The following is a 72,089-nucleotide window of genomic DNA, read 5'->3' as shown; positions in this document are numbered from 1 at the left end:
CTGTATGAACAAACTGAAGAATAAAAATTATATGATGATCTTCATTGACATACAAAGGTTTTTGGTAAAATTTAATGTCCATTATGATAGAAACTCTCCACAAATGTGTATAGAGAAAACTTACCTCTACATAATAAAGACAGTGTATGACAAGCCCATAGCTAATTACATGTTCAATGATAAAATGCTGAAAGCATTTCCTTTAAGGGAACAAGACAGAGTGCCTACTTTCATCACTTTATAGTACTGGAGTGTTGGTGAAGATGTGGAGAAAATGGAACACTTGTGCCCTGTTGGTGGGAATATAAATTGGTACATATAGTATGGAAATTTTTATGTAGATTCCTCAAAAAAAAAAAAATAGAACTACTACAAGATTAGGCAATTCTACTCCTAGGTATTTATGTCTTTATCTGAAGAAACTGAAACACAAGTTCAAAAGGATCCATGCACTCCTATGTTCATTGCAGCATATTATATTTTTATAATAGCCAATATATGGAACCAACAACACAGTGTCTATTTATAGATGAAGAGATAAGAAATATTTGGTATATATACATGTGTGTGTGTGTGTGTGTGTGTATGTATACACACAGTGAAATATTTCTCAGCCATAAAAAATGTTATCTTGCCATTTGTGACAACACAGATGAACCTAGAACATATTATGCTTGCTGACATAAGTCAGAGAAAGACACGTACTGTATGAATTCACTTATATGTGTAATCTAAAAAACAAAACAAATAAACATATATAAAAAGAAGCAGAGTCACAGATACAGAGAATAAACAGTGGTTGCCAGAGGGAAGGGAGTTGGAGGAAGGAGGTAAATAGGTGAAGGAGAATAAGAGGTACAAACTTTCAATTACAAAATTAATGTCACAGGTGTTAAATGTTCAGTGTGAGGAATATAGTCAATAATTATTTAATCTGTTTACTGGATAACAGGTACTAAATAGATGTATTATAATGATCATTTTTCAAAGGTATGGAAATATCAAATCACTATGTTGTGTTATCAAGAACTACCGTGGTGCTGTAGATTGATTATATCTCAAAAATAACCAAATAATCTGACTCATAGAAAAAGAAATCAGATTTGTATGTACCAGATGGGGTTTGGGGGAGGAGAGTTAGAATAAGGTAGTGAAAATGTATAAACTTCCAGATGTGAGATAGTCACTCGTGATGTAAGGGGCAATATGATAAATTTAACACTGCTGTAACTGTTTATTTAACTTACATGCAGAGTACATCATGAGAAACGCTGGACTGGAAGAAACACAAACTGGAATCAAGATTGCCAGGAGAAATATCAATAACCTCAGATATGCAGATGACACCACCCTTATGGCAGAAAGTGAAGAGGAACTCAAAAGCCTCTTGATGAAAGTGAAAGTGGAGAGTGAAAAAGTTAGCTTAAAGCTCAACATTCAGAAAATGAAGATCATGGCATCCGGTCCCACCACTTCATGGGAAATGGATGGGGAAACAGTGGAAACAGTGTCAGACTTTATTTTTCTGGGCTCCAAAATCACTGCAGATGGTGACTGCAGCCATGAAATTAAAAGACGCTTACTCCTTGGAAGGAAAGTTATGACCAACCTAGATAGCATATTCAGAAGCAGAGACATTACTTTTCCAACAAAGCTTCATCTAGTCAAGGCTGTGATTTTTCCTGTGGTCATGTATGGATGTGAGAGTTGGACTGTGAAGAAGGCTGAGCGCCAAAGAATTGATGCTTTTGAACTGTGGTGTTGGAGAAGACTCTTGAGAGTCCCTTGGACTGCAAGGAGATCCAACCAGTCCATTCTGAAGGAGATCAGCCCTGGGATTTCTTTGGAAGGAATGATGCTAAAGCTGAAACTCCAGTACTTTGGCCACCTGATGCGAAGAGTTGACTCATTGGAAAAGACTCTGATGCTGGGAGGGATTGGGGGCAGGAGGAGAAGGGGACAACAGAGGATGAGATGGCTGGATGGCATCACTGACTCGATGGACATGAGTCTGAGTGAACTCCGGGAGTTGGTGATGGACAGGGAGGCCTGGCGTGCTGCGATTCATAGGGTCGCAAAGAGTCGGACACAACTGAGTGACTGATCTGATCTGATCTGTAAGTTATATATGACAGTTGTTAAAAGGGCAAATATTTCCAAATCAAGGAAAACTTTTATATTCCTTCAACTTTTTATCTGTATGAGATGATGGATATTTAAACTTGTGATAATCATTTCACCATGTGTGTAAGTCAAATCATATCACTGTATAACTTAAGTTTATACAGTGCTGTATGTCAGTTATATCCCAATAAAACTGGAAGAAAAAAATAGAGTTTTCAAAATGATACATAGGTGATGAAAGACCTTAGAAAAAGAGGTTGCATTCAAAGTGAAAGGAAAAATGAGAAACTGCAGATATTTTTAATCAATAGAAACATTCTCAAAATAATGGTTAAAATTGCAATTAAGCTATCATTTCAAGAGTTTGGCAAGAGATTGCATACATTCCTTAATGTTAATTTGTAGATCCACTATTCCAAAAGATCTAACTTAGTACAATAGTGTTAAATTTCTGAAAAATAGTAAAAACTACTAGCAATTATTAGTAGAGTCCCTAATGTATTTTCTTAGTCGGCTTTGCCTCGGCAATTTTTAAATCTCAATATGTGCTAATGTGCTACGCTAATATACTCCACAGATAAAGGAGCTCTACCCACACTATAAGGAATTAATTAAATCAGGGTTATAAATATAACAAAATAAATGAGATCATAAGCTGGAAAGTTCTAGCACTGTTTCATTGTTTCAGGCAAGAAGAGATGATGTTCTTTAGCTGGAGAAAAGAGATATGAACTATTAAGAGAGAAAAAAAATCACAGGATGTTGGGTGTGCTTTTTATTTTCCTGGATGATGGTTACCTCTTTAAGCTGGCTTTTCTAAACTGCACTGATGGCTTTAGCTCCATCCACATCAGGAGTGATTGTTGAGCACCTATGTTGAGGTTACGTATGTTATGTCTTAAGACTTCCTGGAGATTCTGCAATTAATTAGAAAAATGAAGTTTCTGTTGTTATGAAGCTTTAGCTCTACTAGAGTGAAACAGACAATTAAAAAAAAAAAAACAAAAAACCTCTGGATAAGTTCTTATGCTGTGTACTAGAGGTTGTGCTAGAAAAATTATTTTATTAGAAATAGTCCATACGTTATTTCAGTCACATATATCAGTGTGATTCTTACCTTTCTGATTCTTTGCAGAAGGACAACTGTCTGAGACAAAGTTTGGGTGGTGGGAAGAGGGGCGGGAGAGCATAACAACACTGAGGTATGGCACTGAGAGAGACAGCTTCAGGGGGGAAACAGAGGCCAGGAGACGTTAGAGGAGCATTAAGCAAAGTTGTGGCGGTTGCAGAGCTTGCGCTGTGCTGGCCTTTCCTACAGTGCTGTTGCATTTAGCCGCTGCAGGTACTGACTGGGTCACAGTTACATTACCCAGTGAACAGACTTTTTTCCGAGTTGACTAGCCAGACCTGTTGCTTCAGAGTTATATGAGCAGCCCTCATAATACCTACTTAGGAATTACAGTATTTGGCCACAATAATGACACCTGGCCTGCTCCAAACCCACCTCTTCTTCCCAGAGACTTTCCAAGAAGCCTGTGCATCAGATCAGTCTGAGATGCCTTCTTGCCTCTCTAACCCTGAATACAGATCGAGTACAATAAAAGGAGCACAACAGTCTGATGGAACAGAAATTCTTATGGAATGCTTTCTTCTTAAATTCACTGTCTCATGTTTGCTTTGGGGAATAGATTGTCAAGGCCTACTTTTGCTACCTCACATCAGGTCCAGTTGTATAAATGAAAGTGAAGAAAAAAGCCAGAATAACCTGAGAGGTATCTGATCAACTGCCTTGTATGTTGTAGATATAAAAAGTTCATTATGCCAAGAGTACACTTAACTGATGAAAAAGGAGTGATGCTTGAGCTTTTTCACTCACCTCTTTGAAGCATATAAACTATTTGACAATGTGAAGTGTTTGACATTTAACTTCAAGCTCGGCCCCTCCCTGGTGGCTCAGCTGATAAAGAGCCTGCCTGCTGATGCAGGAGATGTGAGACATGGGCTTGATCCCTCACTTGGGAAGACCCCCTGGGGAAGGAAATGGTAATCTCCTCCAGTATGCTTGCCTGGAAAATTCCACAGACAGGGGAGCCTGGGGGGCTACAGTCCATGCGGTCGCAAAGAGTTGGAAATGATGGAGCACACACGCACACACACAAACACACACTGGGGAACAAAGGGAATGTGTTTTTTTCCTGCAGTTTCAGTATGGACTTAGGGTTTTGGTTAAATATTTCTCAAGTTACGTCTAACTAGTTGAACTATACCTTTAGGTAAATGTATGTGCATTTTTCTAGTATATTATAATATGTATATTATATATATTAACCTAAATAGGGTTATATCATGTATATTTTTCTACATGTTTAGTTATGAAGTCATTCATAATGCTTGTCTATCTATCTAGTTTAATATATATGTTAGCAAAAAGAACCCTAAAACAAATACATTATGTACCTCAAGAAGTCAAGGATCATCAATTTCTTTTAAGCCTCCTATGGGTTTACCACTCAATATTGTTTTCTTTTTCTAATGCTGAAGGCTCATCACTCCTTTAAATTTTGTCATAATGTTAAACTGTATATGTTTGTATACCTATTATTATTTATTTATTTAAAACCTTAAAAGTAGTTAGCATCATTTTGTTTGTGTCTTTCTTCAACTTGTTTTTTTTTTACTCAACATTATATTTTGGGGTTCAATGTCTATTCCTTTGTACCCCAACCTCACTCAGTCACCAGATGCTGACTGCCCTGGGAAGGTTGTAAGCTTGGGCAAAGGGGTTTTCTATAGCTGAAACTGACCCTAAAGGAGCCAATAGTCAGGTTTTATTTAAAATTTGACATTTTTCAGGATGGGGAACACATGTATACCTGTGGCGGATTCATTTTGATATTTGGCAAAACTAATACAATTATGTAAAGTTTAAAAATAAAATAAAATAAAAAAATAAAATTTGACATTTTTATTACAGATTTTTTCATTACTTTTGATTTTTAAAATATTTTGTTAAAACATGACATCTTGACTGCTTCGTTTTTGGGTGTCCCTTTAAATTCTGTACCTGAGGCAAGTGCCTCGTTCGCCTGATTTGCCTCAATCTAATCCTAGCCCTGATGTCTGATGACTCTATTACCTGCAACTGGGCAGAAACTTCTTTCAAGCAGATTCTGGGTAGGGCATTTTGGTTTCTACTCCCCAAATGTGACATTCCTAACTGTGGATTCTTTCTCATCCTGAATCACTAAGTTAGTATGACATGAAACAGAGCCTTTGGCCAACTGCCTGAGTAAGAAATAAATCTTTATTGTTTAAGACCCTTAAATCTTGGGAGTTGTATATTACCTAGATGATCTTAACCTGTACTTAGATCAAAGTAGAATGCCTCACAACAACCTAAAATATATAAAAACATAGAAAAACAATTGACATTGGTTTAATAATCAGAGTATGCACAGTGAGAAAATTGCAATTAGAGACTGAAAAGATAATGCATTTTGTGCAGTGGCAAAACATCAGTGAAATTATCCCTTTTGATTATGGGGACCAAAAATCCTCTACCTAATAAACTTACTGTTATAGAGGAGGGGAATCAGAAAACAATTTTCTTTTTTTTTTGGGTGGTGTATTGGGTTCTGTCTGTCTTTGGTAAATTGTTATGGGTAAATTGTTATAAGAAAGACATACACTTAGAAAATTTGTCAGTTTATAAGCAGGATATTTTCTTTGTTTACATCATTGTCCTGAAATTTGATTTTGGTGTGTCTGCATATAGTTTCGGGGTCTTCCCCCAGTGGCTCAGTGGTAAAGAATCCTCCTGCAATGCAGGAGAAGCAATAGATGAGGGTTCCATCTCTGAGTCAGGAAGAGCCCCTGGAGGACAGCATAGCAACCCACTCTCGCATTCTTGCTTGGAGAATCCCATGGACAGAGGAGCCTGGTGGGTTACCATCCATTTGGTCTCAGAGTCAGACGCAACTTAGCATGCATGCAAGTGTGGTTTTGTTTTTATTTATCTTTCTTGATAAATTTTGTGCCACTGGATTGATTCTCAGCCACTATCTTTTCCAGTTTTACCTTTTTCCCATTCTATCTTTTTATCTTTTCTGAAATTGGAACTGGATATCTGTTAGGCTTTATTCTATTTTTTTAGGTTGCTTACTGCATTTTCATATAGTTTTTAATCTTTTTATATCTCTGAGAAGCATTTTGAGTAATACATTTTTAAATGCATTATCCAGTTAAGTAATTTTTCTGTTAGTTATCCTACAAACAAATAAATACAACAATTATATTTTTATTTCTGGAGGATCTTTTGGTATTGTCATTTATGCCTGGTTATTTTTGATAGTGCATTATTTCTTGTTCATTTTTTTGTATTCTAGACTTTATTTCTTTAATATTAAGCATAGTCATTTTTATTCTTTATCTGAAAATTTCAATACCTAAAGTCTTAAGAGGTCTAAATTTATTTTTTGTTGTTTCTGCTGAATCAGTGAATTATTTATTCATGTATTTGATCTCACATTTCAATTGTGAGATCATAATTACAGTTCATAAGTTCCACTTGAACATGTCATAACATTCTATAAAACAGGTTTGCCATATTTTCCTTAATATGTCCACATTACTCTGTATATTTAAGAAAACTTTATAATTTCCTACCATCATGGATAATTTTGAGAGGAGAAAGCCCTTTAGTGAGTTGTTTTTTCTCAATAAAAAATTTCTGAAAACATAGTTCCAGAAATGGTGTTATTGAACCAAAATAGACACATTTTTACAGTTCACATAATGACTTTCATTGAGACTTGGGACCAATTACAATGCAGTTAGAAAAGAACAAGAATATAAATTTGACAAGATGTTCACAAAATTAGATTTTTGTGCATGTTTTTATGGTATGATTTTCTGGATCTTTTTAAAGCATTATGGTAAACTATCATGGTCCAGGGTTTATTTTCCAAGTAATTGTAGCAATATCAGTTAATTACTCTGTTATCTGATTTTATGATTCAGATATATGGGTGGTGATAGAAAATCTGTGATAAACTATGGTGGCTAAACATATATGTATTTTTGGCCTTTGCTGTAATAAAAAAAGTCTCAGTAGCTTACAGCCACATTTGTTTTTTGATCATCGTAAGTGGGGTGGTTTTTATGCAACTCAGCCTAGTTTTGCTCTGTTTGGGTACACATATATTCTCCTTCTAAGATCCAGGAAGAAGGAATTATACCTATCTAGGACATATTATTTTTGTGGCAATGATCTTCAAGAGACCAAGTGAAAATGAACAGTTTACTTTAAAGGTTCTGTTTGTGATCAATACAATATCACTTCTACTAATACTCCTTTGGTGCAGGTAAGTCATATAGCCAAGCCTGATAATGAAATGGAAAATTATAGTCTACCTATAGATATATACTCAAGTGACATGGATGTGAATAAAGATAATATTCATATGAAGTTAAAAGATAGTTGGGAATGGTCTCTAAAACTTTCTTTGCTTGCCTTGCCACTCATTCCTATGTACACGCTCTCATATAATTTAACACATTTTGTTGATATTATTTCTGCTCTATTTATTTTCTTGTGTAGACCTCAAGTCCCTTAAGGACACAAATAGTGCTTTACTTATGCTTTATATAACCCAATGCCCAGAGCACAACACAGAATATATAGTTTCTAAAATTAGATATGTTGGACTGAATAGTTTTCATATATGCTTCCCCTGGAATAACGATCCATGTTCTTTGGTCTTAGAACTAGAAAAAGGTAATACAAGCTAATTTTCCCCAAAATTACTGGACTCCCTGATGTGTTTTTTTAAGGTAAGAAAAGATTACTACTCATATTTATTTTTAAATTCATTTCAGCACTGCAGGAGAAAGAGTAGGCTTTTCATTTGTATTAGGTAACAGAATGAGGAGCATATTAACACTGCTGTCATTCAAAAGCCCCGGGCATATTAAATGTACTCTCTCAATTCAATAGAAGCTCTATGATCAAGTCAGGTTCTGATTGAGAAGAAGATAAATGTATAACAGGATAACTTCTCCACTCTCAGAAAGAGAAATTGAAAGGCTGCCTGCTGAAAAAAAGGACATTTTTTTAAGAAAGCTATCAAAAAATTATTATTCAATAGGGAACCCTAACCGTCAGGACCAGCTTGTCCACTGGACATAGAAGGAACAGTGCCTGGTGTCTATGATATTTACAATGGTCCATAAAAATAAAAAAGGTTTTCCTATCTTTTAAATTTGAAGAAAAATGAAAATAATAAGTACATGATAATAAATCTAGCTAGGAATACATTTGTCTTTATACCAATGTGGTCATAAAATATAATTTTAATATTTTTTACGGAGGAAGTGTCCACAAAGGCAAAGGGGCCCTTGGCCCACAGAAGTCATACTATGACCCTGTTTACAGTGAGTGAATTTTTTGAAGTAGGAGGAGAGGAGATAGATCATTGAGCTGAGTGGCACCCTCCAAAATTATAGGCTTGGCTCATGGCTGTGGGTAGAATGGTTTTTATCCATTCCAAAACTGTTTTGTTGTTTCTGGTAGAACTGACTTGGGCAAAATCATGAAGAAAATTATTTAGGGCCCTCCAGTTCCTTTCTCTCCCTCCTTGCCTCTCTCCACCCACCCCTTACCAAAAGATAGATTGAGACATATTACAAATCTTCAGATCAAGCAAAAAATCAATTTCAATCAGACAGCATCAAAGCGGAAGTAAAGTACTTGTCAGATAGGAGGCAGGGCAAAGACCTAGAGAAAAAGTGTAGAAGCAAAGAAATAAATTATATACTTGGCTACTGGTTAAAACCTAGTTGGACGTTTTGGCTATTTGTGATGGTTTTCCTTAGTATTTTGATTTTGTAAACTTGAGGCATTTATAGGCTTAGATTTTGGTTTGCTTACATAGGCTGCCACTGCATTAGAGTTTTTTTAATCTTTGGTCTTCTTGTTTAAGTAATTTAACAGTATACATGTTTGTTGTACTGTGCTTAGTCACTCAGCTGTGTCCAACTCTTTGCAAGCCCATTGACTGCAGCCCACCAGGCTCCTCTGTCCGTGGGGATTCTCCAGGGAAGAATACTGGAGTGGGTGGCCGTGACCTCCTCCAGGGTATCTTCCCAATCCATGGATTGAACCCAGGTCTCGCTCATTGCAGGCAGATTCTTTACCATCTTTGCTGCCAGGGAAGCCTGTATGCATGAATAAATGCACACATATACACTTATGTGTACTGCTACTCTTGCCGTTTAATAAATACTTACTTGATACTTCCTTATAATGTGTTGGGCCTTGTTATAGCTACTAGGACATATTAGTTAAGATGATAAATTTCAACAGTCTCTGCCATCTAGTTCAGTGGAACTCAAAATGTGGTCTCTGACTTGTGATTTTATTTTTTAATTAAAATTTAATGATATATTTTTATGGTTTAGCAATCAGATGATAGATTTATTAAAAAGAATGGCCATTAATTTGCAATGGTTTTAATTACAATGAAGACACTTTAAAAATCTATTTGTGTGCTACGTCCCCCACCCCCACTTCCAGTTTTGACCTGAGGATATGAGTGGGTAAGGAGTTGAAGAGAGAGAGGCTGGTGTGGTGGTGTGGCATAGAGGAGGAAGAATGGTGAGAAAGGGAAGGGAGAGAGAAAAGAAAGCATGGGAAGGAGGAGGAGAAGAGCAAAAAGGGGAAAAGAATAGAGAAATGTACAAAAGTGTATACAGATATAGAGGCAAGTGTTCAAGGAGTAAGTGGCATGGGGTCTCACTTTGTTACAAGTCTCTTTTTTTGAGGTAAATATACAGTGAAATGCACACCTTATATAGGTGTATGGATGTATAAATACTTTCTTTCTTGACATTTTCCTCTGGAAACATTCTAATAAACAGAAAATTTGAAAAATATATAGTGAATGGCCATACGCTCACCACACCAGTTATACCATCAATACTGTATGTGCCCTATAGCTTTTCTACTCATCTCTCCATTCCTCTAACCATCTTATATTTGGATACATTTTGAAATAATTGCCATCAGGAGACTTACTCCTAACACCTAGTACAACATTTGTCTGCAATTTTTTTTCTTTTGAAGTGATACTTATATCCAATTAAAAGCACAAATCTTAAGATAAGCTGAATTTTGGCGATTGCATGCACCTTTAGAGCACACGTCTATTTATATGTGGAGCGTTACCATCACCCCAGAAATGTCTCTCATGACCTTTTCTCAGTCTTCAATTCCACGCGGCAACCTCTATAGAATAGTTTCCCTGCTCTAGAACTTTATATTAGTGGAATCATACACTGTGTACATTTTCACGTAAAGCTTCTTTGACTCAGCCAATGTTTTTGAAATTCATCTATAGTATTACATACATCAATAGTTTCTTGCTTTTTAAATTGGAGAATAGTATTCCTTTGTCTGAACATACAAGGGTTTGTTTTCCATCTAATTTAGTTACAAATTTTAGTTATTATTAATAATATACCTATGGACGATACAGATCATGTCTTTTTTCTTTTTAGACACTTTTTTAAAATTATTTCTCTTTGGTAACTACTTAGGTTACAAGTCAAGGTTTACTTGTTTTAAGAATTTAACATCCTCTTCCACGGTACTGTTTTTAGGTCCTACCCATTTGAAAAGTCCAATTCTCTACATGCTCGTCAATATTTGGTGCTATTAGTCTTTTTAACTTTAACCACTCTGTGGGTGTGTTCTGATTTCTCATTGTAGTCTTAATTTTAAGCTTCCTGATGACTAATTATTTTGAGAATTTTAAATTTCTTTTTTTTTTTTTTGCCATTCATATATTTCCTTTTCTGAAGAATTTCTTCAAATTTTTGCACATGTAAAAATTGTATTATTTGTGTACTTGTTATTCAGTTGTAGTAGTTCTCTACATGTTCTGGATACCTATCTTTTGTCACCTTTATCGAATATATGCATTGTAAATATATATCCTCCCAGTCTGTGGTTTGATTTTTCACTTTCTTATAACACCTTTTGATGAGAAATTTTAAATCTTCATGAAATTTAGCAATTTTCTAGGAGGTTACTGCTTTCTGTGTTGAGGCTAAGAAATCTTTGTTTACCTCCAAGTCACAAAAATAGGCTCCTGTTTTCTTCTAAGCTTTACAGTTTTAGCATTTATGTTTGGATTGGTGATCCACCTCAAATTAATCTTTGTGTACTCGAGTTAGGAGGTCAAGATTTATCTTTTCTATTGCTATCTAGTTGTGCCCACACCATTTGTTGAAAAGACTTTTCTTTCTTCACATGATGCTTTTGTCAGTAATCCAATGATTATATAGGTGCAAGTCTACTTAGGTTCTCTGTCCAATTTCACTGATTTATTTGCTGATTTTCATGCCAGCTATCACTTTGTTTTCAGTTCTACAGTAACTCAGGTAGTGTGAGTCATCCAACTGTTTCAAAATTGCTTGAAATAATCTAGATATTTTGAACTTTCAGTGAAGTTTTAAAGTTAGCTTGTTAATTTCTGCAAAAAAAATATGCCTAGGTCTTGATTGGGATTGCATTGAATAAATGATCGACTTAGTTAGAGTTGATAATGACATTATAAAATATTGAGTCTTCCAACCTATAAACAAGTTATATGTCTCCATTTACTTAGGTCCTTTTGACTTTCCCACAGCCATTATTTGTGGTATTCAATGTAGACATGTTGCATTTATCTTGTCAAATGTGTTCCGATTGTATGTTGACATTATTATAAATATAATCATTTTATTAACTTCATTTTCAATTGTTTGATCTAATATATAAACATACAATTAACTTTTGTGCATTAACTTTTCAGCCTGTGTTCTTGCCCAAGGTAGGTATTATTTCTAATTATTTCCTTGTATGTACTTTACAAATTTTTTATGAAAACAAACAATGAAGTCATCGGTCCACAAAAAGTTGTACTAATTCTCCTTTCTAGTTTTGATGTCCTTTACTTCTTTTTGTTGCAATGATTAAAACTTTCAGAGAAATGAATGAAAGTAGTGGCTTTTGTGCATTGATTCTGCCTCAAAGGAGGTCATATTAAACATTTCACAATTAGGTATGATAATATCTGTAGGATTTTCAAGTTTCTTTGATTAATTTGAGGAATTTATTTTCTATCCTTAGTTTTTTGAGCGTTTTTATCATGAATAGTTTAAAATTGTTAAACTTTGGACATTGAGATAATTATATGGTTATCTATCTACTAATATTTTTAATTAGTTTGATGATTTTTGAATGTTAAAGCAATTCTACTTTCCTGATAACAATATATTATTCTTTCATTTATTATTGAATACTATCTGATATTTTGTTAAGGATTTTTTCCATCTATACTTATGAGAGGTATTGGTCTGCAAATTTTTTTATCTGTAACATCTTTATCATGATTTAGTGTTAGTTATGTTGGCCTCATAAAATGAACGTTAATGTTCTTCCCTCCTCTATTTAAAAAAATATTTGTATTACTTATTTCTTAAATACTGCTGCTGCTGCTTAGTCACTTCAGTTATGTCCGACTCTGTGTGACCCCATAGACAGCAGCCCACCAGGCTCCTCCATCCCTGGGATTCTCCAGGCAAGAATACTGGAGTGGGTTGCCATTTCCATCTCCATATTTCTTAAATAATAGATTTAATTTACCATAAAACAATCTGGGCCTGCAAATTTATTAGTGAGAGTGTACTTAAATTTAATTTTCTACTTTAACAGGTATAGGACTATACAGACTTAGTGTTTCAACCTTTGGTAAGTTTTATATTTAAAGGAATTTGAAACAGATGAATTTGTTGGCTAAAACTGCTAATGTTCCTTCATTTTACTTTAATTTCTAGAGAGTTTCTGCTGCTGCCTCTGAGTCACTTCAGTCATGTCCGACTCTGTGCGACCCCATAGATGGCAGCCCACCAGGATGCCCTGTCCCTGGGATTCTCCAGGCAAGAACACTGGAGTGGGTTGCCATTTCTTTCTCCAATGCATGAAAGTGAAAAGTGAAAGTGAAGTCGCTCAGTTGTGTCTGACCCTCAGCAACCCCATTGACTGCAGCCTTCCAGGCTCCTCCATCCATGGGATTTTCCAGGCAAGAGTACTGGAGTGGGGTGCCATTGCCTTCTCTGAGAGAGTTTCTAGTGATAGTCAATTTTTTATACTCAAGATTGGTAATATTTTTTTCTTATATCTCTTGACCAACCCTTCTAATCATTTGTCAATTTTATTAATTTTTTTAGAACCAATTTTTGCCTTTGTCAGTTTTCTCTTGGAGAAGGAAATGGCAACCCACTCCAGTGTTCTGGCCTGGAGAATCCCAAGGACAGGAGCCTCGTGGGCTGCTGTCTATGGGGTTCCACAGAGTTGGACACAACTGAAGTGACTTAGAAGCGGCAGCAGCAGCAGTTTTCTCCATTTTCTATATCACTGATGCCTATGCTAGTCCTACTTCCTAGTTTGCATTTAATTTGCACATATTTTCCAGCTTTTATAGGTGATAAACCAGACATTGGAGAGAGAGATATATATATATATATTTATTTATTTTATAATATAAATATATTAGCTATACTTATCCCTTTGGTTAGAACTGCTTTAATTTAATAACAAGTATTGCTGTGATATATTTTGATTATTATTTACTTTGACATTATATATGACAATCTGTTATTAAATCTACCCAGTTAATGCTTACTTTGGATATTGTATTTTTCAGTTTTATAATTTCCGCTTAGTTCTTGCATATATTTTCCATTTATATATTTAGATACATCCTTTGTTCATTCCTGTGAACATATTCCCTTCATCTCTTGAACATATGCATGACAAAGTTTTTGCTTATTCCAAAAATTTTGCCTCTTTGACTTTAGTTTCTATTATTTTTTGTTCTTGACTGTGGGTCCCCTTTCCCTGTTTCTTAACACATCTAGTAATTTTTCATTGACTTCTAGACGTTGGAAATAATACATTTTAAAGATTCTAGATTCTGTACCTTCATCTGACAATTGTTGGGTTTGCTCTAGCAGAAAATATACTTGCCTGGACTGAATCTAAATTCTATTTCCCCTTTAGTGCTTGAAAGTTCTGCTTGCTTCTGTAGGCCTTTTATTTTTTTACCTTCTTCCTGGTCATTGGGAATACAAAATCAGCTATCAGCCAAAGTGTTTGGCAAAATTTTTGCTGAGATTTTAGTGCTCCCCCATCTATAGCAACCCACTTTCTATGCTCCCACATTTAAAATCTTTCTTGAAACCTGAGATATATCTTCTTTTTTTTTTTTTTTTGCTTTTTTTTTGTTAAATTTTATTTTATTTTTAAACTTTACAAAATTGTATTAGTTTTGCCAAATATCAAAATTAATCCACCACAGAGATATATCTTCTTACTTCCCAACATGTTAAGACCACATCTTTCTGCTCAAGTTCCAGATGCTCCACACCATGAAGACTGAGTAGTACTTTTAGATGCTGCTGCTGCTAAGTCACTTCAGTCTTGTCCGACTCTGTGCGACCCCATAGACGCCAGCCCACCAGGCTCCCCTGTCCCTGGGATTCTCCAGGCAAGAACACTGGAGTGGGTTGCCATTTCCTTCTCCAATGCATGAAAGTGAAAAGGGAAAGTGAAGTCGTTCTGTCGTGCCCGACTCTTAGCCACCCCATGGACTGCAGCCTTCCAGGCTCCTCCGTCCATGGGATTTTCCAGGCAAGAGTACTGGAGTGGGGTGCCATTGCCTTCTCCGTTACACTTGACTAGCTGGATTCAAAGGCTGCTTATAAAACCTGTCTTCCATGTAACAAAGTGCCGCTCTAGCACGACCTGAGAACTACCCTGGCCACATTCCACCTCAAAACAAACTTACGGGACTTTATTCTAGTACTGACATTTTACAGTTACACCTTCCCTTGAAAAAACTAAATACTCAGTTGGAATTCTATCACCTCCACTAACTTTGTTCATAGTGATGCTTCCTAAGGCTCACTTGACTTCACACTCCAAGATGTCTGGCTCTAGGTGAGAAGGAAGGACTGAGTGAACAGTTCCAAAGCCCTTGAGCTCATGGTTCCTTGTGGGTAAATCCCACGTACCTCCATCCTGACCAGAACTTGAGGAGGGACTTCTCAATTCCCCGTGCCACACTTGGAACAGCATGAAGGATGCAGCAGACGCCAAATACTGAGTGACTAGTCCCAGGGTATCGATGACAGACATTATCAAACCAATCTCAAAGGTGGTTCCATTTGTTCTTAGGGAGGAGAAGTGGGACCCAGACAAGGACAGCAGCGCGAAGGCAAAGAGCAAGTCTGCTTCTCAATAGCAGTAGTGATCAGGCTTGAAGGAGTCATCATAGGACATGTCCAGGTAGTAGGCTCCTTCTCAGTCAGCTTGGTTAGCTTCACATTCTGCTTGCATCTAGCTTCTCGTGCAGGGTACTTGTCTGGGTGGGTCCACAGCTCAAAATGTGCCAGCACCTTCTTGGTGAAGGAGTTGCTCATCACGAAGCTGGGATGACCCACGGCTCAGCCCAGGTCAGACAGCCAGCCCTTGGCTAGCAGGATGATGCGACGCCCATTCTTCAACAAGTAGCAGTCCACCTCGGTCTTAATATTCACCTTCTCCACGGCATTTTAGTTCAGCCACTTGTCATCAATCTCCATGTCAAAGTGTCCACAAAGTGTCAAAGTTACACACACAATGACATCATCTTTCATCTCTTCAAAGGGCAGGCCAAGAGTTTTGTTAGTATAGTCTATGGTGCTAACAAAGATGCTGCACTCCGGACAGGCCTCATCCCTGGTGATCACCTCATAGCCCTCTGTGGACACCTGGAGTGTGTTGATAGTGTAGCTCTCCATGATGATGACGTGGCCCCAAACCCCCTCAGGGGCTGGGCACAGCCCTTGCCCACATTGCCATAGCCTGCTTCCACCACCATAATCATCGTCTGCAGTCCCCTTGATGCCATCTATGAGGGGCTCCTGGCAGCCAGAGAGGTTGTCAAGTTTGTTCTTGGTGATGGAGTCATTGCTGTTGATGGCAGGCACCTTCAGGACCCTGTGTGCCAGTTGTGGACCCCTGTTGTGGTCTCTTTGGAGATGCCTTGGACAGGAACTGCGGGTACTTGGTGTGAATGAGGTTGGTGAGGTGCCACTGTCGTCCAGAACCATGCTGGGCCACCCGTCCCTGAAGTACAGTGTCTGCTCTATGCACCTCAGATACTCCTCATCTCTTTCACCCTTCCAGCTGCTGCATGGTCCTGGGTGGAGAAGATAATTGTAGCTGGACCACCGCCACCTCAACACACAGGGTGACGAGAGTCTTGATGAAGACAGAGATGAAGACAGCTGTCTCCATGGTCACAGTGTCGACAGTGGGCAAACCGGACGCACTTCAGTGGCTCAGAGGCAGAGGCCATCTCTCACATATGCAAAGGGCCTGGTGTCTCATCCTCTGTGAGGTCTGGGACCTTGCATCCCCAGGTGGCCAGGTTAACGGCAGCAACCTTGTAAGAACGCTTGTCCAACTTGCTGGAGGTGTTTCCTCACAGAGTGATGCACCCAGGCCTCAGGCTGGGAAGAGGCGGAGGCTGGGCAGCTCTGGGCAGGGCAAGACATTTAATTCAGAACAAAGATTAAAGGAAACAAAGCCTCCTAGCTGCCAGTCAAGTACCATTTCATGAACTTAATCTCTGCTTTTCTAAACATTGGCTTCTTTATCATTCTTCTACATGTCAGTTGCTATCTGTGCTCAAAGCTACAAGCCTTTTCTCATATTTTCTGACCTTTAATTACCCTATTAGTATTTTCTATTGTTATGAACTTTATTTCCATATTTCCAGACTTTGTCCAGTCTAAACTGTCTTTCCAATCATTTGAAGAAACCAGGCATCTTAAATCTATATTAAGTAGGGCTCAGAGAGATAACAGAGAAGGCAATGGCACCCCACTCCAGTACTCTTGCCTGGAAGATCCCATGGACGGAGGAGCCTGGTAGGCTGCAGTCCATGGGGTCGCTGAGGGCCCAACACGACTGAGCAACTTCACTTTCACTTTTCACTTTCTTGCATTGGAGAAGGAGATGGCAACCCACTCCAGTGTTCTTGCCTGGAGAATCCCAGGGACTGAGGAGCCTGGTGGGCTGTCATCTATGGGGTCTCACAGAGTCAGACACGACTGAAGTGACTTAGCAGCAGCAGCAGCAGGGAGATAAGTATCATGGGTTATTTAGTTCAGCTGTTCTAACTCATCAAGTGTGAATGGCTTTATTTCTTATAAATTTTCTAAATAATTTTTTGAAATCCTTAGTTATACTTCATGTAATTTTTTTTTTATTGTTAAGTTATAACAGGTGTAATTAACCATTTATGCTCTCTGACTATATTTATTTTTTTATTTTTATTTTTTTAATTTTATTTTATTTTTAAACTTTACATAATTGTATTAGTTTTGCCAAATATCAAAATGAATCCACCACAGGTATACATGTGTTCCCCATCCTGAACCCTCCTCCTTCCTCCCTCCCCATTCCATCCCTCTGGGTCGTCCCAGTGCACCAGCCCCAAACATCCAGTATCGTGCATTGAACCTGGACTGGCAACTCGTTTCATACATATTTTACATGCTTCATGTAATTTTAAAAGGATTAGTCGTGGATAATCTCCTGTACTTAGTTTTCTCATTTGTTGTTATTTTTAATCAATCCTTTCTCAAAAATCATTTATTTAGTCAAATTTATAAATATTTAGTCTTCAAGGAAAAATGTCAGTAACACACATTCTATTGGTGTTTTGGCTACATTTATAGAACTAGAGTGAAAGGAAATTCTGATGCTTCTTTTTTGGGGTCAAATCTCTGTATTTTATTTTAATTAAACAATTATTTTATTCCCTCTATTAGTTTAAACATTTCACTATGTACCATATGGCAAATACCTTACTACTCAGAGTATATAAAGATGCATAACACAGTCTCAGTTCTTAAGAAGAAAAATGCATGAATAGGACTATATACCATGAATAAATATATATGTTGGTTGGTTGACTCACTGTTTATATCTGTTTCCTCATCTACTTATTATAGTTCCCCTTCCACTTTAAGAGTGTTCTTGTGTGGGCGATAGAGTCACTATTATATTTAACTTAAACAATCCTAATTTCTAAGGATATCTGACTATACAAACTTCTAACAATGTAAATGAAGTGGTCAAAATATCTACCTGTAGTATTTGAGTTCATCAGTTGAATTATGAATTCGTATTTTAGATTTTCTTATTTATTTATTTATGACCACTCCTCCAGCTTGTGGGATCTTAGTTCCCTGACCAGAGATCAAAACCACACCCCCTGCAGTGGAGGTGCAGAGTGTTACCTACTGACCACCAGGGAAGTTCCTAGATTTTCTTATACATACTGTACTAATTTAGATTTTATCCATTTTCACACTTTATAGTCAAATTTTATTTAAACTATCCACTGCATACTTAACATTTATGCTTTTATCTTCAGATTTTCTTCAGTCATCTAACAAAATTTTTCAAAATGTACAGATAAATTATTTGAGATATATTATTTGGGGGGAATTTATGCATGAGGCAGAAACATTTTTTTCATTTATTTGTTTTTTAATTAAAGGATAATTGCAACACATACATTTCTCCAAAGAAGACATACAGATAGCTAGCAAACACACAAAAAGATGCTCAACATCACTCATTATCAGAGAAATGCAAATCAAAACCACAATGAGGCACCATCTCATGCCAGTCAGAATTGCTGCCATCAAAAAGTCTATAAATAATAAATGCTGGAGGGGGTGTGGAGAAAAGGGAACCCTCTTACACTGTTGGTGGGAATGCAAACTAGTACAGCCACTATGGAGAACAGTGTGGAGGTTACTTAAAAAACTGGAAATATAACTGCCATATGACCCAGCAATCCCACTGCTGGACATACACACCGAGGAAACCAGAATTGAAAGAGGTATGTGTACCCCAATGTTCATCGCAGCACTGTTTACAATAGTTAGAACATGGAAGCAACCTAGATGTCCACCGGCAGACAAATGGATAAGAAAGCTGTGGTACATATACACAATGGAATATTACTCAGCTATTAAAAAGAATACATTTTAATCAGTTCTAATGAGCTGGATGAAACTGGAGCCTATTATACAGAGTGAAGTAAGTCAGAAAGAAAAATACCAACACAGTATATTAACACATATATATGGAATTTAGAAAGATGGTAATGATGACCCTATATGCAAGACAGCAAAAGAGACACAGATGTAAAGAACAGACTTTTGGACTCCATGGGAGAAGGTGAGGGTGGGATGATTTTAGAGAATAGCATTGAAACATGTATATTACCATATGTGAAACAGATCACCAGCCTAGATTCAATGCATGAGACAGGGCGCTCAGGACTGGTGCACTGGGATGACCCTGAGGGATGGGATGGGGAAGGAGGAGGGAGGGGGGTTCAGGATGGGAAACACATGTACACCCATGGCAGATTCATGTCAGTGTATGGCAAAAACCACTACAATATTGTAAGGTAATTAGCCTTCAATTAAAATAAATAATTTTTTTAAAAAAGGATAATTGCATTATAGAATTTTGTTGTTTTCTGTCAAGCATCAACATGAATCAGCCATCAGTTCACTTCAGTTCAGTTGCTCAGTCGTGTCCAACTGTTTGCGACCCCATGAATCGCAGCACACGAGGCCTCCCTGTCCATCACCAACTCCCAGAGTTCACCCAGACTCACATCCATTGAGTCAGTGATGCCATTCAGCCATCTCATCCTCTGTCGTCTCCTTTTCCTCCTGCCCTCAATCCCTCCCAGCATCAGAGACTTTTCCAATGAGTCAATTCTTCGCATGAGGTGGCCAAAGTACTGGAGTTTCAGCTTCAGCATCATTCCTTCCAAAGAAATCCCAGGGCTGATCTCCTTCAGAATGGACTGGTTGGATCTCCTTGCAGTCCAAGGGATTCTCAAGAGTCTTCTCCAACACCACAGTTCAAAAGCATCAATTCTTCGGCGCTCATCTCCTCCCTCTTGAACCTCCCTCCCATCTCCCTCTCCCTCCCCCTCCCAGCCCTCTAGATTGTTACAGAGCCCCTGTTTGAGTTCCCTGAGTCATACAGCAATTCCCATTGGCTATCTATTTTACATATGGTAACATAAGCTTCCATGTTACTCTCTATATACATCTCACTCTCTCTTCCTCTCTCCCCCGTGTCCATAACTCTGTTCTCTATGTCTGCTTCTTCATTGTATATTCTTGCCTACTTTGCTGTAGATTAATTAATCACTGGGGTGTGATTTTATTTCTGGGGTTTCTATCCTGCTCTGTTAATCTATATTTCAGTTTTTGTGCCGGTAGTATACTATTTTGATTAATTTAGCTTTGTAGTACAGTCTGGGAGAGGGCAATGGCAACCCACTTCAGTACTTTTGCCTGGAAACTCCCATGGACAGAGGAGCCTGGTAGGCTACAGTCCATGGGGTCGCGAAGAGTCAGACACGACTGAGCAACTTCACTTTCACTTTTCACTTTCATGCATTGGAGAAGGAAATGGCAACCCACTCCAGTGTTCTTGCCTGGAGAATCCTAAGGACGGAGGAGCCTGGTAGGCTGCCGTCAATGGGGTCGCACAGAGTCGAACACGACTGAAGCGACTTAGCAGCCGCAGCAGCAGCAGCAGCAGCAGCAGCAGTACAGTCTGAAGTCAGGGAGTCTGATTCCTTCAGCTCCATTTTTCTTTCTCGGAATTGCTTTGGCTATTAGTAGCCTTTTGTTTTTCCATATAAATTTTAGAGACTTCTGTTCTAGTTCTGTGAAAAATGTCATTGATAATAATAAATATTGCATTGAATCTGTAGATTACCTTAGACAGTATAGACATTTTGATAATGTTGATTCTTCCAATCTAAGAACATGGTATATCCTTCCATCTCTTTGTGTCATCTTCAATTTCTTTCATTGGTATCTTAGGGTTTTCAGAGGAAAGGGTTTTATGTTATGTAAATTTATTCCTAGTTTTTGAAAATTTTATTCTTTTTGATGCAATAGTAAATAGAATTGTTTCCTTAATATCTCTTTCTGATCTTCACTGTTCGTGTATAATAATGCAAGCGTATACAAAAAGAGATTTATTTGCATTAATTTCAATCCTGCAGCTGTACTGAACTGAATGATCAGCTCCAGTAGTTTTCTGGTGGAATCTTTAGGATTTTCTATGTATAGTATCATGTTATCTGCTAACAGTGACAGTTTACTCTTCTTTTCCATTTTACATTCATTTATTTCCTTTTTTCTCTGTTGATTGCTCAGTTTGGTCTCAGTCATATCTGACTCTTTGAGATCCCATGGACTGCAGCATGCCAGGCTTCCCAGTCCATCACCAACTTCCGGACCTTGCTCAAACTCATGTCCACTGAGTTGGTGATGCCTTCCAATCATCTCATCCCCTGTTGCCCTCTTCTCCTCCTGCCTTCAATGTTTCCCAGCATCAGGGTCTATTCCAATAAGTCAGTTCTTCACAATAGGTGGCCAAAGTATTGGAGTTTCAGCTTCAGCATTAGTCCTTCCAATGAATATTCAGGACTGATTTCCTTTAGGATTGATTGGTTTGATTTCCTTGAAGTCCAAGGGACTCTAAAGAGTCTTCTCTAACACCAAAGTTCAAAAGCATCATTTCTTCAGCACTCAGCTTTCTTTATGGTCCAGCTCTCACATCCGTACATGACTACTGGAAAAACCATAGCTTTGACTAGATGGACCTTTGTTGGCAAAGTACTGTTTCTGCTTTTTAATCTGCTGTTTAGGTTGGTCATAGCTTTTATTCCAAGGGAGAAAGTGTCTTTTAATTTCATGGCTGCAGTCACCATCTTCTCTTCTATTCTCAGCTATTTGTATGGCCTCCTCAGACAACCAGTTTGCCTTTTTGCCTTTCTCTTTCTTGAGAATGGTCTTGATCCCTGCCTCCTGTACACTATCATGAACCTCCTTCCATAGTTATTCAGGCACTCTGTCTATCAGATCTAATCCCTTGAACCTATTTGTCACTTCCACTGTATAATCATAAGGGATTTAATTTAGGTCATACCTGAATGGTCTAGTGGTTTTCCCTACTTTCCTCAATTTAAGTCTGAATTCTGCAATAAGGAGTTTGTGATCTAAGCCATAGTCAGCTCCCGGTCTTGTTCTTGCTGACTCTATAGAGTTTCTCCATCTTTTGCTGCAAAGAATATAATCAATCTAATTTTGGTATTGATTATCTGGTGAGGTCCATGTATAGAGTTGTCTGTTGTGTTGTTGGAAGAGGGTGTTTGCTATGACCAGTGCATTCTCTTGGCAAAACTCTGTTAGCCTTTTCCCTGCTTCATTTTCTACTCCAAGGCCAAACTTGCCTGTTACTCCAGGTATCTCTTGACTTCCTACTTCTGCATTCTTGTCCCCTATGATGAAAAGGATATCTTTTTTTTTTTTTTTTTTTTTTTTTGGTGTTAGTTCTAAAAGGTCTTGTAGGTTATCAGAGAACTTTTCAACTTCGGCTTCTTGGCATTAGTGGTTGGAGCATAGACTTGGATTACTGTGATATTGAATGGTTTGCCTTGGAAATGAACAGAGATCATTCTGTAATTTTTGAAATTGCACCCAAGTACTGCATTTTGGACTCTTGTTGACTATGATGGCTAATCCATTTCTTCTAAGGGATTCTGCCCACAGTAGTAGATATAATGGTTATCTGAATTAAATTCGCCCCTCCAGTCAATGTTAATTCACTGATTCCTAAAATGTTGATGTTCACTCTTGTCATCTCCTGTTTGACCACTTCCAATTTATCGGTCTTTACAACATCAAACTTTGCTTCCATCACCAGTCCCATCCACAACTGGACATTTCACTTTGGCTCCTTCTCTTCATTCTTTCTGGAGTTACATATACACTCTTCTCCAGTAGCATACTGGACACCTACAAACCTGGGGAGTTCATCTTGCAGTGTACTATTTTTTTGCCTTTTCATACTGTTCATGGAGTTCTCAAGGCAAGAATTCTGAAGTGGTTTGCAATTCCCTTCTCCAGTGGACCACATTTTGTCAGAACTCCCCACAATGACCCCTCCATCATGGGTAGCCCTACATGCCATGGCTCATAGTTTCATTGAGTTAGACAAGGCTGTGGTCCATGTGATCATTTTGGTTAGTTTTCTGTGATTGTGGTTTTCTTTCTGTTTGCCTACTGATGAATAAGGATAAGAGGCTTGTGGAAACTTCCTGATATGAGTGACAGATTGCTATGGCTAGGACTATCAAAACTATGTTGAATGAAAATGGTGGAGAAAAGGGAACCCTCTTACACTGTTGGTGGGAATGCAAACTAGTACAGCCACTATGGAGAACAGTGTGGAGATTCCTTAAAAAACTGGAAATAGAACTGCCTTATGATCCAGCAATCCCACTGCTGGGCATACACACTGAGGAAACCAGAAGGGAAAGAGACACGTGTACCCCAATGTTCATCGCAGCACTGTTTATAATAGCCAGGACATGGAAGCAACCTAGATGTCCATCAGCAGATGAATGGATAAGAAAGCTATGGTACATATACACAATGGAGTATTATTCAGCCATTAAAAAGAATACATTTGAATCAGTTCTAATGAGGTGGATGAAACTGGAGCCTATTATACAGAGTGAAGTAAGCCAGAAGGAAAAACACCAATACAGTATACTAACGCATATATATGGAATTTAGAAAGATGGTAACAATAACCCTGTGTACGAGACAGCAAAAGAGACACTGATGTATAGAACAGTCTTATGGACTCTGTGGGAGAGGGAGAGGGTGGGAAGATTGGGGAGAATGGCATTGAAACATGTAAAATATCATGTATGAAATGAGTTGCCAGTCCAGGTTCGATGCACGATACTGGATGCTTGGGGCTGGTGCACTGGGACGACCCAGAGGGATGGAATGGGGAGGGAGGAGGGAGGAGGGTTCAGGATGGGGAACACATGTATACCTGTGGCGGATTAATTTTGATATTTGGCAAATCTAATACAGTTATGTAAAGTTTAAAAATAAAATAAAATTAAAAAAAAATAAAATAAAAAAAAAAAAAAAAAAAGAAAATGGTGACAATGGACATCCTTTCCTTATTTCTGATCATACAGGGCAAGCTTTTTTTTTTTTTTTTACAGCAAACTTCATATATATATTTTTTATAACTTTTTGACCTTGTGTGTTTTTTTTTCTTCTTCTTCTTTTCTTTAACATTGTATTTTTGAAATTCCAAACTCTACTCTAGATTTTTAATTTTAGCTTTTTGGTATTTGTTATCAATTTTGTACCTATAGTTTTTTTTTATAATTTCTGTGACTTTTTTTTCTTTTTCTGTTTCTCTTCTTCTTTTATATAACATTGTATATCTGAAATTCCAAACTCTACTCTAGATTTTTAACTTTTGCTTTTTGGTATTAGTCATCAATTTTGTACCTATATTCTCTTTATAATTTTCACGACCTAAACTTCCATTTTAGAACTGTTTTTGCTTTTCCAAAGGTTTTGGACTGTTACTTATTCATTGTTATTTTTCTCTAGATATTTTTTTAAATTTCCTTTTGATTTCTTCAGTGATCCATTGGTTATTTAGTAGCATCCATTTAGTTTGTGTGTGTGTTTTTATAGCTTTATTCTAGGCAATGAGTTAAAATAAGCTATGCTTCTGAATTCTATTTATAACTCTGACCTTACAAGAATATAATTGTATTTAGCATTTATCTGCAGGCAAAAGAAAAATTTATTTATAGAACAAATTTTATAATTGCTGTTTTAAGGTAGAAAAATTGTCATTTTTTACTTGATATTTCACCCCTTTGGGAATTCAGTTGTTATGAGAAAATGAAATGAATACATATAAATTTTAAGCCATATGTCCTTATTGACAATGAAGCAATTTTTCAATAATCTCTCAAAACTGACTAACCACAAAAAGGTAAATGTTAGGTTGTGGAAGAAAATTCAAATGACTGAATGTAGACAAATGGCAGATTAGAAGTATTAGTGGGGAAACAGCTAGGTGTCACTAAAGGAAGAATGTCCTTGTTCCAAAGAGGAGAGAGACAGTGACTGTTAATTTACCTGGATTAGTGGCAGTGAAGTAAAAGGTTGATGCAGATGTGATGAGGAGGGGGTGGGGAATTTTTTCCTCCAAAGCAGTTGACAAAGTTAGCAATTCAATGTCTAGCAGACTACACACTCAAATATTATATATGCTGTTACTGTTGATAATAATGATAGATATCTCTTGTGGGTCAATCAACAGGCAGACACTTATACATATTGTGGGAAAAAAAAAAACCCTTATAGATTTTGAATATTCAGTAAACAGTGAAATGTGGGGGAAAAGAGAAAAAGGAAAGGGAGTGGAAGGGAAGGAGGACTTATTATTTATTTAATGCCTGCTCTTTCAGGGTTTGTCAGAGTTAATTACGTATGAAGGTTCACTGAATCTTCTTAACAGAAGCTGATATTATCACTTCATACTGATAAGAAAGTTGAAGTTCTGAAGTGTTAAAAATATGCACATTTATTCAACATACATTGCACACCAAGAATGTACCATTATTGTGCTCATTTCTGAGGATATAAAGATGGAAACAATCAAATGTGATTCCTTCTTTTAAGAAAATTACTGTCTAAATGTATGACAACTGTAACTATGTGATTCATCCAATGTTACACAATTCATGTATAGAAAGGGATCTGGATGCTGGTTTTTCTAAGTGTATCACCAGTGCTCTTGGTACCACCATATCAGGAGCAAGCAAGTTGCCGCTTCTCCCCCTTACATTGTTTCTCAACATCCAGATTCAGGATATGGGTGTGTCCAACAGTACATTTCTCTGTATTTTCTGAGCTGAATTTTGTAGGTTTTGATTTGGCATACATCAAAGTACTAAATAAAATAGAAGAATTTGTTTAGAAATCTATGATAACAAATAACTACATGAGTCAAAAATTGTATCTGAAATATATTTGAGATAATGACTTACAAATTACTTTTGTCTATCTGAATTTTCCCTTTCATTTCCCCTAAATTTAAGTTTGTTACTGGTCTGCATTCATTGATTTAAGAAAGATATGTGTCAGGGAAAAAATAGAAAAACCTGTAAGCTTTTGAGGCTTTTCTTTCTCTAATGAACAAAGAGAGGCCAATGTTTAGTCAAAATATTTTGGGAGAAGAATGTTGTTTCCCAGCATAACCCTGTTTGTTGACTAGAATGAGACCCTCTTGGGCTAGAAGATGTTGGGGAGACATTGGAGCCTGCTGAGGGTTCATGCTCTACCTGCCTTTGTAGAAGCATTGCTGAGAGAATATCCCCCAAAAGAAAATTTTTGCAACATCCCCCCAAATTTCTATTCCCTAAATACAGCAGTGAAGTAATGGAGACTGAAGAGCCTTATGGATTAGAACAACAAAACCTATGCCAATAGGTATAAGTTCTGGCAGGTAGAGTGGCTGCCTGCTTCAGAAGGAGCCTTCTTCTTCTGGAACCAAAGGGCTCTGCTTGTTCCCAAAGTCAGATGTTGCTCTGTTTTAGTTGCATCAGATTTTACCATGCAACAATTGCATTGATGCCAAGGTGGCGCTAATGGGAAAGAACCCGCCTGCCAATGCGGCAGATGTAACAGACATGGATGGGTTCGATCCCTGGGTTGGGGAGATGCCCTGGAGAAGGGCACAACAAACCACTCTGGTATTCTTGCCTGGAGAATACGATGGACAGAGGATCCTGGCGGGCTATGGTCCATAGGGTCGCAAAGAGTCAGATACAACTGAAGTGACTTAGCGTACATGCATACATACACCCATTCTATTCTTTAGTCTTTCTCCTCCCGACTGTACTTTCCATATCAAGCCTTCACTCTCCCCATTTACACACACACACACACACACACACAAATTATCTGACAGAGAGCAGGGCAGTGGTAGAGATATTCATAGGGAAGTACCCCCTTAGGTATATAGGTTTGCTTTAAATAGTAAATAAGGGAAAGGTACATTTTGTAAGAAGCTTGTGTTTTCTTTTCATATCGATTTATATTAGTGGATCTCACAGGTAAAGGTTTCAAGATTTCATTATTGGTTTGAAAATTCTTCATTATGTTGAAATTTTAGGGGAACAAAATACTCTGGGTTTTGATCAATGACCCATAACTCTGGGTCATGGGGCTATATTGATTCTTTCTATTTTGTACTTAAGACTTTTCTCTGTGTTTTTATAAGCAAGCAGCTTTAAACTTTATGATCTAAAAATGTCTTAAGTAAGAAGAAACTGAATCTTCTCAGCCAACTAGCTCTTGAAACACTATCTCTGTAATATAGGAAAGAACAAGGATCTCTGCTCTTCCTGCTGTAATACCCCTCTGGAGTTCTGAACCATGTATACTCCACGTATATGTTCACTGATTGATTTCATGAGACTTTTTCTCAAGAGAATTGCTCCCATCCTGAGTTGTTCTGTATTAGTAGTTGGCATTTTCCAGAGGTTTAAAGCATATCCCTATTTGAAATCAGTTTTTCCAATATTTCTTTTTGCTTGTTCTTCTCATGTTGCCTAATTCCAACTCACGATACAAAAATTTTTTAAAGCTACTAATCTCGCCTCTTAATATGGACTGGCTCATCACATAAGGATGTTTAGTTAAAAATATTGTAACATTCTTATGATATGTACTAAAAATTATAAATGTGCAAAATATTTCTCATTTTGTCTTTTGCAAACAACTTCACATAAGATAGCAGTGATGGATCACATAGCCAATAATGTAATTTCATAAAGATTTTATCCTTTTCACAGAAGCAGTTTGTTAAATGACTAATGAAATTTGGCTTAAAAATCTATGCTTTAGGGGAGGGAGGAGGGAGGAGGGTTCAGGATGGGGAACACATGTATACCTGTGGCGGATTCATTTCGATGTTTGGCAAAACCAATACAATATTGTAAAGTTTAAAAATAAAATAAAATTTAAAAAAAAAAAGAACAAAAAATCTATGCTTTATCAGAATGTTCTAGTAAATAAATTCACAAATCAGGAAATATCTGTTGTTTGACCATATGTCTCAGTTTGCAGTTTGGAAGAAATTACCACCATAAGCCACCTCAGCGTTGAGTCCTACTAGGCCTGCCTCCCACTTTTTCTTCTTATAATTTCTAAAATCCAGTCATTGACAGGACCCTGAAGCACCATTTTTCTCTTTTACTTTCCTTATTATTCCATCTTTTTGAAACACTCTCCTCTCCTCTCCTCTTTTGCCCGTTGAATAAATTTCAAGACAGTTCTTTCCATTACTCTCTCACAAAATTTCTTTACCATCCTCTCCATCAAAACAACCAAATTTTTCTAATTTTCATATATGCCCAACCAAGTTTTTCTATAAATTAATCCCTGAGTCAAAAAAATATCATTTTGTATGTAAGTCCTTAGAAAAATCTTTCATTGTTGCATAGCACTCAGATTTTATTTTAAATGACAAAGTATTTTTTGGCAAGAACACACAAGTCTGAAATAACTCAAGTGATGCTAATTTGGAGTGTTTATATGTCAGGTGACTGAGAGAAAAAAGAAGAGAAAGAAACAACTCTGAATTACTAATAATTCCTGAGGAGTGATACTTTGCAAGTACAAATATTGAAAGTTTCAAAATTCTTCAATTTTCTTTCTTTCTTTCTTTTTTTTTTTTTTTGCCATACAGCACAGCTCATAGGATCTTAGTTCCCTGACCAGGGATCCAATTTGAGTCCTAGGCAGTGGAAGTATGGAATCCTAACCACATGACAAACCTATAACCAATATCATACTCAATGGTGAAAACCTGAAGGCATTCCCTCTAAGATCAGGAACCAAGACAAGGATGACTGTGGTCACCACTTCTTTTCAACATAGTTTGGGAAGTCCTAGACACAGCAATCGGAGGAGAAAAACAAATGAAAGGAATCGAAATTGGAAAAGGAAGTAAAATTGTCATTGTTTAAAGATGATAAGATACTATACATAGAAAATCCTCAAGATACCACCAGAAAACTATTAGAGCTCATCAATGAATCTAGTAAAGTTTCAGGATACAAAGTCAACATACAGAAATATGTTGCAATTCTATACACTAATAACAAACTATCAGAAAGATAAATTAATGAAAATCCCATTTATCATCATATCAAAAAGAATAAAACATCTAGGAATGAACCAACTTGAGGAGACAAAAGACCTCTACACTGAAAACTATGAGACACTAACAAATGAAATTAAAGATGACACAAACAGATGGAAGGATATATCATGCTGTTGGGTGGGAAGAATCCCATACTTCGATAAAAAAGAAAATAAAAACCTTAAATTTATCCTTTTAAAAAATTACCTTTTAATACCACTAGAACAGCTGGTTGTGAAAGTTGCTCAGTCATGTCCGATTCTTTGCGACCCCATGGACTTGGTCCATGGAATTCTCTAGGTCAGAATACTGGAGTGGGTAGCCTTTCCCTTCTCCAGGGGATCTTCCAAACCCAGGGATCAAAGCCAGGTCTACCCACATTGCAGGCAGATTCTTTATCAGCTGAGCCATCAGGGAAGCCCAGAATACTGGAGTGGTTAACCTGTCCCTTCTCCAGCAGATCTTCCTGACCCAGGAATTGAACTGGGGTCTCCTGCATTGCAGGGAGATTTTTTACCAGCTGAGCTACCAGGGCAGCCCAATATGATGTCATCTGTAAACAGTGACAGTTTTACTTCTTCCTTTCCAAGTTGGATGTCTTTTATGTATTTTTATTCTCTGATGTAGCTAGGACTTCCAATACTATCCTGAATAAAAGTGACAAGAGTGGGAATCTTTGTTTTGCTCCTGATTTTAGAGGAAATGCTTCCAATGTTTTAGCACTGAATATCATGTTAGCTGGTATAGGTCTGGTCCTGTATGGTCCATAAAATGTTGATGTACGTTCCCTCTATATTTATTTTATTGAGACTTTTTATAATAAATGGATGTTGAAATTTGTCAAAAACTTTTTCTGCATCTATTGCACTGATCATGATTTTTTATTCTTCAGTGTGTTAATGTAATGCGTCACATTAATTGATTTGCAGATATTGGACCGTTCTTGAATTCCTGGGATAAATCCCATTTGATCATGATGTTTGATCCTTTTAATATGCTATTGAACTGGATTGCTAATATTATACTGAAGGTTTTTCATCCATGTGTGTCAGTGATTTTGTTGTTGTTCAGATGCTAAGTCATGGCTGACTCCTTGCAGCCCCATGTACTGCAGCACCCCAGGCTTCCCTGTCCTTCACTATCTCCCTGAGTTTGATCAAATTCATGTCCATTGACTCAATGATACTCTTTAACTATTTCATTCTTTGTCACCCCCTTCTTCTTTTTTTATTTTATTTTATTTTTAAACTTTAAAAAATTGTATTAGTTTGGCCAAATATCAAAATGAATCTGCCACAGGTATACATGTGTTCCCCATCCTGAACACTCCTCCCTCCTCCCTCCCCATATCATCCCTCTGGGTCATCCCAGTGCACTAGCCCCAAGCATCCAGTATCGTGCATTGAACCTGGACTGGCAACTCGTTTCATACATGATACTTTACATGTTTCAATGCCATTCTCCCAAATCATCCCACACTCTCCCTCTCCCACAGAGTCCATAAGACTGTTCTATACATCAGTGTCTCTTTTGCTGTCTCGTATACAGGGTTATTGTTACCATCTTTCTAAATTCCATATATATGCGTTAGTATACTGTATTGGTGTTTTTCTTGCTGGCTTACTTCACTCTGTATAATAGGCTCCAGTTTCATCCACCTCATTAGAACTGATTCAAATGTATTCTTTTTAATGGCTGAGTAATACTCCATTGTGTATACGTACCACAGCTTTCTTATCCATTCATCTGCTGATGGACATCTAGGTTGCTTCCATGTCCTGGCTATTATAAACAGTGCTGCGATGAACATTGGGGTGCTCGTGTCTCTTTCCCTTCTGGTTTCCTCAGTGTGTATGCCCAGCAGTGGGATTGCTGGATCATAAGGCAGGTCTATTTCCAGTTTTTTAAGGAATCTCCACACTGTTCTCCATAGTGGCTGTACTAGTTTGCATTCCCACCAACAGTGTAAGAGGGCTCCCTTTTCTCCACACCCTCTCCAGCATTTATTGCTTGTAGACTTTTGGATCGCAGCCATTCTGACTGGTGTGAAATGGTACCTCATAGTGGTTTTGATTTGCATTTCTCTGATAATGAGTGATGTTGAGCATCTTTTCATGTGTTTATTAGCCATCTGTATGTCTTCTTTGGTGAAATGTCTATTTAGTTCTTTGGCCCATTTTTTGATTGGGTCATTTATTTTTCTGGAGTTGAGCTGTAGGAGTTGCTTGTATATTTTTGAGATTAGTTGTTTGTCAGTTGCTTCATTTGCTATTATTTTCTCCCATTCTGAAGGCTGTCTTTTCACCTTGCTAATAGTTTCCTTTGATGTGCAGAAGCTTTGAAGTTTAATTAGGTCCCATTTGTTTATTTTTGCTTTCATTTCCAATATTCTGGGAGGTGGGTCATAGAGGATCCTGCTGTGATGTATGTCAGAGAGTGTTTTGCCTATGTTCTCCTCTCAAACTCTTCCAGAAAATTGCAGAGGAAGGTAAACTTCCAAACTCATTCTATGAGGCCACCATCACCCTAATACCAAAACCTGACAAAGATCCCACAAAAAAAGAAAAGTACAGGCCAATATCACTGATGAACATAGATGCAAAAATCCTTAACAAAATTCTAGCAATCAGAATCCAACAACACATTAAAAAGATCATACACCATGACGAAGTGGGCTTTACCCCAGGGATGCAAGGATTCTTCAATATCTGCAAATCAATCAATGTAATATACCACATTAACAAATTGAAAAATAAAAACCATATGATTATCTCAATAGACGCAGAGACAGCCTTTGACAAAATTCAACATCCATTTATGATAAAAACTCTCCAGAAAGCAGGAATAGAAGGAACATACCTCAACATAATCAAAGCTATATATGACAAACCCACAGCAAACATTATCCTCAATGGTGAAAAATTGAAAGCATTTCCTCTAAAGTCAGGAACAAGACAAGGGTTTTACCACTTTCACCACTACTATTCAACATAGTTTTGGAAGTTTTGGCCACAGCAATCAGAGCAGAAAAAGAAATAAAAGGAATCCAGATTGGAAAATAAGAAGTAAAACTCTCACTGTTTGCAGATGACATGATCCTCTACATAGAAAACCCTAAAGACTCCATCAGAAAATTACTAGAACTAATCAATGACTATAGTAAAGTTGCAGGATATAAAATCAACACACAGAAATCCCTTGCATTCCTATACACTAATAATGAGAAAAGAGAAAGAGAAATTAAGGAAACAATTCCATTCACCATTGCAGCGGAAAGAATAAAATACATAGGAATATGTCCACCTAAAGAAACTAAAGACCTATATATAGAAAACTATAAAACACTGGTGAAAGAAATCAAAGAGGACACTAACAGATGGAGAAATATACCATGTTCATGGATTGGAAGAATCAATATAGTGAAAATGAGTATACTACCCAAAGCAATTTATAGATTCAATGCAATCCCTATCAAGCTACCAACAGCATTCTTCACAGAGCTAGAACAAATAATTTCACAATTTGTATGGAAATACAAAAAACCTCAAATAGCCAAAGCAATCTTGAGAAAGAAGAATGGAACTGGAGGAATCAACCTACCTGACTTCAGGCTCTACTACAAAGCCACAGTTACCAAGACAGTATGGTACTGGCACAAAGACAGGAATATAGATCAATGGAACAAAATAGAAAGCCCAGAGATAAATCCACGCACATATGGACACCTTATCTTTGACAAAGGAGGCAAGAATATACAATGGATTAAAGACAATCTTTTTAACAAGTGGTGCTGGGAAATCTGGTCAACCACTTGTAAAAGAATGCAACTAGAACACTTTCTAACACCATACATAAAAATAAACTCAAAATGGATTAAAGATCTAAACATAAGACCAGAAACTATAAAACACCCCCTTCTTCTTTTGCCTTCAATCTTTCCCAGCATCAAGGTCTTTTCCAATGAGTTGGCTCTTTGCATGAGGTGTTGACACAAAGTACTGGAGCTTCAGCTTCAGTCCCTCCAATGAATATTCAGTGTTAATTTAATCAGTGAGGCTAGCCTAAAATTTTATTTTTTGTGATATCTTTTTCTGGTTTTGGTGTTAGGGTGACAAGCTGAGTGCCGAAGAATTGATGCTTCTGAACTGTGGTGTTGGAGAAGACTCTTGAGAGTCCCTTGGACTGCAAGGAGATCCAACCAGTTCATTCTAAAGGAGATCAGTCCTGGGTGTTCTTTGGAAGGACTGATGCTAAAGCTGAAACTCCAATACTTTGGCCACCTCATGTGAAGAGTTGACTCATTGGAAAAGACCCTGATGCTGGGAGGGATTGGGGGCAGGATAAGAAGGGGATGACAGAGGATGAGATGGATGGATGGCATCACCGACTCGATGGACATGAGTTTGAGTGAACTCCGGGAGTTGGTGATGGACAGGGAGGCCTGGCGTGCTGCAATTCATGGGGTTGCAAAGAGTCGGACATGACTGAGCGACTGAACTGACTGACAGACTTAGCCTCAAATATTCCTTCCTCTCGATTTTTGGAATAGCTTGAGAAGGATAGGTGGGAGACTGTATATTTTAGGAATTTCTCCATTTCTTCTAGGTTGTACATTTTATTATCACATAATTTGTAGTAATCTCTTATGAAACTTTTCATTTCTAGCTTGTCTATTTTAACAATTTCTCTTTAATTTCTGACATCATTAATTTCTGATATTCTGATATTATTATTTCTGAAATAAATTCTGTTTGAGGCCTTATCTTTTTTGTTTTTCAAGATGAGTCTGGCTAAAGGTTTATCAGTTTTACTATGTTTTAATAACTAGCTCTGAGTTTCACTGATACTTTCTATTATTGGTTAGTCTCCATTTATGTCTGCTTTGATCTTTATTATTTATTTCATGATACTAATTTTGAGGTTATTATTTTTATACTATTTTAAGTTTGCTTTATTTGAAATTATTTTTATTTCCTAAAGTAGGTTAGTATTTCTATAAACCCCAGCCTTAGAACTACTTTTGCTGTGTCCTTTATGGTTTGGTTCACTGTGTTTCCATTTTCTTTTGTCTCCTGGTAGCTTCTGATTTCCTTCTTTATTTCTTCAGTGATACATTGATATGTTTCAGTTCAGCTCAGTCACTCGGTTGTGTTAAACTTTGTGACCCCTTGGACTTCAGCATGCCAGGCTTCACTGTCCATCATCAATTCTCCCGGGGCTTGCTCAAACTCATGTCCATTGACTCCATGATGCCATCCACACATCTCATCCTCTGTTGTCCCCTTCTCTTCCTGCCTTCAATCTTTCCCAGCATCAGCATCTTTTCCAATGAGGCAGTTCTTTAATCAGGTGACCAAAGTATTAGAGTTTCAGCTTCAGCATGAATCAGTTCAGTTCAGTTGCTCAGTCGGGTCTGACTCTTTGTGACCCCAGTAGATGTTTTTCTGGAACTCTCTTGCTTTTTCAATGATCCATCGGATGTTGGCAATTTGATCTCTGGTTCCTCTGCCTTTTCTAAATCCATGTTGAATAGCTGGAAGTTCACGGTTCATGTACTGTTGTGTGCCTTTGAAGTTCAGTTCAGTCGCTCAGCCATGTTTGACTCTTTGTGAGCCATGGACTGCAGCACGCCAGGCCTCCCTGTCCATCACCAGCTCCCGGAGTTTACTCAGACTCATGTCCATTGAGTCGGTGATGCCATCCAACCATATCATCCTCTGTTGTCCCCTTCTCCTCGAGCCTTCAATCTTTCCCAGCATCAGGGTCTTTTCAAATGAGTCAGCTCTTCGCATCAGGTGGCCAAAGAGCTGACTTTAAAAGTATTTAAATGTGTGTCTTTAAATGTCTTTTAATCTGAAGTGAGAGTCTTTTGCTGCTGCTGCTAAGTCACTTCAGTCATGTCCAACTCTGTGCGACCCCATAGATGGCAGCCCATCAGGCTCCCCCGTCCCTGGGATTCTCCAGGCAAGAACACAGGAGTGGGTTGCCATTTCCTCTTCCAATGCATGAAAGTGAAAAGTGAAAGTGAAGTCGCTCAGTCATATCTGACTCTTAGCGACCCCATGGACTGCACCCTACCAGGCTCCTCCATCCATGGGATTCTCCAGGCTTCAAGAGTACTGGAGTGGGGTGCCATTGCCTTCTCCAGAGAGTCTTTTAGGCAGCATTTATATGGGTATTGTTTTTATCCATTCAACTGCTCTATGTCTTTTGATTGGAGCATTTAATCCATCTACACTTTTAGTAGTTATTGATAGGTGTGTACTTATTGGCATTTTGTTAATTGTTTGCTGTTGTTTTTATAGTTCTTTCTGTTTCTTTATTTCCTCTCTTCCCTTATGATTTGATAACCATCTTTAATGTTATGTTTTAATTTCTTTCTCTTTTTATGTGTGTATCTATTATAGATGTTTGGTTTACTGGTACCGTGAGGTTTATATGTAAACATAAACATATGTTAAATTTTTAAGCTGATAATTTCTTAAGTTTGAATGTTTCTAATAGCCTTGCATTTTCACTCCCTCCCATAGTTAACGTTTTTGACATCATATTTTACATCTTCTTTTTTGTATACAACCACTAATTATCATGGATATTGATGATTTTTCTATATCTGTCTGAATCTTCCTACTAGCTTTATGGGATTCCCAGGTGGCACTAGAGGTAAAGAACCTGCCTGCCAATGCAGGAGTTGTAAGAGACGTGGGTTCAATCCCTGAGTCAGGAAGATCCCCTGGAGGAGTGCATAACAACCCACTCCAGTATTCTTGCCTGGAGAATCCCAGGGACAGAGTAGCCTGGCAGGCTATAGTCCATAGGGTCTAAAAGAGTTGAACATGACTGAAGCAACATTGCAGGCATGCACTAGCTTTGTAAGTGGTTGCTCTATTAACTTTGCTGTATGTTTCCCTTTATTGATAAGATTCTATCATAATTTTCATATTTATAGGTATGATCTACTTTTTTCCACTCACAGAAACCTCTACAGCATTTCTTGGAAAGCCAAGTTACTGGTGCTAAATTCTAAACTTTTGCTTGTTTGTAAAACCTTTTATTGTTCCTTCAAATTTGAATCAGAGCCTTGGTGGATAGAGTATTTTTGGTTCCAGGTTTTTTCCTTTCTTACTTTGAATATATTATGCCAAACCTTCTGGTTTTCAAAGTTTGTGCTAAAGAGTCACCTGTTAGCTTTATGGGAGTTTCTTTAATGTATAATGGCTGCTTTTTTCTTTCTGCTTTTAACATTCTTTTTATCTTCAATTTTTACTCATTTAATTATAATGTATCTTGCTGTGGATCTCTTTGGATTCAACTTGTTTGGGACTCTCTTTCTCCCTGAATCTGGGTTTTTGTTTCCTTTACCAGGTTAGCTGAAGTTTTTAGCTATTAGTTCTTCATATAAGGTATCTTCCCCTTTCTCTCTCATCTCCTTTTTGGGTCCCTACAATGCAAATATTAATATACTTTGCCCTTGTCTCAGATGTCTCTTAAACTGTTCTCATTTAAAAAAATTCTTTCTTCTTTTCCTTTTTCAGCTTGCCTGATTTCCACTACTCTGTCTTCCAGTTCACTGATCCATTCCTTTGTATCATCTAATCTACTACTGTTTCCTTCCAGTGTATTTTAAAATTTCATTTATTGTACTCTTCAGCACTGTTTGATTCTTTATATTTTCTTTGTTAAATTCTCTCTGCGTCCATTCACTTTTCTGTGGAGCATGTTGAACATCTTTTTTTTTAGATTTTATTTTATTTATTTTTTAATTAATTAATTTATTTATTTATTTTTACTTTACAGTATTGTATTGGTTTTGCCATAGATCAACATGCATCCGCCACAGGTGTACACATGTTCCCCATCCTGAACCCCCCTCCCACCTCCCTCCCCATACCATCCTTCTGGGTCATCCCAGTGCTTTTGATCATTACTTCAAACTTTTTATTGAGTAGGTTGCTTATCTCCACTTCATCTAGTTCTTTTTCTGAGGTTCTGTCTTATTATTTCATTTGGACTATAGTCCACTAAATGTTCAATTGTCTAATTCTCTGTTTTTATTTCTAGGTAGACCAGTTACGTTTTCTGATCTTGAGAGGTAGCCTTACATAGGAGCTGTCCTATGGAACCCAGCAACACACTCTTCTCTGGTCACCAGATTTATATGCTGTAGTGACAGCATATATGTGGGCTTCATGTGCCTTTCTATTTACCATATTTATAACCCAATAAAGATTAATTTTCAAATTTACTTGTTTTAAAAGTACTGTTGATTGAAAATATCAAAATATAAACTCTTTTAGAAAAAAAATTGGCAGTAATGATATTTGAGAAACATTGGCAATTAAAATTAGATCAGATCTTTAATATTACTAAAGTAACAAAACATAACTGTATTTTTATCTATGTATATATGTATTTATATATATATATATCTACTTATGTATTTATCTATCTATGTATCTGTCATCTAACTAGTATCTATCTTTTGTTCTGTAATGTCTTGTAGTTCACAAAGTGCTGTTTTGGTTATATTATCTCATTTAGTCCAATGCCAACATTATGAGATAGATATTACTGTTTTTATAAAATAGGAAGCAGATATTTGAGGCAAGGCTTAACTCACTTTGCTAGAGAGTAGGGGAGCTAGGACCCAAGCCCACATCTTTTGATATCTAACCTCAAATATTTTTAACATCAACATGATTCATCTATTTCTTTTTCTTTCTTTCTTTTTTTTTTTTTTGCATTAGGGAATAATGAATAAACAAAGAACTGCCTCTATTTTCTGTCAACTTTGATGTTTTAATATACATACACATTTATAAAATGTACATGATGACCAAGATAATGAACACAGTTATCATCCAAAAAATTTTTCTTAGAACTCTTGGTAATTCCCTCCTGCCTGTTTTTTCCCACATCCCCATCCCCAGGCAACCACTAATTTGCTTTATTTGACTATAGATTATTTTACATTTTTAGAGTTTTACATAAATGGAATCATATGTATTTATTACTTATTTTATGGTTTCTTTAATTCAGCATACTTATCTTGAAATTCATCAGTGTTCTTGCTTGTGTAATTATTTTATTCCTTTTTATTGCTGAAAAATATTCTATCATGTCATCTGCAAACAGTGAGAGTTTTACTTCTTCTTTTCCAATTTGGATTGCTTTTATTTCTTTTTCTACTCTGATTGCTGTGGCCCAAACTTCCAAAATTATGTTGAATAGTAGTGGTGAAAGTGGTGAAACCCTTGTCTTGTTCCTGACTTTAGAGGAAATGCTTTCAATTTTTCACCATTGAGGATAATGTTTGCTGTGGGTTTGTCATATATAGCTTTGATTATGTTGAGGTATGTTCCTTCTATTCCTGCTTTCTGGAGAGTTTTTATCATAAATGGATGTTGAATTTTGTCAAAGGCTTTCTCTGCATCTACTGAGATAATCATATGGTTTTTATTTTTCAATTTGTTAATGTGGTGTATTACATTGATTGATTTGCAGATATTGAAGAATCCTTGCATCCCTGGGATAAAGCCCACTTGGTCATGGTGTATGATCTTTTTAATGTGTTGTTGGATTCTGATTGCTAGGATTTTGTTAAGGATTTTTGCATCTATGTTCATCAGTGATATTGGCCTGTAGTTTTCTTTTTTTGTGGGATCTTTGTCAGGTTTTGGTATTAGGGTGATGGTGGCCTCATAGAATGAGTTTGGAAGTTTACCTTCCTCTGCAATTTTCTGGAAGAGTTTGAGTAGGATAGGTGTTAGCTCTTCTCTAAATTTTTGGTAGAATTCAGCTGTGAAGCTGTCTGGACCTGGGCTTTTGTTTGCTGGAAGATTTTTGATTACAGTTTCAATTTCCATGCTTGTGATGGGTCTGTTAAGATTTTCTATTTCTTCCTGGTCCAGTTTTGGAAAGTTGTACTTTTCTAAGAATTTGTCCATTTCTTCCACGTTGTCCATTTTATTGGCATATAATTGTTGATAGTAGTCTCTTATGATCCTTTGTATTTCTGTGTTGTCTGTCGTGATCTCTCCATTTTCATTTCTAATTTTATGATCCAGCAATCCCACTGCTGGGCATACACACTGAGGAAACCAGAAGGGAAAGAGACACGTGTACCCCAATGTTCATCACAGCACTGTTTATAATAGCCAGGACATGGAAGCAACCTAGATGTCCATCAGCAGATGAATGGATAAGAAAGCTGTGGTACGTATACACAATGGAGTATTACTCAGCCATTAAAAAGAATACATTTGAATCAGTTCTAATGAGGTGGATGAAACTGGAGCCTATTATACAGAGTGAAGTAAGCCAGCAAGAAAAATACCAATACAGTATACTAACGCATATATATGGAATTTAGAAAGATGGTAACGACAACCCTGTGTACGAGACAGCAAAAGAGACACTGATGTATAGAACAGTATTTTGGACTCTGTGGGAGAGGAAGAGGGTGGGATGATTTGGGAGAATTCCATTGAAATACGTATAATATCATATATGACATGAGTCGCCAGCCCAGGTTCAATGCACGATACTGGATGCTTGGGGCTGGTGCACTGGGACGACCCAGAGGGAGGGTATGGGGAGGGAGGAGGGAGGAGGGTTCAGGATGGGGAACACATGTATACCTGTGGCAGATTCATTTCTATATTTGGCAAAACCAATACAATATTGTAAAGTTTAAAAATAAAATAAAATAGAGTATTCTCTTAAAAAATATTCTATATACAACAAGGCTGTATATTATTTATTTAGCATATATGCAGAGTACATTGTGTGAAATGCCAGGCTGGATGAGTTACAAGTTGGAATCAGATTGCTGGGAGAAATATCAAGCTCAGTTATCCAGATGGTACCACTCTAATGACAGAAAGCAAAGAGGAACCAAAGAGTCCCTTGATGAGGGTGAAAGAGGAGAGTAAAGAAGCTGGCTTAAAACTCAGTATTAAAAAAACTAAGATCACGGCATCCATTCCCATCACTTCATGGCAAATAGAAGGGGAAAAAGTGGAAGCAGTGACAGGTTCTCTTGTCTTGGGCTCTAAAATCACTGCAGAGGGTGATTGCAGCTATGAAATAAGGAGATGCTTGCTTCTTGGAAGGAAATTTATGAGAAACTTAGGCAGTGTTTTAAAAAGCAGAGACATCAGTTTGCCAACAAAGGTCCTAATGGTCAAAGCTATGGTCTTTTCAGTAGTCATATACAGATGTGAGAACTGGACTGTAAGGAAGGCAGAGCTCTAAAGAATTGATGCTTTCAAACTATGGTGCTGAAAAAAACTCTTGAGAGTCCCTTGGACAAACCACTCAATCCCAAATGCAATCAACCCTGAATACTCATTTGAAGGACTAATGCTGAAGCTGAAGCTCAAATACTATGGCCACCTGATGCGAACAGCCAATGCATTGGAAAAGACCCTGATGCTGGGAAAGATTGAGGAAAAATTTTGACCATTATCTCTTTTAATATCTTTATGTTTTGACTTTCTCATCAAGGATAGCACTTACATGATGTTAGACTGTAAAGTTTCCCTATAACTCACTGAGTTTTTGAAAATTCTTTTTCATTCATATGCTTCATTTTTTATAATTTTTACTTCTATGTCTTCAAGTTCAGCAATTTTTTTCTTTGTAAAGATTAATCTGCTACTATTCCCATCCACTGCATTTTCCCATTCAGACATAGAAGTTTTCATGTCTATAAATTTGAACTTGCCATTTTTATATTTTCCATGTCACTATTTAAGTTCTTAAAAATATGTAATACAATTATAAGAACCACTTAATGTCCTTGTCTGCAAACCCTAATGTCTGCATCAGTTCTTGTTTACTTTAATTGATTGATTTTTCTCTTATTCAGAATTCATATCTTATTTCTTTGCATTTTGCTGATTTTGAATGGATGCCTAGCATTGTGAGCTTTGCTCTGGGATGCAGTTCATTACTTAGAAACAGGTTGATTCTTTTTAGTCTTGCTTTTAAAAAATGTTAAGTAGGATAAAAACAGTGATTAATCTAGCATAATTATTCCATTATTACTGAGGCAAGACAATTCTGGTACTGTACCTAATACCCTATAAATTATGAACTAGGTATACAAATTATAGTCTGATTGGTGGGAAAAGGCACCATTTTCTTGCATAACTTCTAAGTATTTTGGGTTTTTTTTCCCTCCACTGATTTGTGTAGATTTAGAACATACATGAGTTTATTAATACTCTGCTGTAGGCTCAAAAGTGCCCCACAGAGACATCTACAGTTCTCTCTCTCTCTCTCTCTCTTTTTTTTATTTTTTTGAAGAGTCCTCTTTCTATGGAGATTCTCCTCTGCAGTACTCTGTCCTGCTTACTCCAGCTAATTTGACCTCTCTGAACCATCAGGTCAAAAATCTCAAATCTGACCAGGCTCTGCCTAGGTTTTCCCTTCCCCCTATTGTAGCTTAGAAACTATCTCAAGATAGTAAACTAAGGAATTTGTAGGACTCACCTCATTTCTTCCCCGTCTTGTCCTTAATAGCCTGGTATTTAATGAATTGGAAGTGATCAGACAGGAGATGGCAAGAGTGAACGTCGACATTTTAGGAATCAGCGAACTAAAATGGACTGGAATGGGTGAATTTAACTCAGATGACCATTATAGGCCTGGCATGCTGTGATTCATGGGGTCGCAAAGAGTCGGACACGACTGAGTGACTGAACTGAACTGACCATTATATCTACTACTGTGGGCAAGAATCCCTTAGAAGAAATGGAGTAACATTCATAGTCAACAAGAGTCCAAAATGCAGTACTTGGATGCAATTGCAAAAATGACAGAATGACCTCTGTTCGTCTCCAAGGGAAACCATTCAATATTAAGGTATTCCAAGTCTATGCCCCTAAACGGTTCTATGAAGACCTACAAGACCTTATAGAACTAACACCCAAAAAAGATGTCCTTTTCATTATAGGGGACTGGAATGCAAAAGTAGGACGTCAAGAAACACCTGGAGTAACCAGCAAATTTGGCCTTGGAGTACAGAATTAAGCAGGGCAAAAGCTAATAGAGTTCTGCCAAGAGAATGCACTGGTCATAACAAACAGCCTCTTCCAACAAAACAAGAGAAGACTCTACACGTGGACATCACCAGATGGTCAACACTGAAATCGGATTGATCATATTGTTTGTGGCCAAAGATGGAGAAGCTCTATACAGTCAGCAAAAACAAGACTGGGAGCTGACTGTGGCTCAGATCATTAACTCCTTATTGCCAAATTCGGGCTTAAATTGAAGAAAGTAGTGGAAGTGAGAAATAGATTTAAGGGACTAGATCTGACAGACAGAGTGCCTGATGAACTAGGAACAGAGGTTCGTGATACTGTACAAGAAACAGGGATCAAGACCATCCCCAAGAAAAAGAAATGCAAAAGCAAAATGGCTGTCTGAGGAGGTCTTACAAATAGCTGTGAAAAGAAGAGAAGCCAAAAGCAAAGGAAAAAAAGGAAAGATAAACCAATTCGAATGCAGAGTTCCAAAGAATAGCAAGGAGAGATAAGAAAGCCTTCCTCAGTGATCAATGCAAAGAATTAGAGGAAAACAATAGAATGGAAAAGACTAGAGATGTCTTCAAGAAAATTAGAGATACCAAAGGAACATTTCATGCAAAGATGGGCTCAATAAAGGATAGAAATGGTATGGACCTAACAGAAGCAGAAGATATTAAGAAAAGGTGGCAAGAATACACAGAAGAACTGTACAAAAAAGATCTTCATGACCCAGATAATAATGATGGTGTGATCCCTCACCTAGAGACAGACATCCTGGAATGTGAAGTCAGGTGGGCCTTAGGAAGCATCCCTATGAACAAAGCTAGTGGAGGTGATGGAATTCCAGTTGAGCTATTTCAAATCCTAAAAGATGATGCTGTGAAAGTGCTGCACTCAATATGCCAGCAAATTTGGAAAACTCAGCAGTGGCCACGGGACTGGAAAAGGTAGGTTTTCATTCCAGTCCCTAAGAAAGGCTATGCCAAAGAATGTTCAAACTACCACACAATTGCACTCATCTCATATGTTAGCAAAGTAATGCTCAAAATTCTCCAAGCTAGGCTTCAACAATATGTGAACCATAAACTTCCGGATGTTCAATATGGTTTTAGAAAAGGCAGAGGAACCAGAGATCAAATTGCCAACATCCGCTGGATCATGGAAAAAGCAAGAGAGTTCCAGAAAAACATCTACTTCTGCTTTACTGACTGTGCCAAAGCCTTTGACTGTGGATCACCATACACTATGGAAAATTCTTCAAGAGATGGGAATACCAGACCACCTGACTTGCCTCTTGAGAAATCTATATGCAGGTCAGGAAGCAACAGTTAGAACTGGACATGGAACAACAGACTGGTTCCAAATAGGAAAAGGAGTACATCAAAGCTATATATTGTCACTGTACTTATTTAACTTATATGCAGAGTACATCAATGGAAACACTGGGCTAGATGAAGCACAAGCTGGAATCAAGATTGCTGGGAGAAATAGCAATAATCTCAAATATGCAGATGACACCAAATTTTAGGCAGAAAGTGAAGAACTAAAGAGCCTCTTGATGAAAGTGAAAGAGGAGAGTGAAAAAGTTGGCTTAAAGCTCAACATTCAGAAAACTAAGATCATGGCATCTGGTCCCATCACTTCATGGCAAATAGATGGAGAAACAGTGGAAACAGTGGCAGACTTAATTTTTTGGGCTCCAAAATCACTGCAGATGGTAATTGCAGCCATGAAATTAAAAGACGCTTAGTCCTTGGAAGGAAAGTTATGACCAACCTAGACAACATATTAAAAAGTAGAGACATTACTTTGCCAATAAAGGTCCGTCTAGTTTCAAGGCTATGGTTTTTCCAGTGGTCATGTATGGATGTGAGAGTTGAACTATAAAGAAAGCTGAGTGCTGAAGAATTTATGCTTTTGAACTGTGGTGTTGGAGAAGACTCTTGAGAGTCCCTTGGACTGCAAGGAGATCCAACCAGTCCATCCTAAAGGAGATCAGTCCTGGGTGTTCATTCGAAGGACTGATGTTGAAGCTGAAACTCCAATACTTTGGCCACCTGATGCAAAGAGGTGACTCATTTGAAAAGACCCTAATGCTGGGGAAGATTGAAGGCAGGAGGAGAAGGAGACATCAGGGGATGGGATGGTTGGATGGCATCACCAACTCAATGGACATGAGTTTGAACAAGCTCCAGGAGTTCGTGATGGACAGGAGGCCTGGCGTGCTGTAGTCCATAGGGTCACAAAGAGTCAGACAAGACTGAGCTACTGAACTGAACTGAACTGATTTAATACTCTATGCCATTTTTCCATATATTTTGTTCAGTTTTGAGTTATTTCATATATAGAGGTAAATTCAGTTCCAAATACTTTATCTTATCCAGAAACAATTTTCTCTTACCTTTCTATTGCTTACTTTTGCCAACTCAGAATCAAGTATGTGTATATATACACACATATAAAAGTATGTACCTTTTTTGTCTTTTGCTAATTTGTGTACTCACAACATAACTTTCTATCTGCAAACTTGATGTACGTTGGAGCAAGAACAACCATGTCCTCTCTGATGCAGCAACCCCACTGTCTAACACAATTACTAGCATACAATATTCACTCTATAAATGATAGGTTGAATAAATTAAGGTTAAGAGCCAGCTGTACCTGGGAAAAGAGATACAAATAACAAGTTTATGTAATACACACTAGTTTCAAAATTCCTTTCATATAATAAAATTGAGATAGCTGTGAAAAAAGGGAATATGAAAAGGAAATGCAAGAAGGACTTGCAGGGGTCCAAGGAGAAGTGAGCAGTACTCTAGATCACATTCATTTGCTACTTACTATTAATATTTAAAGCAGCTTAATTCCATACTATTTTTCTCTTAATTTTGTTTTCCTCCAAAGGATTACTTAAGATATCATTAGTTTGGAAGCATTTCATATTTTAAATGCTGTATTTATTACTTTTTAAATGTTAATTTTCCATGGCTGCAAACTGAGGCCATATTTAAAGATAAAGCTTAAGAGCAAAATCACATTACCAAAATAATAGCTGTACACGTGAAGGCTTGTGGTCTATGTTTTATTTTTCTTGATTAGTATAGCAGTGTTCCCAGAAAACAAAATGAAACAAACCACAAAAATTGTTGCCTATTTGAAGTTAATTCTTCCATGAAAACTATGATGGGTCAGGACACCCTTGTGTATTTTTAAACCTGCCTATCTTGATGTATGTTTAATATTTTCTCCTGCTTTAATTCTGTAAACATTCTATCCTCGGTTAGTGCTTATTTTGATGCAATCAAATCCATGGCACACCTGTCTCTGAGGATGAGAAGAGAGTGAGTCATTTGGGAGGAGGACGGTCACATTAACTCTTGGACAACATAAAGGATAATTTATAAAATTGTGTTTTGAGGACATAACACAATGCCCCCATGGCTGAAAAGAACTCATGGATATCCTGAAAGAGGTCATCTCCTCATTCTCACTAACGGGGTTGCAGGACCATTAAATGCCAAATTAAACTCTAGAGTTAGTGCTCTAGACTTCAGTAAAATAGTTGTAAGTAGTTTCAGTGAATCATTGTGAGAACTATCATTCAGAATGTTTATTGTCAGACTGCTGCTTTGTGGCTGAAAACCAGCCTGGTTGAACATGTTTGAACCTTGCTGTTCCACTTCATGTTTGAAAATACACTTTAATCTTTAGTTTAGATCTCATCTGTTTTAAGGACACAAATTCTGAGGAATAACCAAACCAATATTACTCCATTAAGTTGTGGCCTTCCATTTTCAGTGAAAACAGCACTCTTCATTTTGTCGCTGAGTTTTTTCCCTAGCTATGCACTGAAAAGGGAGAAAAGCAAAAAAAAAAAAAAAGACAAAAATCAGCCCACTGATGGACCAGGGCAAAGAGAACACTGTGGCAGGATGGTATTTCATAATGATAAGGGAAAAGCAATTTGCTCATCTAGGTGAGTGCTTTATCCTCTCGGGGAGTGTAACCTGAAGAAGGTAAATTACTTTTTCCTGGTACCACTTGGTATCCAAGAGGAGGTAATTTACCTCATAATGTCAAGACACCCTGCTGCCATGAAAGTGGTTATATCCTTAGCTGGCTACAAGGAGAGTGCTTGGCTCACAGGCAAGCTGATTAATCCCTTCATATATCACTCAATCCAAGATTGAGATGTTTCAGAGCATAAGAGCAAGTATACAAATGAATAGATGCTTTTTTTAAGGGGTGGCTAAAAGTATGTGTTTTTTACCCCTCTAGCAATTGCAATTCAACTGCACTCTTTCCTTAGAAACAAAGTTTTTTACTGTGTCTGTTTTTTCATTCTAAAATGGTGACGAGGACAAGTAAGCATTCCTCACTGGTCCATAGGAGTGTAATTGAGTCTCACACATGCTTCACAGCAGGATGCTGTGGAGATGACTTCCTCTGCTTGCTGTTCTGAGACCCCACATGTGGAAAAGGGAGGGTTGTTCAGTTGAAGACCCTGAGATATGCTTGCCTTTTTAGAAAGAGTTATGCAACTCATTATAAAGTGACTGATAACAAGAGAACATCTTATAAGCAGAACATTATTTGAACTCTTTCTTTATGACTAAGGATATAAATTATTACTGGGCTGGGGTTTATTACTTTTGCTACATTGTGTGAGACAGAGGTTTAAGGAGAATAACACTGAGTAATAATATTCATATTAAGATAACTTTAAAGAACTAATCACATTGTACAAAGTCACTCAAACTGAGTGTCTAAAGCTCAGCTTTGGCATATCTGTCTTTCATAAACTGACAAGACTAAACTGCCATTTTGTTTCAAGGTAGATATGAAACTCTAGAATTGCACACAAGAATGGAATGTTGGGAGTATTATTTCTTCATTCATTCGTTCATTTTCTAAATGTTTATTGGGAGCCTACCATGGACTATTTACTGTGATAAATGATGAGATTAGAACACAAGCAATACAAGCACAGTCTTAATGCTAACACCCGAGGGCTTCTAGTTCAGCTAGGCATATGGGCGTTAGGGAGGAAACCATGCCAATGCTTAAAACTGTGATAAATCCAACAAAGAAAAAGTAAAGAGTGCTTTAAAATTTGTATTTAGGGAATTTAATTTAGTCTGGAAGTTGGGCCTCATAAAAACCTCCCTTTTTAAACTGGGTAATAACAAGGATAAGGTCAGAGCTAGAAATTCCTGGTAGAGAGGCTTAATTGGACATAAAGCCAAAGGGGGAACAGCCTTGAAGTAGCTAGAAATTAAAGGAGAGAATGTGATAGAGAAAATAAAATATAGGAAGAATAACTGAAGATAAGATTTTTTTATTTTTTCATTTAATAAACATTTGTATAGCATTTATTCCATGCCAGCCAGGAACATCTATAAGTGCTTTGAAAGTGAAAGTCACTCAGTTGTGTCCGACTCTTTGTGACCCCATGGACTGTACAGTCCATGGAATTCTCCAGGCCAGAATACTGGAGTGGGTAGCCTTTCCCTTCTCCAGGGGATCTTCCCAACCCAAAGAATGAACCCAGGTCTCCGGCACTGTGGGTGGATTCTTTACCAGCTAAGCCACCAGGGAAGCCCTAAGTGCTTTACAAATATGTATCCATTCAACCCTTATAATAATAATTTTATGACAAATGTACAATTATTATCCCCATTGTATAGATGTGGAAACTCAGCAGTTTTACAATGGAATTAGGGAACCAATCATTGAGGAACTGAAAAACCAAGCAAAATATTAAAATTTTTGTCCTAATAGTAATAAAAATTTATAGAATGGTTTTAAGCAGAGGAATGGCTTCATCAAAATTTTCATTTTAACTAGATACCTCTGATCAATGCCTGAAGAGAAACTGAGAGGCAGAGAGTCTAGAAAGAATGGATGAGAAAATAGGTCACAGGGCTACCGCAGGACCTCTGGAGAGAGATGAAAGTGCTAAGGTGCCGGCAATGCACAGAGATGGATGGATTTGAGAAATATTCCAGAAACAGAAGGGATAGGAATTGGAGACAGATTGTGATAGTGGGAGGGAAACATCAGGGATGATTTTTCAGGTTTCTGTCATAAATAGATACAGGACCATTTATTAGGTTAGTGAACACAGGCAAAAAAAATCATGTTTGGTTAGTGCAGGTAGAGAAGAACCTTAAATTTTGTTTCAGCTATAATGCGTTTGAATTTTCTAGCATATATTTATATGGAAATGTAGAGAAAATATTTGGTCTTAAGAAAATGAAGTATATTAATTCTTATACTAAAAAAGTATATTAATTTGGAAGTTGTGTGACATTTATTTATAAATTTTTCATTTTGCTTGCTTCTTCTCTAGACTCTACTGTAGATACAAAGAAGTATAAGACAATATTTAAGAAGTACCAATGTAATGATATAGTCCATAAAAGTAGTAGGAAGTTTTAGACCACAGAAACTTTATGCGGATGATAACATTGAGAGTATTTGTGTTACTTCTATATCACCTCTGTACTGGTTAAGAAGAAAACATGTAGGAGGAAATGAGACTGGAAAGAGGCAAAGTGATGACCAAAAGATTCTTAGTCATCATTTCTCTTTTTTTAATAGCAAAAATTGTTGGCAACTTATATTCTGACTTCTAAATATTGTAACAAAATTGTAAAACCTTCATTTAATTCTTATCTTAAACTTCTGGGGAACACAATCCCTAATATAATTCACCAAACTCCCACTAAAAGCTTTCCCCTAAAACCAAAATCTTGAGAAGAGTAATGTATTATTCACCATGTACATTTGCAATATGTGTAATTGTGAGGCATGCTTTCACTGGGCCAGATTCCATACTGAAGAGCAGTTTATGTCCTTTTTTCCACCGTGCCAAGGTATGAAATGGAACATCAAATAGATGGATCCACAGAAAAAGTAATTCCACCTAAATCTGCTTTGTGATAAGCTATTCTCTTGCAATTTATGGCATCTAATAGCACTGACTGAGAAAAGAGCAAAAACTTTGGAAACTACTGTTCTTTAAATCCTACAATTGACTTGCTTTAAAACCTCTCTTCAGTTTTTCCCTCCCATTTTCCTGTATCTTGCATTAATTTTGGCTCTTTCTGTATCTTCCTTCAAGCTTCCTTTTATTTTCTCCTCCTAGTCCATTAATGGCTGACATTTTATTGGCATTGAACCTGAAGAAATCTGTGTATAAAAAAAGGTATGTGTGCATGTATATGTATATGTGTATTTATGACTGTATCACAATTTTATTTATTAAAAAATATAGACAAACTATCTTTCCTTTTATTTAATGAACTCTATTCTTCTAATCAGGTGCTGCTAGTGGAGAAGGCAATGGCACCCCACTCCAGTACTCTTGCCTGGAAAACCCCATGGATGGAGGAGCCTGGTAGGCTGCAGTCCATGGGGTCATGAAGAGTCGGACACAACTGAGTGACTTCACTTTCACTTTTCACTTTCATGCATTGGAGAAGGAAATGGCAACCCACTCCAGCATTCTTGCCTGGAGAATCCCAGGCATTAAGGAGCCTGCTAGGTTGCCATCTATGGGGTCGCACAGAATTGGACACGATTGAAGTGACTTAGCAGCAGTGGTAAAGAACCCACCTGCCAATGCAGAAGACAAAAGAGACACAGGTTCGATTCCTGGGTTGGGAAGATCCCCTGGAGGAGGGATGGCAATCCACTCCAGTATTCTTGCCTGAAGAATCCCCATGGACAGAGGAGCCTGAAGAGCTATAGTTTATAGGGTAGCAAAGAGTCAGACATGACTGAAGAGACTTAGCATGCAAGCATTCTTCTGATCAACATGGAATCTGAGGGCAGATTCTCAGGGTCTTAAATATGTGCTCTGTGAATTGGACAGAGGACTATGTAAGAAATCAATTATACTTTTGACTCCATCGGGTAAATTTTGGGCCTTTGTTTCCTCAGGAATTTGGCCAAGAAGATCTGCAAAGTTCCTTCTAACTCTAACATTCTATGATTCTTTTGCTAAGTAAAGTACTGGTTTATGATATAAGTAAAATAAAATCAGCTTCCATTGGTGAAAGGATGAGCCTTAGAAGAGAGGAGGCCTAACCATTCTCCTAAAAGGACAGATTTGAAAGTGAAAGTTCCAGGTAGAAAAAGAAGGACCTCTAACACTCTGTTACCCGGTGCCATCAGTTCAGTTGTGTCCAACTCTTTGCGACCCCATGAATCGCAGCACGCCAGGCCTCCCTGTCCATCACCAGCTCCCGGAGTTCACTAAGACTCATGTCCATCGAGTCAGTGATGCCATCCAGCTATCTCATCCTCTGTCATCCCCTTCTCATCCTGCCCCCAATTCCTCCCAGTATCAGAGTCTTTTCCAATGAGTCAACTCTTCGCATGAGGTGGCCAAAGTACTGAAGTTTCAGCTTTAGCATCATTCCTTCCAAAAAAATCCCAGGGCTGATCTCCTTCAGAATGGACTGGTAGGATCTCCTTGCAGTTCAAGGGACTCTCAAGAGTCTTCTCTAACACCACAGTTCAAAAGCATCAATTCTTCAGCACTCAGCCTTTTTCACAGTCCAACTCTCACATTACATGGCAAATAGATGGGGAAAAATTGGAAACGTGACAGTTTTTGTTTTCTTGGCTCCAAAATCACTGCAGATGGTGATTACAGTCAGGGAATTAAAAGATGTTTGCTCCTTGGAAGAAATCCTATGACAAACCTAGACAGTGTATTAAAAATCAAAGACATAACTTTGCTGACAAACATCTTTCTAGTCAAAGCTATGATTTTTCCCATAGTCATGTATGGCTGTGAGAGTTGGACCATAAAGAAGTCTGAGCACTAAAGAATTAATACTTTGAAATTGTGATACTGGAGAAGACTCTTGAGAGTCCCTTGGATTGCAAGGACATCAAACCAGTCAATCTTAATGGAAATCAACCCTGAATACTCTTTGGAAAGACTGATGCTGAAGCCCCAATACCTTGGCCACCTGATGCAAAAAGCCTTCTCATTGGAAAAGATCCTGATGCTGGGAAAGATTGAGGGAAAGAGGAAAAGGGAATGACAGAGAATTAGATGCTTGGATGGTATCACTGACTGGATGGACATAAGTTTGAGCAAACTCTGAGAGATGGAGGACAGGGAAGCCTGGCTGATGCACTTCATGTGGTTGCAAAGAGTTGGATACCACTTAGCAACTGAACAGTAAGAAAACACTCTATAAAGTCATAAACTGTGGAAAATTCTGAAAGAGATGGGAATACCAGACCACCTGACCTGCCTCTTGAGAAACCTATATGCAGGTCAGGAAGCAACAGTTAGAACTGGACATGGAACAACAGACTGGTTCCAAATAGGGAAAGGAGTACGTCAAGGCTGTATATTGTCACCCTGCTTGTTTAACTTATGTGCAGAGTACATCATGAGAAACGCTGGGCTGGAAGAAGCACAGGCTGGAATCAAGATTGCCAGGAGAAATATCAATGACCTCAGATATGCAGATGACACCACCCTTATGGCAGAAAGTGAAGAGGAACTAAAAAGCCTCTTGATGAAAGTGAAAAAGGAGAGTGAAAAAGTTGGCTTAAAGCTCAACATTCAGAAAACTGAGATCATGGCATCTGGTCCCATCACTTCATGGGAAATAGATGGGGAAACAGTGGAAACAGTGTCAGACTTTATTTTTGGGGGCTCCAAAATCACTGCAAATGGTGATTGCATCCATGAAATTAACAGACGATTACTCCTTGGAAGGAAAGTTATGACCAACCTAGATAGCATATTGAAAAGCAGAGACATTACTTTGTCAACAAACGTCCATCTAGTCAAGGCTATGGTTTTTCCTGTTGTCATGTTTGGATGTGAGAGTTGGACTGTGAAGAAAGCTGAGTGCCAAAGAATTGGCACCACAGTGCTTTTGAACTGTAGTGTTGGAGAAGACTCTCGAGAGTCCCTTGGACTGCAAGGAGATCCAACCAGTCGATCCTAAAGGAGATCAGCCCTGGGATTTCTTTGGAAGGAATGATGCTAAAGCTGAAACTCTAGTACTTTGGCCATCTCATGTGAAGAGTTGACTCATTGGAAAAGACTCTGATGCTGGGAGGGATTGGGGGCAGGAGGAAAGGGGGACAACAGAGGATGAGATGGCTGGATTGCATCACTGACTCGATGGACATGAGTCTTAGTGAACTCTGGGAGCTGGTGATGGACAGGGAGGCCTGGCGTGCTGCGATTCATGGGGTCATAAAGAGTTGGACAGGACTGAGCAACTGAACTGAACTGAACTGAGCTTTCTGAAGTTTCACCAGTATTTTCTAAGTTATTTCTCTCCTCTTACTAAACTGTGAGCTCCTTCAGAGTCAGGACTATGCCATCTTCATTTTTGATACCCAGATTTTCTTAGCAGTTGATACATAATACATTGTCAATAAGCATTTGTGAAGAGGGACTGGGAGAGGCCCAAAGGGCCTGGGAGGCCAGCCGAGCCTGCACCTAGAGCCCGCACCCTACAAAACACTCCCCGCCTCTCTTTGCCCCCTCAGACCCTGTCTGAGAGGCCCCAAGAGGCAAGTGGGGAGCCGTCTCCAGCTGGAGCCGCTCCTACACGTGGCGCGAGCACCACCCAGCCACCAGTCGCCAGTCAGCACCCAGTGGCCCAGCCATGACCGTGGTCTCCACAAGGCCCTGAGGCCCCGCAGGGCCGTCTCACAGGCCCCGACACCGCGCCATGGTGCTGGTCCCCGGCCGCCTTGATCTGAACCGTCTTTCTCCCTGGCCTCACACCAGCACAGCCTCTGACCAGTGACTTTGCCTGGGCCTCCTTTCCTGTGGCCCCCATTTCCCAAGAGCCATCACTTTATAGTCTCCATGGGCCGTGGGGGGAGGGGTGAAGTGACCTCTGGACCCTGTAGGTGGAGGGGTGAGGTGACCCCTGGGCCATGGGGGGAGGGGTGAAGTGACCTCTGGACCGTGTAGGTGGAGGGATGAGGTGACCCCTGGGCCGTGGGGAAGAGGGGTGAGCTGACCCCTGGGCCGTGGGGTGGAATGTAGTTAGTGCTCAGCACTGCTGACACAGGGCCCCAAGCCCACGCCGGGCCCTTGGTTTGGGGCCTTTATCCTGCCCTTCCTTCCTGCGGGGCTGTTGTGTGGAGTGGAGTGGAGGTGGGGGGTAGGCTCAACCAATGAGAAGACACTTATTACCTGAAGGCATTGTGAGGGCCTGGAGATTTCCAGAGGGCAGTAGTGGTCTCTGGAAATCCTAAGTGGTTCTGGGAGACTGAGAAGCTCACAGAGATGCTGCCAAAGTTCATGGTCGAAGTGTCCTAGCGGTGTCCTTGGCTGGCTGCCGCTGTGTCGGGCCATCCTGCCAGCAGGAAGCACGCCTCTTAGGACGTGCGAGGTGGGACTCCGAATCTGAACACTAATTGTGAACAGCTGTGACCGAGAGCTTCCCCCGTGTCTCCCTGCCCCTCTGAGGCCTCTTATCTTGAGACATGGTTCCTGGCATCTGCCAGGCTGTCTCCTCAGGCTCACCATCCATCCCTGAGCTGCGAATTTAATCTGTAAGGATGTGGGCACAGAGCATGGTGGTCATTTCTAAAAGCATTGTCAGGCTTTTTTATTTATTTATTTTTTATCTGCTGCATGTGTGTCTGCTGGAGAAGGGAATGGAACCCACTCCAGTATTCTTGCCTGGAAAAATCCCATCGACAGAGGACCCTGGTGGGTCACAGTCCATCAGGTCCCAACGAGTTGGACATAACTGAGAGACTAACACAACGCAGACATTTGTTGATCTGAGGCAACTGAGTGACACTAAATACTTAAAAGTGACAAAGACCAGAAGGAACTGGAACTTAGAATTTTTAATGGAAACACAAAAGGTTTGGCAATCAGAAAAGCACAAAGAGGGGCAGACCCATGCCCAGGTTAACAAATGGTAGACAGAATGACAATTACCTCTCGGTTGATGATTTATCTCTCTCAAGGATTTATAACTGAAAAGAGTAAACAATCACATTAAATGGAGACCCAAAATAAGAATGCTTAACTTATGTATAGAGGTCTTTGGAAAAGACTTGAAGTTGAAGTGCTTGAAGAATCACAGAAAGCAAAAGTGCCAAACTTCTGGATATGGGAAAATACTAAGCAATTACTGGGAAGAAATGAGTGCTAGACATTATGATCTAGATATCAAACTGGACAATTCTCAGCAGAATTTTAGGATGAATATCAGGCAGTCAGACTAACTAGGTTGCACTCTGGCTTTAACACTTTCCAGCTGTATGGCTTGCATCAACTTATATAACCTCTATGTGCCTCAGTTTCCTCAGCTGTAAAATTGGAGTACCTGTCTTACTTAGTTACCTAATCTTACCTGTGAAGATTAAATTCTCTTAAGGCATGTCAAAGATTGCAGCCACATACTAAATGATCTATGAGACTGGGTATTATTATTGTTGTTTTTTTTTATTATTCATGGTACTTAGAAGTGAAGTGATATCACCAGGGGATATCTCCAATAAGAACAAATCATACTTTACAAACCCACTTTCAATCTTTTGAAAAAAGCTTTAAAATTGCTTACTGAAGGGCATTTCATAGATATATTTGGATGATAGTAAATCCCCTTGATAGGCATCCCTGATGGCTCAGTTGGTAAAGAATTCACCTGCAATGCAGAAGACCCTGGTTTGATTCCTGGGTCAGGAAGATCCCCTAGAGAAGGGATAGGCTACCCGCAACAGTATTCTTGGGCTTTGCTTGTGACTCAGCTGGTAAAGAATCTGCCTGAAATGCGGGAGACCTGGGTTCATTCCCCGGATTACGAAGATCCATGGAGAAAGGAAAGGCTACCTACTCCAGGATTCTGGAGAATTCTGGAGAATTCTATGGACTATATAGTTCATGAGTATGTTTCAATGCTCCTCTCTCAAATCATCCCACCCTCTTTATCCACCACTGTGTCCACAAGTATGTTAAAGTGTGTGTGTCTGTTTCACACTAAGTGCCCCTTGATAAATCTTACTGCCGTCCTCAACAGACTTGTGGTGAAGAATCTGCCCAAAGTGCAGGAGACCCAGGTTTGATCCCTAGGTCAGGAAGATCCCCTGGAGAAAGGAATGGCAACCCACTCCAATATTCTTGCCTAGAGAATTCAATGGACAGAGGAGCCTGGCAGGCCCCAGTCCATGGGGTCACAAAAAGTCAGATACTACTAAGTGACTAACACAAACAGACACACACACTTTAACAGACTTGTGGACACAGTGGTGGATAAAGAGGGTGGGATGATTTGAGAGAGGAGCATTGAAACATACACATTACCATATGTAAGATAGACAGCCAATGGGAATTTTCCCTATGGTGCAAGGAACACAGACCTGGTGTTCTGTGAAAGCCAAGAAGGGTGGGGAGATGTGGGAGGAAAGGAAGTTCAAGAGGGAGGAGAGTTATATATACTTACGGCTGATTCATGGTGATGTGTGAAAATCAATACAATTATAAGGTAATTATCCTCCAATTAAAAATAAAATTTAAAAAATTATAGTGATGACATCCATTTGGGAGAGATGTTTAACTAGGAGAATATTACATTAAGGGATTAAATTAGTAAGTACGTTTTCTATCTATAAAGTTGTACAGAATACATTATAAACAGTTTTATAATAAAGTTAACTTTCAGAGTTTTTAGGAACCCCAAAACACCTTTCAGCCCAAATGTTCTTACCACAACCGAAAAAAGAAAAAAAAAACAAACAAAAAAAAACAGATTGAAGGTAAGACAATCCAATGAATTGCCTAAAGGCACCCAGGTAGCCTGTAGTATAGCTAAGATTTGGACATTGTTTTGGTGCTAAGTGTGTTTCAGTCTACCGTCTGGTAAAGGAAAGTAAAGTATAGTTAAAGTATAGAGGAAAGTTAAAGTATTGTTTCTTTCTCTAGGAGACTATTTCCTTCCTATTCAGTAATACAAAATCAAGATGCTGTTAATGTCCATTGACTGATCATAGTGGAAAACGTAGTGAGGTTATCTGTTCTTATTACAAGAACTGTCTCGTTCATCTTCCCAGCTGAAATGTGACCTAGACTTCAGTGGTACTCACTAAGAGATTTTGGCAATTTTCTTGAAGCTATTAATATATATATATATATATTTTTTTTTTTTTTTTTTTTTAAGATTTAGGGCATGTCTGTGGATCATGTGTATTTCCCAGATTAACAAAAAGCACAAGACTGCCTGGGCTATGAGTTGCAAACTTGTGGTCAGATTTTTTAAATTTAAATGCCTGTAAGTTATACAAGTTTTCTTTGATGTAACAGAGACTCCAGCACTCCCTATCTTCCTGTCTTTTGAAGTCATTTGAGTCTTGATCTCTTACACAGAACTCCTAAGGTATTCCACAGGGGTATGTCCTCAAACACCCTCCTTCAGTTGCAGTAGTTATTAATTTAGCCTTTTTATATCAGTTTTCCTATTTTAACCCATTACCCCCAGAAAGTACCATTTCTTTTCCACAATGTGCTACTTCCTTTCTCTATGAGGTTCTGAAAACTTCATGACTTCCAACAACTGCAGAATGTAAATGCTTTTGAGGATAAAAGTGGGTTCTTGTCTCAGTGCTTATTATTTTGAGGAAGAAGGAAATGTTCTATAGATAGTAGAGAGGGGCATAAAATTGTGTGATGGCTTCAACTCAGGTCTATGACTGCACTTTATCTTCAGTATTTATTAATTAAAATCAACCACACTTTGCCACAATACAGATTATTTCCCTTCTGAACTTCTCATTTATTCTATATGAGCCACTCATATTTTTAAAATTAATATAATGTTGACAACCCTTATTGGGTTAAAAAAAAAACCCTGTTTTGTTTTGTTTTTAGTATTAAGAATACATTAGAACTTCTTTGGTGGTCCAGGAGTTAAAACTCCATGTTTCCACTGCAGGTGGTGTGAGTTTGATCCCTGGTCATGGAAATAACATCCCACATGCCACTTCCCTGGTGGCTCAGATGGTTAAGCATCTGTCTACAATGCAGGAGACCTGGGTTCGATCCCAGGGTCAGGAAGATCCCCTGGAGAAGGAAATGGCAATCTACTCCAGTACTATTGCCTGAAAAATCCCATGGACAGAGGAGACTGGTAGGCTACAGTCCATGGGGTTGCAAAGAGTCAGACACAACTGAACGACTTCACTTCACTTTGCCACACAGGAGAAAAAAAAAATACATTAACCGTTTCACTACATTGGGTATTTGGGTATGTTTGTAAATGTCTATACATTAACAGCCAATGAATATCCCTGGGCCCAAGCTGCTGTTTTTCTATTCCTAAATTTAGCTCTAGATTACAGAAAATGATGAAAGAATTTTTGGTTCAACCCCCACTCCACTATACTGACATTTAAAAAGAATACTGAATGCTGATTGTGCTTCGGCATTTATGTCTGCATTCTCAGTGTCTAAGATAGAGTTCCTGCCCTAGAGGAGGTGACAACATTTCTGTGGTTTTACATTGATGAAATCCAATGAAGAAGATCAACAACAGCTGGAAGATGCTGGGAAAGGAAGCCTCATGAATCAGCTGAGGATTTCTGTGGATTCTGTGGAATTTGGATGCATAGGGAAGGTGCTCTAGATGATGAGAACAACATATACGGAGGTATGATGGAAGAGGAATGTAAATTGATACTAGAGGAAGTTAAGCACAGTATTAAAAACTAGCAATGAAAGAGATAGGTAGAAAAGTTAGATTCAGAAGTTTACTTTTAAATAATTTACCTGGCACTAGGCATCACTGACTCGATGGACGTGAGTTTGAGGGAAGTCCGGGAGTTGGTGATGGACAGGGAGGCCTGGCGTGCTGCAATTCATGGGGTTGCAAAGAGTCGGACACAACTGAGTGACTGAACTGAACTGAGACTGTACATCAAGAAACAGCTCATTTTCTTATTCAGTATTTTCTGACTATCTTCCATTTGCTAAACTCTATGCTAGCATTTTAGAATAAAGAGGTAAATGAGATATAGTCCGTTCCTATTTAGCAGTTTGCCATCTAATGATCTTAATTCAAGTTCTTTCCAAATGTCATATTGAGGGCCTTCCATTCCCATTCACAGCCCTACTTTGGAAAGGTGGTGGGAAAGAGCTTGGAGGAGGCTAGATGAGGGGCAGACTGCAAATGTCCACCTGGTGAGAAAAATTGTCCCCAGCCTATATCATGTTCAAGACTATACTAAGGATAATAAGAAACAAGACCATCCAACATATCTTCCATTTTGTTAGCATTTGCATATTCACTCATTTTTATTTAAAAGGGCATCTTTATTGTGTGTCAGGTATTATGCTAGATTTTGGAGATTCAGAAATGATCAAGATAGACTCATTCCATATCTTTCTTGAGTTTATAATATATAATTTCTGGAAGATGTTCTAGAGTGTTACAAGAATACTTGAGAGACACACACATACATTACATAGATTTAGGAGAATAGGGTAGAGAGACATCTGGGAGGGTTCCTGAAGGAAACTCAGCTGAGGATAAATTAGAGTTTTTCTAGACACACACACACACACACACACACACACACACACACTAAGGTGAAAATTGTCCTAAACTTAGGGGACAGCATGTAAGAAGATCTGAAGAGAAGGTAAGGTAAATTTTTTATGAAAATAAGAGTTCATTACAATATGAACAATCTGGCTCTCTTGCTTTTCTCCTCAAGGTCATCTCAAGGAAGAGTTTAAAAAAAACAACAGAATGTCAGTATCAAAAAGCTTGGAATTATAGAAAGTCACTTAGCATATAGCAAGATCCTTAAAAGTTCTTTTTAGACATTTTTTCTGTTGGGGTCCCTTAAAAGCAGAAATACAGAACCTGAGGCAGGGATTGGTGTTCATGTGATCTATTCAGGGAGAATTCTTCAAGAACCAATAAAAGAAACCAGGATAAAAAGAAAGAACTGAGCAAAGATACAGATGAAATCTAGCCTTGGCCTGATCTACTGAGGGAAGGCTAGGTAGAATAAACCATGCAGGGTTGCATCCCTACTTCCCAGAAAAATAGACTTATTTATTTATTTATTTTTGTACCCATAATACCCAATCATTGGCACAGTATATGGTTGGGAGCATAAAGTTTTTATTCTGTTATATGTGTGTGTGTGTGTGTATATATATATATATAACATACATAAAATATAACATTTAATATATTATATCTTCTAGAAAATTGGAGATACCAAGGGAACATTTCATATAAAGATAGGTACCATAAAGGACAACAATGGCAAATACCTAACAAAAATAGAAGAGATTAAGAGAGGTGGCAAGAGTACACAGTAGAACTATACAAAAAAGGTCTTAATGACACAGATAACCAGGATGGTGTGGTCACGCTGAGGGTGGAGCCAAGTAGGCCTTAGGAAGCATCACTAGGAACAAAGCTTATGGAGGTGGTGGAATTCCAGCTGAGCTTATTTCAAATTCTAAAAGCTGATGCTGTGAAAGTGCTGCACTCAATATGCCAGCAAATTTGGAAAATTCAGTAATGACCACCGGACTGGAAAAGGTCAGTTTTCATTTCAATCCCAAAGAAGGGCAATGCCAAAGAATGTTCCAATTACCATACAATTTCACTCATTTCACATGCTAACAAGGTAATGCTTAAAATCCTTCAACCTAGGCTTAGTACATGAACCAAGAACTTCCAGATGTACAAGCTAGATTTAGAAAAGGCAGAGGAATTAGAGGTCAAATTGCCAACATCCATTGGATCATAGCAAAAGAATTCCAGAAAACATCTGCTTCAGTGACGACACCAAAGCCTTTGACTTTGTGGGTCACAACAAACCGTGGAAAATTCTTCAAAAGATGGGGATACCAGGCCACCTTACCTGCCTCCAGAGAAATCTGTATGCAGGGCAAGAAACAATAATTAGACCCGGACGTGGAACAATGGACTGGTTCCAAATTGGTAAAGGAATATGTCAGGATTATATATTGTCTCCCTGCTTATTAATTTATATGAAGAGTGCATCAGGCAAAATGCCAGACTGGATGACTCATGAGGTAGAATCAAGAGATTGCCAGGAAAAATATCAACAACTTCAGATATGCAGATGATACCACTCTAATAGTAGAAATTGAAGAGGAACTAAAGAGCCTCTAGATGAGGGTGAAAGAGGAGAGTGAAAAAGTTGGCTTAAAACTCAACATGCACTGGGACGACCCAGAGGGATGGTATGGGGAGGGAGGAGGGAAGAGGGTTCAGGATGGGGAACACATGTATATCTGTGGTGGATTCATTTCAATATTTGGCAAAACTAACACAATATTGTAAAGTTTAAAAATAAAATAAAATTTAAAAAAAAACTGAAAAAAAAAACCCCTCAACATTCAAAAAATGGAGATCTTTGTATCAAGTCCCATCACTTCATGGCAAATAGATGGGGAAAATTGGAAACAGTGGCAGATTTCATTTTCTTGGGCTCTAAAATCACTGTCAATGGTGACTGCAGACATGAAATTAGAAGATGCTTGCTCCTTGAAAGAAAGCTATGACAAACCCAGACAGCATATTAAAAAGCAGAGACATCACTTGCCAACAAAGGTCCCTATAGTCAAAGCTATGGCTTTTACAGCAGTCATGTATGGATGTGAGAGTTGGACCATAAAGAAGGCTGAGCACCAAAGAATTGATGCTTCCAAACTGTGGTGTTGGAGAGGGCTCTTGAGAATCCCTTGAACTGCAAGAAGGTCAATTCAATCAATCCTAAAGGAAGTCAACCTTGAATATTCATTGGAAAGACTGATACTGAAGCTGAAGTTCCAATACTTTGGCCACCTGATGCGAAGAATTGACCCATTGCAAAAGACTCTGATGCTGGGAAAGATTGAGGGCAGGAGGAGAAGGAGACAAAAGAGGGTGAGATGGTTGGATGGCATCACTGACTCAATGGACATGAGTTCATGCAAATCCAGGAGATAGTGAAGGACAGTGAAGCCTGGTGAGCTACTTTCCATGGATCGCAAGTATCAGGCACGACTTAGTGAATGAACAACAAGAACATAATATTATACATTATATAAAATATAATAATACCATGTAGTATATAGTTTATATATATAATTGTAACCCTTTTTAATTTCTTCATTTGTCTCCTATATTGAGTATAAAATGATGTCCAGAGTTAAATAATGCAAAAGCTGAGTAGTACAAATAGACTGCTTCTTAGAAAGTACAAAGAAGTAAACAAGGATGCTTATGTTGTGATGTTTTTGTTATCCTTGTGGAGTACAGAGTATGAGGAGTGGAACCCAGGGAGAAACAAAGACTAGAGATGCAAGTAAGAAGCTGGATGATGGGGAACATGGAAAAGTATACAGCTAGACTGAGGATGAATTGAGTAAAACACAGTTTCATAGATGGAGGTCTGAAAATGTGGGCTGCTCTGTCCCAGTCAGAAGCAGAAGACTTGACAGCTTGTGTTGGCCTCTGATTCTTCCAAAGTGAGTCATGGTTCCTGAGAGAATCATAAACTTAGTTTTGCAGTTGTGTGGAGGTTAGGGCAAGGAAGAGTATCTTTCTGTCTTGTGACTGGGGTTAGAATGACATACTCCTACAATGATTTTTTAGGGCCATAAAAATAGCAAAAGCTGCCTGGAACTGCATCCTCCACATGTCTCCCAAGTCTCCCTCATGCACTCAAATCTGATCTTTCAGAAAGAAATCACATTACTTGTACATTCTGCTATTTGAATTTCTATATATGTTTTATTTTCTAACCACACTACTTGAATATCCTCTTGATGGTTTAGAACTTCACTCAATATTAGGAAGTTCTTCTGTTTGGCCTTAGAGTTGGTTACTTTTTATGATGATTGTTAACAATAAGACATCTTTCTTTATGGTTAATACATAGAGAACCTAATTATGCTGTTTAGACACCTAACTCTTAAGAATTAATAGTGATTTAGTCTGTTTCCTGATTTATGGAGCATGTGGTCAGATATGAATATGCTTATAAACCACCTTTCAATATTGTTCTTGACCTTTTTGGATGTTATAATGGAAAAAGTTGAAATGATTCCTACTTCTGACAAAATAACAAACTAGTGGAAAGAAATGGAACAAGAGCAAGTTAAAATACTCCATATTAAACAACAAACAAGAAAATCTTACAAATGTGAGGTATGTTTCATTTCATAAAGCTGAATGATTAAAAGCCTCTACACTCAATATTATAAAATATTTACCACTCATCATTCTTACAAAACATTATTATTCTAGTGCTCTGAAGTTGTTTTGGAAACAGAACAGATGTGGTAGATACATATAGACAATTGGCAAGATATGAACTTGAAGTTTGCATTGCCCATTTGGCTTTGAAATTAGTTTCCAAGACTCACACCATACATAGAGAATTACAGTTTCTTGATTTAAGTTTTTCATTTTCAGAAAGCCATGGGAATGATTCCGATCCTCTGTCAGATCTGAGAACTATATCTCAAAGTTGCTGAATGCTGTATCTAGAAGACACATAATGAGTTTGTAATCAGTCCAAGCTTTTGAACTATCTGACTATCTTTCCATTCCTCATTGTGTTCTGCATTTCCTTGTTATATACCTTCCTGGAATCTTAGGAATATGTGGGGAGGGAAGAATTTATGACTACCCCATCACTAAGCCATTTTCAAAGCCACCCAAAGACACCCTACAAATGCACTCACTCTAAGGTTATCTCTGAGCCCCATTAAATCATTCCAAATCTAATTTCTTCATTTCATGAAGGAAAAATAACTTCTACCCAGTGTATAGCTGTGAGGTTCATTGAGCAGATCCATTTCTTGGAATGACAGACAGCAGCTAGTGGTGATTCTAGAGTACTACATCTTCCCTGAAAGTGAAAGTGAAAGTTGCTCAGTCGTCTCCGACTCTTTGCGACCCCATGGACTATACAGTCCATGGAATTCTCCAGGCCAGAATACTGGAGTTGGTAGCCTTTCCCTTCTCCAGTAGATCTTCCCAACCCAGGAATCAAACCAGGGTCTCCTGCATTGCAGGTGTATTCCCTCAGATCAGATCAGATCAGTCGCTCAGTCGTGTCCGACTCTTTGCGACCCCATGAATCGCAGCATGCCAGGCCTCCCTGTCCATCACCAACTCCTGGAGTTCACTCAGACTCACGTCCATCGAGTCAGTGATGCCATCCAGCCATCTCATTCTCTGTCGTCCCCTTCTCCTCTTGCTCCCAATCCCTCCCAACATCAGAGTCTTTTCCAATAAGTCAACTCTTTGCATGAGGTGGCCAAAGTACTGGAGTTTCAGCTTTAGCATCATTCCTTCCAAAAAAATCCCAGGGCTGATCTCCTTCAGAATGGACTGGTTGGATTTCCTTGAAGTCCAAGGGACTCTCAAGAGTCTTCTCCAACACCCTAGGACATGGCAATAACAGATAAAAGAGCTCCTGAAGGAATACTAGAAGGGCCAGGAGAGCAATAAAAAATAAAGCACTTGAGGATAACTTATCTGCAATGAGTAAGACCTCTATTTTCACAAGAAAAATAAAAATGACTTGTTCAAGAAAACCTTCTTCCACAAGACAAAAAACTTTAAAACTCCTGTTCACAAGGAACAATAAAATTACCCAGTATGGAATTCTTCTTAAAAAAAAAAATGGGAGAAAATATTTGCAACATAAATAAAAGATGACTAGCCATAATATACTGAGTTCCTATTTATTAATAGGAAAAAAGGAATGACCCTGTGGGAATGTAGAGAAAGTGTATGAACAAGTGACTCACAGAAGGAATAACAAATGGCCAAGAAATTTAACATACTAAGCTTGTTTCTGCCTGTTTTTCATGTGCTGCTTCTTATTAAAACCCTATTGCCTGCAGATGTTTATAGAACTCATCCTGTCAGTTCCTTCAGCTCTCTGTTTTAACATCTAGTCAGAAATACCTTCCACACCCACCCCATATAAAACATCATGCCCCCACATGATTATCTTCCATTCCATACTTATTTTGACTCAGAATTTATAAACACCTGATGCCTGTGTTTGCTTATTTGTATGTTGCATGTTTCCCTGGAGTAGAATATAAGCTCCATGAGAATGAGGACCCCATCTGTCTTACTTACCAGTATATACTCATTTAACAAGTTAGCCTAAAAAGATCTCTTGGGCTTCCCAAGTGGTGCAGTGGCAAAGAATCTGCCCTTCTAAGTTTTTTCTTTCACCATTGCAGCTACAATGTTTTATAGTCTTCCATTTAATGGTTTTCCACACCATAGTCAACATTCTATAATGAAAAGCTGAAAGTATTTCTACTAAGATCAAGAACAAGACACCTTTTTTTCAGCATAGCCATAGCAATCAGACAAGAAAGAAGAAAAGTGAAATGCATCCAAATTGGAAAGGAAGAAGTAAAGCTGTCACTGTTTCAGATGCTGCTGCTGCTGCTGCTGAGTCACTTCAGTCGTATCTGACTCTGTGTGACCTCTTAGACGGCAGCCCACCAGGCTCCCCCATCCCTGGGATTCTCCAAGCAAGAACACTGGAGTGGGTTGCCATTTCCTTCTCCAATGCATGAAAGTGAAAAGTGAAAGTAAAGTCACTCAGTCGTGTCCGATTCGCAGCGACCCCAGAGACTGCAGCCTACGGGGCTCCTCTGTCCATGGGATTCTCCAGGCAAGAGTACTGGAGTGGGTTGCTATTTCAGATGATATGATACTAAACATAGAAAACACTATAAAAAAAAATCAAAAAAACTATTAGAAATAAGAAATGAACTCAGTAAAGTTGCAGTATGCAGTCAGTCAGTTCAGTCATTCAGTCATGTCTGACCCTTTGCGACCCCATGAATTGCAGCACGCCAGGCCTCCCTGTCCATTACCAACTCCTGAAGTTCACTCAAACTCATGTCCATCAAGTCAGTGATGCCATCCAGCCATCTCATCCTCTGTCGTCCCCTTCTCCTCCTGCCCCCAATCCCTCCCAGCATCATAGTCTTTTCCAATGAGTCAACTGTTCAATAAGGTGGCCAAAATACTGGAGTTTCAGCTTTAGCATCATTCCTTCCAAAGAACACTCAGGAATGATCTCCTTTAGAATGGACTGGTTGGATCTCCTTGCAGTCCAAGGGACTCTCAAGAGTCTTCTCCAACACCACAGTTCAAAAGCATCAATTCTTTGGCACTCAGCTTTCTTCACAGTCCAACTCTCACATCCATGCATGACCACAGGGAAAACCATAGCCTTGACTAGATGGACCTTTGTTGGCAAAGTAATGTCTCTGCTTTTGAATATGCTATCTAGGTTGGTCATAACTTTCCTTCCAAGGAGTAAGCACCTTTTAATTTCATGGCTGTAGTCACCATCTGCAGTGATTTTGGAGCCCCCAAAAATAAAGTCCAACACTTTTTCCACTGTTTCCCCATCCATTTGCCATGAAGTGATGGGACCAGATGCCATGATCTTAGTTTTCTGAATGTTGAGCTTTAAGCCAACTTTTTCACTCTCCCATTTCACTTTCATCAAGAGGCTTTTTAGTTCCTTTTCACTTTCTGCAGTATGCAAAATTAATATAAAATAAATCTATTGCACTTCTTTACATTAAAATTGGAGTATCAGAAAGAAATTAGGAAAACAATTCCATTTACTATTTCAGCATAATGAAAGAAATATCTAGGAATAAACCTAACCAGGTGGTGAAATACCTTTACACTGAAGACTATAAGATATTGATGAAAGAAATTGAAGATGATACATACAAATGGAAAGATGTTCATCAATTGGAAGAATTAATATTGTTAAAATGACCATACTACCCAAGGCAATCTGCAGATTCAATGGAATCCTTATCAAATACCAAGGGCATTTTCCACAGAACCAGAACTAATAATACAAATTTATTTTTTATGGAAACACAAATTCTCCAAATAACCAAAAAGTATCTTGAGAAGAACAAAGCTGAAGATATCACACTTCCTGATTTGAAACTATCCCATAAAGCTATAGTAATAAAAGCAGTATGGTGCTTGCATGAAAGTGGATGCAGAGATCAATGGAATAGGATTGAGAGCAGAGAATATAGCCATACTTATATGATCAGTTAATCTACAGCAAGGGAGGGAAGAATATCCAATGGAAAAAAGACAACCTCTTCAACAAATGGTGAAAATTGAACAGCTATATGAAAAAGAATTAATCTGAACAACAGTTTTACACCACACACAAAAATAAACTCAAAATGGATTCAAGACTTAAATATAACACCTAAATCCATTAAACCCCTCAGTTCAGTTCATCCCTACCAAAATAAATAAATAAATAACAAGCAACTAAGTATGCTCCTTGGTATTGATCTTAGCAATAAGTTTTGGATCTGTCCCCTCAGGAAACAAAAGCATAAACAAATAAATGGGACTACCGTGAACCATAAAACTTGCACAGGGAAGAAAATCATTAACAAAGTTAAAAGTCAACCTACCAAATGGGAGAAAATATTTTCAAACAATATATTTGCTAAGGTTTAAGATCAAAATTTCCTAAAGAAATCACACAACTCAGTATAAAAAAGAATCCATTTAGAAAAATGAGCATTCGACCTAAATAGACATTTCTCAAAGAAGACATACAGATGGCCAACAGACACATGAAAAAATACTCAACATCACTAATTATCAGGGAAATGCAAATCAAAACCACAGTGAGGTACCACTTCACACTTTTCAGAATGGCTATCATCAAAAAAGACAAAAAATAAAAAATATTGCAGAGACTATGGAGATAGGGGAACTTTTGTGCACTGTTGATGGAAACTTTAAATTGGTATGGCCACTATAAAAACCATATGGAGGCTCCTCAAAATATTTAAAATGGAATTACCATATGATCGTGCAATTCTGGCATTTATTCAAAGACAAGAAAACACCAACTCAAAAATATATATGTACTTATATGTTCACAGCCACATTATTTATAATGGTCAAGATATGGAAGCAATCTATTTGTCTATCAATAGATAGATGAATGAATAAAAAAGAAGTAGTGTGTGTCACAATGAAATATCACTTTGTCATAAAAAGGAATGAAATCATGTCATTTGTGACAACATACCAACATAGATGGTCCTAGAGAGTATTAAGTGAAATAAGTCAGACAGAGAAAGATGAATACTGTGTGATGATTACATATGGAATCTAAAAAACAAAAACAAGCAAAACAAAACAGAAACAGACTTTAGATACAGAGAGAAAACTTGTTAAATAGATAAAGGGATTAAGAATAGAAGATTCCAAATTTAAAATATATTAGTTACAGGATGTCAAAGAAGCTAAACTTGAACAGTTCTATGAAGACCCACATAACCTTCTAGAACTAACACCAAAAAAACATTCTTTTCATCACAGAAGACTGGAATGCAAAAGTAGGCAGCTAAGAGATACCTGGAGTAACAGACAAGTTTGGCTTTGGAGTACAAAATGAAGCAGGGCAAAGGCTAACAAAGTTTTGCCAAGAGAGAGTACTAGTCATAGCAAACACACTCTACCAACAACACAAAAGGTAACTCTATACATGGACATCACCAGATGGTCAATACTGAAATCAGATTGATTGTATTTTTTGCAGCCAAAGATGGAGAAGCTCTACACAGTAAGCAAAAGTGAGAATGGGAGCTGACTGTGGCTCAGACCATGAACTTCTTATTGCTAAATTCAGGTTTAAATTGAAGAAAGTAGAGAAAACAACTAGACCATTCAGGTATAAACTAAATCAAATCCCTTAGGATTATATGGTGGAAATGAGAAATAGATTCAAGGGATTCAATCTGATAAAATGCCTAAAGAACTTTGGACAGAGGTTCATAACATTGTAAAGGGGGTGGTGATCAAAACCATCCGTAGGTAAAGAAATGCAAAAAGGCAAATGGTTCTCTGAAGAGGCCTTACAAATAGCTGACAAAAGAAGAGAAGCAAAGGGCAAAGGAGAAAAGGAAAGATATACCTATATGAAAGTGGCATTCCAAAGAATAGCAGAGAGAAATAAGAAAGCCTTCCTAAGTGATCAATGCAAAGAAATGGAGTAAAACATTAGAAAAGGAAAGACTAAAGATCTCTTCAAGAAAATTAGAGATACCAACAGAATGCTTCATGCAAAGATGGACACAATAAAGGACACATATGGTTTGGACCTAACAGAAGCTGAAGATATTAAGAAGAGGTGGCAAGAATACAGAGAACAGCTATACAGAAAAGATCTTCATGACCCAGATAGGCACGATGGTGTGATCACTCATGTAGACCAGACATCCTGGAGTGTGAAGTCAAGCAGGCCTCAGTAAGCATCACTATGAACAAAGCTAGTGGAAATGCTGGAATTCCAGCTGAGCTATTTCAAATTGTAAAAGATGATGCAGTAAAAGTGCTTCACTCAACATGTTGGCAAATTTGGAAAACTCAGCAGTGGCCAGAGGACTGAAAAAGGCCTATTTTCACTCCAATCCCAAAGAAAGGCAATGCCAAAGAATGTTCAAACTACTGCACAATTGGACTCATCTCACACACTAGGAAGGTAATGCTCAAAATTCCCCAAGCGAGGCTTCAACAGTGCATAAATTGAGAACTTCCAGATATTCAAGCAGGATTTAGAAAAGGTAGAGGAACTAGAGATCAAATTGCCAACCTCAGTTGGATCATAGAAAAAGCAAGAGAATTTCAGAAAAACATCTACTTCTGCTTCATTGACTAGGCTAAAGCCTTTGGCTGTGTGGCTCAAAACAACCTATGGAAAATTCTTAAAGTAATGGGAATACCAGACTACCTTACCCCCGGCCCCCCTGAGAAATCTGTATGCAGGTCAAGAAGCAACAGTTAGAACAGGACATGAAACAACCAACTGCTTTCAAATTGGGAAAGGAGTATGTCAAGGCTGTATATTGTCACCCTGTTTGTTTAACTTATATTCAGAGTACATCATGTGAAATGCCACACTGGATGTAGCACAAGCTGGAATCAAGATTCCCGGGAGAAATATAAATAACCTCAGATATGCAGATGATACCACCCTTATGGCAGAAAGTGAAGGGGAACTAAAGAGCCTATTGATGAAGGTGAAAGAGAAGAGTGAAAAAGCTGGCATAAAACTCAACATTCAAACAACAAAGGTCATGGCATCCAATCCCATCACTTCATGGCAAATAGATGGGGAAACAATGGAAATGGTGACAAGCTTTCTTTTTGGGGGTTCCAAAATCACTTATGATGGTGACTGCAGCCATGAAATTAAAACATGCTTGCTCCTTGGAAGAAAAGCTAAGACCATCCTAGGCAGCATATTAAAAAGTAGAGCCATTACTTTGCCAACAAAGGTCTGTCTGTCCAAAATTATGGTTTTTCCAGTAGTCAGGCATGGATGTGAGAGTTGGACCTTCAAGAAGGCTGAGCTCTGAAGAACTGATGCTTTTGAACTGTGGTGTTGGAGAAGACTCTTGAGAGTCCCTTGGACTGCAAGATCAAACCAGTCAATCGTGAAGCAAATCAATCCTGAATCTTCATTGGAAGGACTGATGCTAAGTTGGAGCTCCAATACTTTGGCCACCTAATTCGAGGAGCCAACTTATTACAAAAGTCCCCAGTGCTGGGAAAGATAAAAGGCAGGAGGAGAAGGGGACAACAGGGGATGAGATAGTTGATGGCATCACTGACTCAATGGACATGACTTTGAGCAAGCTCCAGGGAGATGGTGAAGGACAGGGAAGACTGGCATCTTGCAATCCATGTTTCAAAGAGTCGGACATGACTGAGCAACTGAACAAGTCACAGGATATAATATATAGCATAAGGAATAATACTGTAACTTTTTATGGTGACAGATGGTTACTGGCCTGTACTTTACAAAAGGGTGATCATTTTGTAATGTATTTGACTGTTGAATCACTATGTTGTACAATGAAACTAATGTAATATTGTTCATCAATATTTTAATTTTCATGTCATCTCAGTTGTGTCCATCTCTTTGCAAGACCATGGATTGTAGCTGCAAGGCTCCTCTGTCCCTGGGATTTCCCAGACAAGAATACTGGAGTATGTTGCTATTCCCTTCTCCAGGGGATCTTATCCATCCAGGGATTGAACCCAGGTCTCCCACATTGCAGCAGATTCTTTACCATCTTAGCCACCAGGGAAGCACTGTTCATCAATATCCTTTAGTAAAAGATAAAGAGTAAAACTCAACATTGAGAAGATAACAATGGATTTCGTATGAAATTCCAAAAGATTCGATCAGACACATTATCAAAAAGCATATACAGTGGTCAAATAATCCCATTAAAAGATGTTCAAAATCATTGAAAGTGAAAAAGAAAGTGTTAGTGGCTCAGTTGTGTCCAACTCTTTGCAATCCTATAGACTGTAGTCTGCCAGGATCCTCACTCTATTGAGGCAAGAATACTGCAGTGGGTTGCCACTCCCTTCTACAGGGGATCTTCCCAACTCAGGGATCGAACCTTGGTGTCCCGCACTGCAAGCAGCTTCTTTACCCTCTGGGTCACCAGGGAAGCCCCCAAATCATTGGTTATTAGTAAAATGCAAATTGAATCAAAATCAAATATCACTATATACCTATTGAAATGGATGAAATAAATAAAAAATATTGTGTATATAAAAAGTAGGAAAAACACATAGCAACTAGAATACTCATATATTCCAGGAGGAATGTAAAATGCTACAGCCACTCTGAAAACTAGAAATTTCTTGTAAGTTTATCATACTTTATTAAGTGACCTATCCAACTGACTCCTAGAGAAATGAAAACTTACATTCACACAAAAGTCTAAGCACAAATGCTTATGGTAGCATCATCAAAAGCTAGAAATAACCCAACTGTCCTTCCATAGGTGAACTGAGAAGTAAATTGTGGTTTTGACCATACAGTGGATGCTCAGCAATAGAAAGCAAGGAGCTCCTGATCCATACAACAGCATGGATGACCTTAAAAGCAGGTAAGTTAAGGAACCCAGTCTCAGATGTGACATGTTATAAGATGTGATGCATATGACATTCTGAAAAAGATAAAACAATTATGACAGAGAACAGAAAGTAGTTTTCTAGCAGTATGGTAAGGGGTGAAGTTGACTGCAAGGGGGCAATATGAGATTTTTGTGATGAGGTAATTGTTTTGTTTCCTGTGGTACATCTATGACTCAGAATATTTCATAAAACCTACAGAAATGTATACTTGTACTGTATCTAAATTAAAGAAAGTGAAAGTGAAATTTGCTCAGTCGTGTCCGACTCTTTGCGACCCCATGGACTATACAGTCCATGGAATTCCCCAGGCCAGAATACTGACTTGGGTAGCATTTCCCTTCTCCAGGGGATCTTCCCAACCCAGGGATCAAACCCAGGTCTCCTGCATTGCAGGCAGAGTCTTAACCAGCTGAGCCACAAGGGAAGCCCAAGAATACTGGAATGGGTAAATTAAAGATTGTTAATTTAGATTGTTATCTAAATCTTTTAAATTTAAAAACTATATACATAGTACTATCCTTCCTGAAGTGTGAACTTAGAAACTTTATAATAATCTATTGATTATATACCATGTTTTGTAGTTTTAAACTCCTTTATGTTTCATAAAATCCTATAAATTGTATATCTCCATTTGTC

The 72,089-nt window shown here is 38.2% G+C and overlaps 1 pseudogene; it reads right to left on the bottom strand.

Moving 5' to 3' along the window:
• Positions 1 to 15,463: 15,463 nt before the first annotated feature.
• LOC129628702 (adenosylhomocysteinase-like) lies at positions 15,464 to 53,249 on the bottom strand (annotated as a pseudogene).
• Positions 53,250 to 72,089: the final 18,840 nt, after the last annotated feature.

The sequence above is a fragment of the Bubalus kerabau genome, chromosome 15 (assembly GCF_029407905.1).
Source record: "Bubalus kerabau isolate K-KA32 ecotype Philippines breed swamp buffalo chromosome 15, PCC_UOA_SB_1v2, whole genome shotgun sequence".
In the NCBI taxonomy this organism is placed as follows: Eukaryota; Metazoa; Chordata; class Mammalia; order Artiodactyla; family Bovidae; genus Bubalus; species Bubalus kerabau.
The sequence above is the reverse complement of the archived record's forward strand: the minus strand, read 5'-3'. Positions and strand labels throughout refer to the sequence as shown.